General features: G+C 40.5%; 2 protein-coding genes across 3 annotated transcripts; both read left to right on the top strand.

Moving 5' to 3' along the window:
• Positions 1 to 1,035: 1,035 nt before the first annotated feature.
• On the top strand, positions 1,036 to 24,207 carry ccdc15 (coiled-coil domain containing 15). The gene is made up of 10 exons (XM_080435797.1): positions 1,036 to 1,466; positions 10,419 to 10,574; positions 12,547 to 12,732; positions 13,648 to 13,764; positions 14,698 to 14,877; positions 15,516 to 15,641; positions 16,625 to 16,731; positions 21,731 to 21,922; positions 23,242 to 23,393; positions 23,980 to 24,207. Exons 1-10 carry the CDS (start codon positions 1,275 to 1,277, stop codon positions 24,063 to 24,065), a joined length of 1,494 nt encoding a protein of 497 aa, XP_080291923.1. The 5' UTR covers positions 1,036 to 1,274; the 3' UTR covers positions 24,066 to 24,207.
• Positions 24,208 to 26,058: 1,851 nt separating this feature from the next.
• Positions 26,059 to 50,097, top strand: slc37a2 (solute carrier family 37 member 2). Of its 2 annotated transcripts, none has more exons than XM_080435798.1 (18): positions 26,059 to 26,636; positions 29,631 to 29,712; positions 31,070 to 31,160; positions 32,735 to 32,813; positions 33,701 to 33,836; positions 37,465 to 37,541; positions 38,901 to 39,067; positions 39,987 to 40,024; positions 40,522 to 40,680; positions 41,552 to 41,642; positions 41,768 to 41,830; positions 44,099 to 44,184; positions 44,825 to 44,873; positions 45,950 to 46,023; positions 46,896 to 46,974; positions 48,376 to 48,473; positions 49,183 to 49,247; positions 49,834 to 50,097. In XM_080435798.1, exons 1-18 carry the CDS (start codon positions 26,578 to 26,580, stop codon positions 49,847 to 49,849), a joined length of 1,509 nt encoding a protein of 502 aa, XP_080291924.1. In that variant the 5' UTR covers positions 26,059 to 26,577; the 3' UTR covers positions 49,850 to 50,097. The 2 variants fall into 2 exon arrangements, with proteins under 2 accessions (XP_080291924.1, XP_080291925.1); XM_080435799.1 differs by having other exon boundaries at positions 49,183 to 49,258.
• The last annotated feature ends 11,511 nt before the right edge of the window (positions 50,098 to 61,608 follow it).

The following is a 61,608-nucleotide window of genomic DNA, read 5'->3' as shown; positions in this document are numbered from 1 at the left end:
TTCTGCTAAATTAGACCTGCTAGTGGCGCTATAACAGGCCCATGTAAAAAAATGGGGCAGAGGTTCTGAATTGGCATCCAGGGAGTGTGTGTGCACAGTTTCGCAGCGACCGGGCCAACGGTGCCGGAGATTAGCTGCTCACATACAGATGGACACACGGACGGACGGACAGACGGGGGGTAAAACAAACTCTCGCCATGCCTTTCGGCCTGGCTGAGACAAAAAAGAGAAGGAAATTCAGTAAATATTATGCAGAGCCATTTACAGTCTTGCCAATTACTGAACATAGTCTAAAGGGATAGTTCACTCCCAAAACGACTTTTTTCCTATTGATTACACACCCCATGGAGACTTGAATTCATGGATATTTTTTTGTTGTTTTTTGTCACATTCCTAAGCCAATAATTTGATGACCGGCGGCGGCTCCGGTACACAAAGTGTCAACTTTGAGTCTCCTACTGGAGACATTAGCATCTTTCCGTCGGTCATCAAATTATTGGCTTAGGAATGCGACAAAAACTTAAAAATCTCCATGAATTCAAGGCTTCATGGGGTGTGTATTGATAGAAAATAAGTAATTTTTGGGGTGAACTACTCCTTTAAAATGCCTTTATGTTCAACAATCTAGGCAACTGGAGACAAGTTGCCAAGAGTGGTTCTCTATCATTTTAATGTCAAAGACCCCCAAATTGATAGTATTTGGCCATAGACCCCCATTTGAAACTTTTTTTCCCCAGGGAGGGACCCCCATAAGATTAGATTTGTCAAAATGTTTCGAAAATAACAGAACATTTGAATGGGGCTTTCATTGGTTGCTAGAGGTGGAAAGACTGGTGACGCGAGGTTACACTGTTGCTCATTTTGCATGGAACCCCCTAAATGGCCACTGGGGGTCCCCAGACTCCACTTTTTGAGAACAAGTGGCGTTGCTATCTGTGTGGCGTTGTTATTTTTAACTCTATGGTTGCTATACTGTAGTTGCTATGCAACCGGCGTCGAAGTCGCACATTGATTACGTAACGTACATTTGTTTGAGGCGGACGGTTGGAATTTGGAAACAACAAGCTAAACGGTAAACAAAGTCTGTTACGGACAAGTTGGGACAACTTTAAAGTTATCTTATTATGTGCGGAGTCCAGTCTTTCTAAATAGTCGCTACATGTAGGCCTACATTTAATACGATCAAATGAATATGAAACTATAACGCTTTACAGCTCTACAGCAATAAATCCATATTAAACGATTAATCCTGACGCGAGGCTTGTTTTGTTGCGATGAACCGGAGAGACCACGTCGTGATGAACAGAACCGGCGCGGCCAGCGCTCCTCCGGGCGGGCGGATCAGCGCCACCGCCCCGGGCTGTCGGCCTGGAAGTGGAACCAAAGTGTTGGCCGAGAGGAACCAGGCTGTAGCGGCCGTGGGAGCCTGGGTGGAAGACGGACACGAGCTGCAGCAACATCCCTTTGTGAGTGCTCAGTGCTGCTCCTTCCACCACGACAGCTCCACATGCATGTGTCACACTAGCCTTGGATCAAGATCAGCTCTGGTCCATTGCCTAGAAGGAGAACTCCTTCAAGGCTATGGATGGATCAGACGTCAGTCATGGATGATCTTCAAAATAGTGTTTGCACTTTCTCCCTGTTTGGTCCGTACATCTACATAAAGGTTCACATTTCAAATATGTGCTTACCCCATGGCCACGGATGTTGCAATTTTGTCCGGGCCCTCAGAAGTACCCGTATATTCCGTATTATTTAATAAAAAAGCATTTTAATCCGAACGGTGGCCATTTTCTCCGTATTTTCTCCACATTCGTTCAACTACACGACCCTATCGGTTGGGAGGTGTATTACACTCTGATACATTATAACTATGAGAAAATGGCCAACGATCAGATTAAAATGCTTTTTATTGAACAATACGGAAGATAAGGGTACTTCTGAGGGGCCGTACAATATAATTGTAACATCCGTGGCCATGGGGCAAGCACTTTATATTTGAAATCTGAACGCTTATGTAGATGTATGGGCCAAAAACGGAGAAAGTGCAAACACCAGGTTGAAGTTTATCCATGACGGTCCGTCTTGTGATACCATGACTAATCATCACATGTATTTTATCGATTTTGACATTTCCATATTCATAGATACGAAAGTAGAAGTCAGACTCGATAAAATACATATTTGATGGTCTTACTTTGTCACACATGTATACCGTGTATATTTGTGCAACAAAACAGTTGTTATCTGGATGGATCTTATTTTGCAGGTTGTCAAACTATTGAAATGCAGATCCATTGACTACAGCCGTTTCTCTTGCCCAGTCTGCAGCAGTCTGTTTGGACTTGTTAAAACACTTTCTACATCTAATCTTCAGTCTAAAGGTCCTTACACACCGGGGCGAATTCTTAGCAGTGTTCAGTCAGCAAATATAACGGAGCAAATATAAGACTTCCGGTGGACGATCTCTTCAGAATAAGAGTAGCCTCTAGAGTAAAAAGAAACCATTGAAAACCATTGAAAAACGGTTCATTTGCACATTAAAACTATAAATTAAGCATTTAAACGAAGCTATATATCACATATTATGTTTCTGTGTAACAAAAACGGATTTAAAACATTAATTATTTATCTAAATTGATAGATGCTGTTCAAAGGAGTGCATAGCCTATACAAATTGGACACTGGACAGGAGACGGTGCTTAGTGCCGGAACTTCTGAGGTACGCACGCGTTCGGGGAGACCCCCTCTACACAGCCACACTCTCCGCTAAGCGGCACTAAGGTGTAAAAAAAAGTGGCGGGCCGTCCAGTGAGGTCAAGGGTCAGAAAAGGGCCCTTTTCAGTGCATAGCCTATACAAATTGGACACTGGACAGGAGACGGTGCTTAGTGCCGGAACTTCTGAGGTACGCACGCGTTCGGGGAGACCCCCTCTACACAGCCACACTCTCCGCTAAGCGGCACTAAGGTGTAGAAAAAAGTGGCGGGCCGTCCAGTGAGGTCAGGGGTCAGAAAAGGGCCCTTTTCAGTGCATAGCCTATACAAATTGGACACTGGACAGGAGACGGTGCTTAGTGCCGGAACTTCTGAGGTACGCACGCGTTCGGGGAGACCCCCTCTACACAGCCACACTCTCCGCTAAGCGGCACTAAGGTGTAAAAAAAAGTGGCGGGCCGTCCAGTGAGGTCAAGGGTCAGAAAAGGGCCCTTTTCAGTGCATAGCCTATACAAATTGGACACTGGACAGGAGACGGTGCTTAGTGCCGGAACTTCTGAGGTACGCACGCGTTCGGGGAGACCCCCTCTACACAGCCACACTCTCCGCTAAGCGGCACTAAGGTGTAAAAAAAAGTGGCGGGCCGTCCAGTGAGGTCAAGGGTCAGAAAAGGGCCCTTTTCAGTGCATAGCCTATACAAATTGGACACTGGACAGGAGACGGTGCTTAGTGCCGGAACTTCTGAGGTACGCACGCGTTCGGGGAGACCCCCTCTACACAGCCACACTCTCCGCTAAGCGGCACTAAGGTGTAAAAAAAAGTGGCGGGCCGTCCAGTGAGGTCAAGGGTCAGAAAAGGGCCCTTTTCAGTGCATAGCCTATACAAATTGGACACTGGACAGGAGACGGTGCTTAGTGCCGGAACTTCTGAGGTACGCACGCGTTCGGGGAGACCCCCTCTACACAGCCACACTCTCCGCTAAGCGGCACTAAGGTGTAGAAAAAAGTGGCGGGCCGTCCAGTGAGGTCAGGGGTCAGAAAAGGGCCCTTTTCAGTGCATAGCCTATACAAATTGGACACTGGACAGGAGACGGTGCTTAGTGCCGGAACTTCTGAGGTACGCACGCGTTCGGGGAGACCCCCTCTACACAGCCACACTCTCCGCTAAGCGGCACTAAGGTGTAAAAAAAAGTGGCGGGCCGTCCAGTGAGGTCAAGGGTCAGAAAAGGGCCCTTTTCAGTGCATAGCCTATACAAATTGGACACTGGACAGGAGACGGTGCTTAGTGCCGGAACTTCTGAGGTACGCACGCGTTCGGGGAGACCCCCTCTACACAGCCACACTCTCCGCTAAGCGGCACTAAGGTGTAGAAAAAAGTGGCGGGCCGTCCAGTGAGGTCAGGGGTCAGAAAAGGGCCCTTTTCAGACAATAGTGTATACAAGTGGCCATACCCTAACCCAATAGTGTATACAAGTGGCCATACCCTAACCCAATAGTGTATACAAGTGGCCACACAACCCCACACCATAAAAGAATACAGACAGGCTTTGAAAGTTTAAAAAAAGACCTTTTAATTACTCTTTACTAATAAAACAGTGTACAATTTATCAAAAACAGAATATATATAAATACATTTTCCAATATTTGTTTTTAAACATTGCCAATTGTCTTAAGGTGGACTGAGAGGCTACTTTAGTAGTTTAGTAGTCACAGATTTGATCAATTTACTATATGTGTGTGTGTTAATAACAGCAAACATTATTCAAACACAATCATCATGCAAAACTGTAAAAATGTGGAAGTTCTAGGAAGTGCAAACCACACTCAAAAGTATAAAATGGTACTGCGTGCAACGTACCTAAGTGCAAAGATCACTCAAATGTATAATAAACGGGTACAACATGCAATGTACCAACGTGCAAACATCACTCAAATGTATAAAAAAGTATAACATGCAATATACTGAAGTGCAAACATCACTCAAAAGTGCAACACAGCAAACTTAAAGTGCAAACATTGTACACACACACACACACACACAAATTGATCAATAGATAGATGTACGTATATAAAGCAGAACCAGCTCAGTCCAAACATTGCATAGTCCTGTGCTCTAATGTTTGTTTTTAGATGATCACAGTAAGCACAAAGACAAAAGAAAAAAAGAAGAAAACATTTGATTAAATCAAAACCTAAAGGAAAAAAAGGAAGACCAAAATGACGTTCCCTCCTGGTGTCTTGGGAACATGTCAGTTCTGGTCCCTCGCATCCTCCATTTGTGACGTTCTCCTACAACAGACACAACAGAGCCTTTTAGGTAGTTTGTCCAAGATACAGTAAATCACAGTACATGCTTTAACTTTGTACTCAGATAAATATCTTTTTGCCTGACAACTCATGCATAACACAATCTCGCTTTTCACGGTGGCTTTTGAAAGTGTTGAGGCTCACATCAAACAGAACAGCTTTGGAAAACAAACAAGTGAAAATACCACAGCTGCTGCCGTCAGTTTGTTCTATGAAATTGGGACAACTGTGATAACACTCATATCTAAATGTAATACCCATACCTCTACCATACAATGCAAAGTACTGTAATGCTAAGTACCTTTGCAGTGGAAAAAATGCCTTAACCAGGTCTTGCTCATGCACACGTAGTGAATCCATTATCACAACATCTAATACTATAACATCACCATTCACTGTCTTTTTGGTGAAATCTACCGCGATGGCTCCCCAATGGGACTTATTTGCGTTGACGGGCAATATCACCAACTCGTAGTTCCACCAATTGCGTGATGCTCGTGGTACATCTGGGAGGACACTGATGTCATCACACCAAAAACTCTGTAACTGTTGGCTTACAAAAGTGCTGGGACAAATAAATGCATTTTTTTTTCTTTCAACACTCGAAAGCAAGAGCTTATGGTACTCATCGATCATCTTATCACTCAGCCACTCGTTATTCTCCACAGCTGCCGTTGGAATGGATCTCCCTTTTCTAGCCCTTGTCTGCTTGTGTTGTTTGCATCTGTCTGTGCATTTATGTTTTTGTTCGACCTGCTGAAAGTTGATTAGTTTCACACTATTAGTTTTCTCGTATGACACGACAAAGCAACTAGCTGTGGTCAGTATTTTTAGCATCAGCTCAAAGGTATAGCCTGCTGTGTCATTGGATGCTTTTGTCATGATATGCCATTGCTGGTCTTTACACGTGTACAATGACACATATGGTGACTTGTCAAAAAATGCACAAATGCTGGACACAGCATAATCATTTTGGTGGTACAGACAGGAGAGAGTGAACGTTTTGGGAATTTCTGCACCAGATCTTAGCAGGAGAAGTAAAGTCTGTGGGCTGTGAATTACTTGATAGGTTGATAAGCTTAAGTCCTGCTTACATGTTTCACATTGGTCAAGTTGAGCAGAACATATTTTGGCAACTGTGTCCAAGATGCCTTTTTGTGACACTTCAAGTGGCTGCACTATGAGTTCTGATATGTTCTTTCTAGATGGTACGGCCTGGTCACCACATTGAGTACAAATATAGCGACCAAGACTTTTAAGGCAAAGCAGGTCATTTCCAAGGAAAGGAGCCCCAAGTGTGTCATTCACAAAGCTGTTTAATATGTGGTACACGTCTGTCATAGAAAATTGCCGAGACACTAATGACACCACCTGAGTGTTGGCAAGTTTCTCAAGCGCTCTTTTAAACAATGCTGGGGACTGCGCTGCTGCTGCTGCAAGCCGTGTGTGACATTTTTGGAAAGCAGATGTCTGTTTTAGAAATGTTAGTATTGGTAATGGTATGGCTTCACACATATTGGCCCTCATTTATCAACGCAGCTAAACCGGCTTATATTTTTCCATATATTCGGCGTACACCAACGTCAAAGTCACATTTATCAACGGATCCTACACAGCCAATCCTGGCGTACATCAGGTCGGAGCTTTGATAAATCTCACGTCTGAAAACGAGCGTCATTTAAATAACACGCCCTTAAATATTCTCAAAACGCCCCGATTTTACGACATGAAGAAGAATCAGAATACGACCAAAGACATCAAAAGCCAATAAGAAAGAGTTTCCCCCGATCGCCTCGCCTCGCTGCCTGTCAAGTCACACACACACGCACACGCACACGCCTCACCTCTCTCTCTCTCTCTCTCACTCACTCACTCACACACACACACACGCACACACACACACACACACACACACACGCCCAACTGTGTCTTTCATGTAATCCGTAGCGGTACAATCTTTGTCACTTAGGCTTGTAGCCTACATGAATGACATATTATGATACCAATCACATCGCCATGAATGGAATACGTTTGTATATTAATTTATTTAACCCATACCGATCAGTGCACAAGCAGTCATGTAGGATATTCCCCGTGAGACTCGGACGGGCGGCAGTCATTCCGCGGCAGTGATTCCGCCACGTTAATAAGAGATTGGAGCGTCGGGTTTATATCCTTAACCCAGCCAGGTTGTAGACTTCGTAACTCTCTATGACATAACTCCATAACATAGGACAAGTTACTGTAAGTTTGTACACCTCACTGTCCATGAAAAGATCGTCGGCAGTCCCGACCGCGGGACTCCCGAGTCCCGACGCAAAAGCGCTCGTATATTTTGAAAATAGCAGATCTACAAGCTCACAACGCGTCGCGATGCGACCCGTTTTTGAGCTTGCAGATCTGCTATTTTAAAATAGCCAATGCAACTGAATGACTGTTAAAGCAGTTTGTTTAAATTACTTTATAAAATGTTATATTTTCACAGGGATTATTTATTAGTGTAGATATACATTTAGGAGTGGATTATGTGTCCAGATGCCTGTCAGACAGTCAGACAATGCTGCTCCGCAGGTCTAGAATGGAATAAACGGGCGCAGCCAACGTCAACAACTGGTCTCGACCAGACGTGAGATCTCAGTGTACGGTAGGATGAAGCCCACGTCAGGATATATTGATAAATGCCGAAAGGTGCGGTGATCTCGCTCTACGCCCATTATTTGGGCTGCACCGCGTTGATAAATGAGGGCCATTGTGATTTGGTCTTTCATTGCAAAAAAACACATCCACACCATGGCCAATATCTTCCAAATTGTCCTCTATTGTGATAACAGCATTAAGTGATGCATCATTACATTTCACATAGAAATAAATGTACCCATGTGGTTTTGCCAATTGCAATGCATTTGCTGGTTGAAGGATGTTTATATTTGTATCATCTGCTCTAATTACAACATTGTCATAAAGCAAATGTGTATATACATTTCAACAAAACATTTTAACATACTGTACAACAAGATCATTGATGCACTAACCTAACAATCAAATATTCACAACCTCTGTAGAAAATATAGGTTTAGTGTGTGGACTACAGTGGCTGGATTCAGACAAAACTGTTTTTTAACAACTGTAGTTGTTGCATTGACACACACACACACACACACACACACATATACATATACATATACGTATACGTATACGTATACGTATACGTATACGTATACGTATACGTATATATATATACATATATATTATATTCAATGGTATTTGGGCTTTGTGCTCTAAAGAAATTGAGGGGAAAAAACACCATGCCATGACAAACACACACACACACACACACACACACACACACACACACACACACACACACACACTGTATTGTATTGTTAAATATGTTTATAAACCCCCCACATGTTACACCTGTACAAGCTACTATTATTATTTATAGAAAGGGGATTGCCATCTTTGGCATTCCAATTTAAATCTGAAACCTGTTTACAGTCTAATCACAGTGGTTAAACATGGGTGTATGGAAAATGTGCTAAGTGCCCATTGAATGTGGATCAAAGGCCAATTTCAATAACGACCTGTTAGGGCGTAGGCTAATTCTTATAAATACATCCATCAATGCAGTGGTGGAAAAAGTACTAAAATGTTTTACTTAAGTAAAAGTATCAATACTGCAATGTAGAAATACTCTGCAAAAGTAAAAGTCCTGAATTCTAAATGTAATTAAGTAAAAGTACTGGTATCAAAATGTAATTAAATATACAAATATTTGCTTGTAGATCGGCTATTTTCAAATTGCCAAAGTTTAAATAGGGCTGAAGTGGTCTTGTATAAATATAAAAATCTTTTGCTTGTAGATCGGCTATTTTCAAATTTCCAAAGTTTAAATAGGGCTGAAGTGGTCTTGTAATTATAATCAAAAATATACAAAGTAACAAGTAACTAGTATAATATCTGCCTCTGAAATGTAGTGGAGTAGTACTTAGTTACTTTCCACCACTGTATACGTGTATTTTTCAAAATGCATAGTACAGTAATTGATTACATGTACTTAGTTACTTTCCACCACTGTATAAATGTCTTTTTCGAAATGCATGTATGTCTTTCATAAAACATTAAATGCGATGCTCTTACTTTGAAGGCAACCGGAAACCTTATATTTGCTAGCTCAGAAACCGGATGTGTTATATTTGCTACCGGAACGGAGCTCGAATTCTTCATGCGAATAAATACGTTTTTTTTTTAAACCTTATAAAGTCAATGCAAGCGTCCACATCAGTTTCGCGAAGCGAAAAAGCGTCTTTTAATTATTCGGAACGAGTCCGAATTTTGCGTATATTCGCATATTCGCATATTCGCCGGTGTGTACACACCGGGGCGATTTTTTCGTGCGAATAATACGCTTTTTTTAAAAACCTTATAAAGTCAATGCAAGCGTACATGGCGCGAAAAAGCGGAAAAGCGAAGCGAAAAAGCGTCTTTTAATTATTCGGAACGAGTCCGAATTTTGCGTATATTCGCACATTCGCCGGTGTGTAAGGACCTTTACACACCGGGGCGAATTCTTCATGCGAATAAATACGTTTTTTTTTTAAACCTTATAAAGTCAATGCAAGCGTCCACATCAGTTTCGCGAAGCGAAAAAGCGTCTTTTAATTATTCGGAACGAGTCCGAATTTTGCGTATATTCGCATATTCGCCGGTGTGTACACACCGGGGCGATTTTTTTCGTGCGAATAATACGCTTTTTTAAAAAACATTATAAAGTCAATGCAAGCGTACATGGCGCGAAAAAGCGGAAAAGCGAAAAAGCGTCTTTTAATTATTCGGAACGAGTCCGAATTTTGCGTATATTCGCCACATTCGCCGGTGTGTAAGGACCTTTAGAGTGCCTAGAGAGTAGAGACTGAAGATTAGAAGTAGAAGTGAAGACCGCCTGAGACTAGTATAGGTAGTCTTCACTTTACCATTCTGTGGCCTCTCAATCTACAAACCACCTCTCAATCTCCAAACCACTAACTTTAAAACTGAGCTAGACTTAACTAAATCTGAAATAAAGCAGTTGCTGCTTTTCCCCCCCACATAAAGCCATTTAGTTTTATTATTAATTTGATTTATATCTGGTTCACAGTAGGCTACATTTGAATGATAAATCTCTGTTACTACTTCTACTGTCACAATTAATGATGACATATGTAGGCACTAATAATTGCCAATTTGAGGATCCCGGGTTTATACTTGATATTTACAACTTCTGCTGACAACTTGGCTCTATGGAGAATGGGGGTTATCAGTGGCATTCAGTGCTGACTGCAGGATTGTTGTGAGCTGGATGGAGCTGACGTTCTTTTGGAACTTATTGTGCTTTTTATGTATTTGAACATCACCAGGTTCTAGCGTTGCTAACGGAGGAGCAACAGTTAGAAGTGAGAAGGCAGAGGGAGCAGAGACTGGTTCAGTTTCAACAGGATGTTCGCCGGCGGGTCCAGCAAGCTCAAGCCCTCAAGAGGAGACGACAGCTGCAGAAAACATCCCAGCAGCAGCAGGTCAATGTTGGTGCTCACCTCATGTTATAGTCCCATTGACTGAACCACACATCAATTCAGAAAGATGATGGCGCATAATGGCATGTAATGTATGAATCGACTGATGTGAGGTTCAGTCAATGGTGTTCCACCTTCAGTTGATGCTTCATATCCATATGAGTAAAATCACCGGGTGGTGTGTTTATGTTTGGAACACAGTTCTTATATGACGTGATCTAAGATTCCTCAATGGGGATTTCAACACAAAAAAATAAAGCCACAAACCAGCGGAATAGCGCCCTCTAGACGTCAGACTTCGGTGCTCTATACAAGTCCCCTAATTTCCCCCCCTCTACATCAACTCTCTTCACTGAAAAAAATCCAATCTACAAGCTCACAACGCATTGAGTTGCTAAGTGCAAAGTCAATGCTAATGTAGGACCCTTGTTATTTAACAAGATATTCCAGTATTCAGTACATTCAAGATGGTCTCATATGGCTGATTCCACACCTCTGTCCAAACTGGTCTTACTGGTTTCATTAAAGTTCCTTTCATATGGAACACAAAGTTCTTTTCATACTGTAATGGTCTAAAATGGGGGCAGACGATGGCTTTGTCATTAGCATCTGATAAGTTCTTTGTCAGTGAACATTGGTCATTACTACTACTGTCCTGCTGGCTCTCCAATGGTAGAATGACCTTAATTTAAGTCAACAACAGCACAGCATATCTCATATTTTGTTCATGGTATTCATATATTATTTACATGATAGATCAATGATCAATGAAATTGAAATCCCATCAGTTTATAAAAATAAATCTTAAAACTGAATCATTTGCTTTACTTCGGTCAGAAGCAAACATAACGGGACATTGATGCACTAGCTGGTCAGCTGCTAACCCACCCAGACTAAAACCAGATTTATACTCCGTTGTAAAAGTTTGTCGCTTGCCAAAAATAACTGATCTCGATAAATTATTTTTAGAAAATCGACACCCTCACTTAACCCCATGATGTTGACTCCATAATGTTGAAGAAATGTGGGCTAGTCAAGGAGACCCTTGTGGCACGATGTTCAGAAATGTATTTTGATTTACACCGGAACCGCTCTCCACTGCCGTCATGCAAGATCCATGTTGAATCATGTGTTGACTCTTTGTGTACCCCAGGTACAATATGAAAGATCCATGTTGAATCATGTGTTGACTATTTGTGTACCCCAGGTACAATATGAAAGATCCATGTTGAATCATGTGTTGACTATTTGTGTACCCCAGGTACAATATGAAAGATCCATGTTGAATCATGTGTTGACTCTTTGTGTACCCCAGGTACAATATGAAAGATCCATGTTGAATCATGTGTTGACTCTTTGTGTACCCCAGGTACAATATGAAAGATCCATGTTGAATCCCAGTGGTGTAAAGTAACTAAGTACATTTACTCAAGTACTGTACTTAAGTACAATTTTGAGGTACTTTTACTTTACTGGAGTATTTCCAATTTTCAATACTTTTACTTTTACTCCACTACATCTCTGAGGAAAATATTGTACTTTTCCTCTTCTACAATTATGTGATAACTTAAGTTACTAGTTACTTTGCAGATTTATAATTATTATTACATTATAAAACATACATTAACCACTTTAGCCCTATTTTATACATAGACTATTTGAAAATAGCAAATCTACAAGCTCACAATGCGTCGCATCGCGACGCGTTGTGAGCTTGTAGATCGGCTATTTTCAAACATGTTAGTACTTTTACTTTTGGTACTTTAAGTATTTTGTCCCAATTTCTCCCAGAATTAAAGTATTTTGTGATGCCAATACTTTTGTACTTTTACTCAAGTAACATTTTGAACACAGGCCTTTTACTTGTAACAGAGTGTTTTCATATTGTGGTATTGCTACTTTTACTTAAGAAAAATATCTGAGTACTTCTTCCACCACTGTTGAATCATGTGTTGACTCTTTGCTTACCCCCCAGGCTGAATATGAAAGCAGATTTCCACACCGACCTCAGGATTCCTACCAGCATTACTCCCCAGCCAAGCATCAGTCACTCTCCTCCCAGCAGGGGGCGCTGGACATTCTGCACGCTGACAAGGTTGAAGGCCTGGGCTTGGCCAGAGGCCATGAACAGCACAGAGCAGCAGAGCAGCATTCTCAGCAGGTCAGATGCCTCTGCAAAAATGTCATTGATAAAAAACAAACAACGTATGTTTATTGTCTACCACGCACACACAGTTAAATTGCTCATTTTATTTGAATGGACCTACATGTCCACCATTTGAGCATGTCATTGTAGGTTAAAACCTTCTTCTTTCTATGCAATATTACCATTTGCAATGTAAGCATTTAGCAGTCAGACAATCTTAATCCTGAGCGACCTACAGTAAGCAGGTAAACAAGAGGTAATACATGAAATGTGTTGAAATAGTAATCTAGGATCATAGGTAAATCAAGAACCTATCATCGTCAGTCTGAACCGTATAATATCAATAATATTAGATTAAAAAAATGAATAATCTGTACATTGAAACTAAACAGTATAATATCAAACATATGACACGTTGTGCTTGTGGATCAGCTATTTTTGTCTGACACTAGTACGACAAAGTATAACAACTAAAGGAGACTAAAGGAAATTAATTAACTATATTAGTCAGAAATGTAAACGGCACGAGGTACAGTCGGACATTTAGGCTAAAATGATAACACAAAAAAAAGTCCTAACAAGTCCTTGTTACTTTTTACAGCTCTAGTCCGATATTGCCATCGTGTTTGTTAACAGGGTTACTTCAACAACCTATTAAAACCGGGAAAGTGTTCCTGTTGCTATGTATATAGCAACAGGAAGTAAAAAAAAATAGAAGTTTTTTCTGAAAACTTAGATTAGGATTTAGAAGGTGTTTTTAAAATCGGCCTCAGGTCTAAATGGGTTAAGTGGTTAACACTCCAGATTCCAGACACAGCAGATTTTAATGTGTAGTATAGTATCAGTGATACATAATCTTTCCCTGTATGAGCAATTCAATGTTATGATGGTGATTAATGGTGATGGTTGTTTTCTTCTGCTATTTTCCAGCCCAGTAAAGGCATGAGACATGTCAGGCGCAGACTGGCCAAATGTCAGATCCTCACAGACGGAGAAATGATATCAGAGCTTCCTGGAGGCGTGTGGCACGTCTCTCCAACCAGAGATGTGAGTGTGTATTTGTGTTTGTGTGTGTGTGTGTGTCTGTGTGTACCAAGTACTACTATACTTATGAGGGCCAGGTGTCTCCACAAGTATAGTAGAACTTGAGAGAAGTTGAAAACAACCTTGTAACTAAGGACCACTTTCCTTAAAGAGATATTTCACTTTCAAACATGTTTGGGGTCATTTTAACGTCTCTTCAGGCTTTTGTGTTTCACCCCAGGCAGTTTTTTAAGTTGCTTGATTCAGTATTTAGATATTTGATATGAATTTTATTAGACACGCCCCCTTCCTGTACAAACCCATTGTAACCATGTTTAGATTCAATGGTGTTTTTTCAATTCCTTTTTTCATTTAGTATTTTTTTTTTGGGGGGGGGGGGGATTTAAAAAAAATAATTAAATACTAAATAAAATTTAAAAAATGGGAAAAAGTAATTGAAAAAACACGCCCCTTATGCATTAGAAGGACAATATCAGTCATCAGAACCAAGGACGGGTGTTTTCCATGAATCCATGATGGTTAAAATGGAGTTTTAAGTTACAATTGTGTTGTATAGGAAGGGGGCGTGTCTGATAAAATGAATATCAAATATCTAAATACTGAATCAAGCAACTTAAAAACAGTCTGGGGTGACCACAAAAGCCAGGGTAGACGTTAAAATGACCCCAAACATGTTTGAATGTTTGAAATATCCCTTTAACCCCACAAGAGAAATGTTGTTTTCATTTTAGAGGTTGGGGTCAGGGTTAGGATTAGGGTTAAAATGAAAAAAAAGGGGGGGGGGGAATGTTGCTGTCCTCAACAGTACGGGAATACCAACGTGTGTGCGTGAGTAAGTGTGTGTGTCTTTTGACGAAACCCGTGGTTTCTATAATTGTTCTTTATTGCTGAGTCAGACTTTAATATAAAACATTTTTTTCCACTGTTCCCAAACAGAAGCCTATTTCTAAAACGCTACGAGCAGAAGAGGAAACGAATGAGGAAGAGGAGGATCTGAGCAGCGAGGCAGAGGAGGAAGATGTCCCCTTGACCGGTGGACACGTCTGTCCTCTGGTCCGGCAGAGTGTTTATGTCCACGCCGGAGGACGGAAGAGTGTCACCTTTGACACTGACCCGGTCAGTGTTCCACCTCTAAGTCTGTGTTTTTACCCATATACACTGCAGTGAATGCAGGTCCATTTTTACACTGCCGTGGCCCGTGAGTTAAAATGACTCAGATTTTGAAGTGTTAAAAAATACCTACAGTACAATAATACGAGGGTCAAAGAGTACACTGTACACCTTTGTTTATGTTGAGTTAACCCATTCAATCCGGAAACGCATCTGTGTCTTTTAACTATAACCATTATTTTATACTTTGGCTATTCAAAAATAGCAGATACTGTATACAAGCTCATAGCGCGGCACTCACCTTGCTGTCAACCACTTTAACCCTGCCGTCCCCATTTTAGCCATGTCATGGCCAAAACAGCCGATCTACAAGCTCACAACGCATTGACGCATCGTAAGCTTGTGGATCGGCATTTTTTTTGCTATTTAGAGCATAAGTGGTTAAAAGCTCTGGTTTAGTCCATGACAGAAAGAATAGTTGTATCTATCAAAAGCAGTCATTCAACTCATTTTCTTTTCCATTTTCATCCTTTGTTTCGTAATTTTATTGTTTAATTTTGTCTACCTGGCTGAGTGGCTGACCTTGTCGTTGAATGGTGTGTATGCGTGCGTGCGTGCGTGTGTGTTTTGTGTGTGTGTGAAAGTTTCAGGTGACTGAGCAGGTCTTCAGGGATCATCATGGAACAGGTCCTGCTGATGGTTCGAGGACCAGTACCAGAGTCCCACAGGTGCTGTGGCCTCTGGACGATCCACAGGAAATCAAAAGACAGGTGACAGTTTAACATCAACGTCTGCACCCAATATGCAAGGGTTAATCAATGGGGGAGCGGGTCATCATGCAAGGGATAATTGACGACGAGCCGGTCATTGTTGAGAAATAAACCCTGACAGGATGATTAGATCCCCACGCAAAGTGGAGGGGTCATTGATCATTGATTGGTTGATCAAATACAATCAATTTTTGGTTTCTGCATTTCCTATTTCTCGCTTCGAAAACATTCTTGAGAGCAATGTTTGGCTTCTATGTTGGATACGGCACAAAATCAAGCAAGGCAGATTGATTTGCGCAGGTGCTCTGAGCCTTTGATTAGACAGCAGTCTGTTATTGAGTTCAGCAGTCATTATTTTAAAATAACACACAGATGAATTCAGTGATTGACCAGTGATCAGATTGAGAGATCAGAATTAAGCATTCAACCAAGCTGTGTAATAAACTGTATTAAATAATTCAATATGTTTTCATCTGCTCAAGTTGTCCTTGCTCGACACTGATTGAGACACTTTGATCTACACAGCAAACTCCTGATTGTTCATTTAATTCCGAGTATAAAATGGACCCAATTTCTCCCAGAATTAAAGGCACACTTTGCCAACATAAATCCCATTGTTCTGATATGAGGAGATCATATACATACGGTAGTGTATATTTAGAGCTTGCCTCCACAGAATGCAGAAATGTCCCTGCAACGTTTCAAAGATGTTTTGAAGCCATGCTATATATGATCTCCTCACATTAACAATGGGATTTAGGTTCAAAATTAAAAAGTGTCCCTTTTTAAATTGACACTCAAAATGTTTCACTGTAGGCTAGTTTTGTTTAGGTTCAGTAAATATCCAGGTACACCGTTGAATGGTAAAATTAAGAATTCTTGGAAGAAAATATGGAGACATTGGACAGATTGCCCAGCTGTAACTAGAAGCCCATTTGAAGTGATAATCTGTTAACCCAGGTAAACATCTTGTCTTCATGCAGCACCACCAGTCTCGCTTGGTCAGGCATCGCCGGCTGTACATGGACATGGAGAGAGAGCAAGTGAAGGAGCACAGACGACAAAGCAAGCACCTGAAACGCATCGCAAGGTGGCCTATTGCTTACTCTTATGGCATGTCTGTAAAATATGTATACTTCAAATGCTTTTTCATTCCTATTATGTCATACAGTACACACACAGATTTAACTGTTAACCTTTTGCATCGCTAGTTTAGTTTCTGCATTGGGAAGTTGGTAACCCAGTGAGACATGGGAGTTGGGCTTATTAAGGGGCCGTGTTCACAGAGAGCGCCTTTTGAGCTGGCAGTGCCAGTCTTCCATGTATTTCTATGGTAAAGACACACTGGTGCGCTCCTCTTCCCAGTGCCCGACCATTGTGCTTCAGCGCTCTCGACGACCCAGCCTTTTGTTGATACAGCGCCCTGGGCGCTTCAAGCTGGAAACGGTAAAACTTTTTGAAAGGACACGAGCGACGGTCATTTGTCATTGATCCCTCTGAATGTATGTGACAACCTGATAATGTACAACCCGACGTTGAATCGTTGAGGTTTGAACAGTGCAGGCATCATGCTGTGTGTGTGAGCGCTGTGGACATGATATCCAAAGCGCTCCTCAGCTCAAAAGGCGTTCTCTGTGGGGACACGGCCCCAAATACTTAGAGCTGCAATCTGGATCTTATTTTAATGAATAAAATATTATTTAACAGAGTATATATAATACTATATAACTAGTACCTCTGCAGTGGTTGGAGGGGTAACCGGAACGCTCGCCCCAAAACACACTCGCCCCCATTTTTTTCTGCAGACATCTCGCTCCCAGCGGTTCTTGTATTTGTTTTACTGAGGTTAAGTTTAGGAATAAAGGTTAGGGTTAGGCATAGTTTTACTGAGGTTAAGTTTAGGAATAAAGGTTAGGGTTAGGCATAGTTTTACTGAGATTACATTTAGGAATACCTGGTGGCGACCATTCCGATGGTCGCACGGCCGCGTTCTTGTATTTCTTGGAGGTCGTCTCTCTACTCTCCCATTGAGACATTTAGACCCTGGTGTCAGGTAGAACACCTACTGGTTGACAAATATGCAAAAATGCTAGTTAAAAAATCTCTCTCACGCGGGCGACCAGGGTTCAAATCCTGGGTAGAACATAACATCTCTCCCCTAACAAAACAAAAGGTGTGAACAACACATTGTGCACGATACCTCTACCTATTAACATGCACGGCTGCTGTCTGATGGTCATGTTTTATTCTAAAAGAGGGCCATTATCATATTGATGGAAGGGAATGCTTTTCATGTCGGAGGTGGAGGTGGAGGTGGAGCACAGCTGAATTTCCCCCGTGGGATCATCCTGTCTGTGCATGTTGCAGAACGGGGGCGGCCATAGCTGAGTGGATAGTGAGCCCTCCTGGGGAGCCAGAGCCCCTCGTTGTCCCAGGTTCCATTCCAGAACCTGGCCAAGCCAGCAATGTGGCCTATTGCTTACTCTTATGGCATGTCTGTAAAATATGTATACTTCAAATGCTTTTTCATTCCTATTATGTCATACAGTACACACACAGATTTAACTGTTAACCTTTTGCATCGCTAGTTTAGTTTCTGCATTGGGAAGTTGGTAACCCAGTGAGACATGGGAGTTGGGCTTATTAAGGGGCCGTGTTCACAGAGAGCGCCTTTTGAGCTGGCAGTGCCAGTCTTCCATGTATTTCTATGGTAAAGACACACTGGTGCGCTCCTCTTCCCAGTGCCCGACCATTGTGCTTCAGCGCTCTCGACGACCCAGCCTTTTGTTGATACAGCGCCCTGGGCGCTTCAAGCTGGAAACGGTAAAACTTTTTGAAAGGACACGAGCGACGGTCATTTGTCATTGATCCCTCTGAATGTATGTGACAACCTGATAATGTACAACCCGACGTTGAATCGTTGAGGTTTGAACAGTGCAGGCATCATGCTGTGTGTGTGAGCGCTGTGGACATGATATCCAAAGCGCTCCTCAGCTCAAAAGGCGTTCTCTGTGGGGACACGGCCCCAAATACTTAGAGCTGCAATCTGGATCTTATTTTAATGAATAAAATATTATTTAACAGAGTATATATAATACTATATAACTAGTACCTCTGCAGTGGTTGGAGGGGTAACCGGAACGCTCGCCCCAAAACACACTCGCCCCCATTTTTTTCTGCAGACATCTCGCTCCCAGCGGTTCTTGTATTTGTTTTACTGAGGTTAAGTTTAGGAATAAAGGTTAGGGTTAGGCATAGTTTTACTGAGGTTAAGTTTAGGAATAAAGGTTAGGGTTAGGCATAGTTTTACTGAGATTACATTTAGGAATACCTGGTGGCGACCATTCCGATGGTCGCACGGCCGCGTTCTTGTATTTCTTGGAGGTCGTCTCTCTACTCTCCCATTGAGACATTTAGACCCTGGTGTCAGGTAGAACACCTACTGGTTGACAAATATGCAAAAATGCTAGTTAAAAAATCTCTCTCACGCGGGCGACCAGGGTTCAAATCCTGGGTAGAACATAACATCTCTCCCCTAACAAAACAAAAGGTGTGAACAACACATTGTGCACGATACCTCTACCTATTAACATGCACGGCTGCTGTCTGATGGTCATGTTTTATTCTAAAAGAGGGCCATTATCATATTGATGGAAGGGAATGCTTTTCATGTCGGAGGTGGAGGTGGAGGTGGAGCACAGCTGAATTTCCCCCGTGGGATCATCCTGTCTGTGCATGTTGCAGAACGGGGGCGGCCATAGCTGAGTGGATAGTGAGCCCTCCTGGGGAGCCAGAGCCCCTCGTTGTCCCAGGTTCCATTCCAGAACCTGGCCAAGCCAGCAATGTGGCCTATTGCTTACTCTTATGGCATGTCTGTAAAATATGTATACTTCAAATGCTTTTTCATTCCTATTATGTCATACAGTACACACACAGATTTAACTGTTAACCTTTTGCATCGCTAGTTTAGTTTCTGCATTGGGAAGTTGGTAACCCAGTGAGACATGGGAGTTGGGCTTATTAAGGGGCCGTGTTCACAGAGAGCGCCTTTTGAGCTGGCAGTGCCAGTCTTCCATGTATTTCTATGGTAAAGACACACTGGTGCGCTCCTCTTCCCAGTGCCCGACCATTGTGCTTCAGCGCTCTCGACGACCCAGCCTTTTGTTGATACAGCGCCCTGGGCGCTTCAAGCTGGAAACGGTAAAACTTTTTGAAAGGACACGAGCGACGGTCATTTGTCATTGATCCCTCTGAATGTATGTGACAACCTGATAATGTACAACCCGACGTTGAATCGTTGAGGTTTGAACAGTGCAGGCATCATGCTGTGTGTGTGAGCGCTGTGGACATGATATCCAAAGCGCTCCTCAGCTCAAAAGGCGTTCTCTGTGGGGACACGGCCCCAAATACTTAGAGCTGCAATCTGGATCTTATTTTAATGAATAAAATATTATTTAACAGAGTATATATAATACTATATAACTAGTACCTCTGCAGTGGTTGGAGGGGTAACCGGAACGCTCGCCCCAAAACACACTCGCCCCCATTTTTTTCTGCAGACATCTCGCTCCCAGCGGTTCTTGTATTTGTTTTACTGAGGTTAAGTTTAGGAATAAAGGTTAGGGTTAGGCATAGTTTTACTGAGGTTAAGTTTAGGAATAAAGGTTAGGGTTAGGCATAGTTTTACTGAGATTACATTTAGGAATACCTGGTGGCGACCATTCCGATGGTCGCACGGCCGCGTTCTTGTATTTCTTGGAGGTCGTCTCTCTACTCTCCCATTGAGACATTTAGACCCTGGTGTCAGGTAGAACACCTACTGGTTGACAAATATGCAAAAATGCTAGTTAAAAAATCTCTCTCACGCGGGCGACCAGGGTTCAAATCCTGGGTAGAACATAACATCTCTCCCCTAACAAAACAAAAGGTGTGAACAACACATTGTGCACGATACCTCTACCTATTAACATGCACGGCTGCTGTCTGATGGTCATGTTTTATTCTAAAAGAGGGCCATTATCATATTGATGGAAGGGAATGCTTTTCATGTCGGAGGTGGAGGTGGAGGTGGAGCACAGCTGAATTTCCCCCGTGGGATCATCCTGTCTGTGCATGTTGCAGAACGGGGGCGGCCATAGCTGAGTGGATAGTGAGCCCTCCTGGGGAGCCAGAGCCCCTCGTTGTCCCAGGTTCCATTCCAGAACCTGGCCAAGCCAGCAATGTGTCGATGTGTGTCCCTTAGCAAGACTCTTAAACCCCTAATTGCACCCCGAGCACCCCGAGCGTCGTAGAATGGCTGCTCACTGCTCCTAGTAGTTATAGGATGGGTAAATGCAGCCTGTGCAAATATGCAGTGATAAGAAAAACACCCCAAGGAATGGGGTCTGGTCTATTCTATTCTATGACGAATAAACAATTTTATTTGGTGATGCCTCACTCATAGCTACAGGTTGAAGGTGGTAGTGGTGGGAAAAAAGCTTCATTTCAGTGAACGAACGATTTCGTTCACGGCAATGATTCGTTCCAACGATTCATTCACGTTCTCGTTCAGTAGCGCTATTTTCTGGTGTTCAAAATTTACTTGAGTAAAAGTACAAAAGTATTGGCATCAAAATATACTTAAAGTACCAAAAGTAAAAGTACTAACATATTTGAAAATAGCCGATCTACAAGCTCACAACGCCTCGCGATGCGACGCGTTGTGAGCTTGTAGATCTGCCATTTTCAATTAGCCTAGGTATAAAATAGGGCTAAAGTGGTCAATTCATGTTTTATAATGTGTGTAAAACACCATCGCGGAGCGTTTTTTTTTTCGTCGCACGTGAATGTAACAGTTTCAGAAAGTGAACGAGCTTGTTCACGTTCAAGGCAAATGAACTAGTTATTTTGAACGAAATCGATCATGAACGACACATCACTAGAAGGTGGGGTCCTTGGGGCAAAAAAACTTGGGGAGCCATGACGAAGTGCAAGAGCCACATTGGGAGCTACAATTTTCTCATGTGGATCCTGAGATCTACATGATTAAATTATTTGTTTTAGTCATTTATGCCAACGTTGGCTGCTGGTACATTTCCCCCTTATTAAAGGATCAAAGCAGAACATGAGCAGCTGCGGCAGGAGGAGGAGAGGAACCTGGACAACCTGGAGAAGCAGAGAGCAGCCAGGTTAAGAATGGAGGAACGAGAGCTTCTCATCCTGCAGAGACTACGACTGGAAGAGGAACAGAGGACCGTGAACTTGGAGAAGACGAGAAAACCTGAAGACAAAGACAGAACAAGGTAATCTAACATGTTTTCTCTCGTAATTGAACACCACCGCTTTACCACATTAATCCTGGCGTCCCTGTTTTGGGAACCTCATTCTAGGCAAACATTTTCAAAACGTGTGGAGCTCTACGTCGCTTGCACGTGCTCGCACACGTGAGCGATCGCTGATTGAAATAACCTCTTTAATATGTAGGCTATTTTTTAACCCACAATATACTGTACCGGTATATCAAATTTTATTATATTTACTTGCATAATGGCAAAACTTTAGTGTTGTCATAATTATGCATTTACCTTGCAGTCACCTCTGTAATTATACAATTATACATGAATCCATCAGCCGCTGTTATCCAACTCTTTTGACTGCGTGCAGCTTCAAAGCTAGTGGAGCTGTGCTCCAGTAGGCTCCACCACAGCCCACCCCTGATGGTCTCTGTACAAAAAGCACTTACTTTCACTGGTGTGTGTTGCTTTATTAATCTGTTGTTCCGAGTGTGGTTTGGTATTTATAACCGTGAAAAGAAGCGTCACAAAATCTCTGACTGTCGACAACCAGCGGTCTCTGGAGAGGAAGTACAAAGCGGAACACTACAGCTCTGAGCGCAAACATACTGTAACAGTGAAGAAGAATGGGAGCTGAAGGAAAGCTAGTGTTTTGGACTGTGAATTAGGCTGTGCGTCCACCAAAGAGTTTCTTCCCAGCTGAAAATGCAAGGCGCTCGCCTAAAAACACTTCCAGACGTCAAGTGTTAAAAAATATTTAAACTCTCGGCAAGCAGATAAAAACGCCACACGCAGCGCAAACACGCATGCCTCGTCACGTAGCTGCCGTTTCCAATCATGCGCTGCTCCAATTTTAAACAATTAGATCAACTGAAATTTGGTATTTGATATATCAAAACAAAGAACTACAGAGATTGCAGCTCAACTCACTCTTTACTTTTGTATTTTTTGTTCACTTTCATACTTTAACCACGTAAGCCCTATTTTATACTATGCTATTTGCATTAAAAACGTTTTTTGGTGTAAGTGAAGACAGTGTGAGGGATCTCCCTTTTCCCCTGTCTCATGTATTGAATTGCTGCTCCTACGCACCTGTCCCTTGAAGTAGGCGGGCCGGGCTACATACTATGCTATTCGAGAATATCAGATCTAAAAGCTCATAATGCGACACATTGTGAGCTGCTATATCTGCTATATATTTCTTTTAAGTTTGAAAAACATTTTTGCTTATAATGACATGCCTAAAGGGCTCATGTGGATATTATCTGGTTAACTGTAACCCCCTCACCACACTTACCTGTACACACACATACCCCCCCCTCCCCCAGGTTTGTTGAGGCCTTCCGTGCTCGGCTGAAGGAGCGACTACCTCAGGAGAAAGTGTGGGACCTTCCCCCTCTCTGCTGCTGTGGAGATGCATTCTGGGACGCCCATCCTGACACATGTGCAAATAACTGTGTCTTCTACAACAACCCCAAAGGTACCAATGCATGGTGCAATACTGCTGCATATCGTTGCTGTCGGTTAGAAACCTCTTATCTCCATATATAAAAAAATAATTACGCCCTACTCGATCATACTACAGCGTCACTCAAAAGTAGCAGATCTACAAGCTCGAAACCTGATCTGGTAGATCAGCTACTTTTGCTATTTTTTAATTTGAAATACTGAAAAGTAACAGTTTTGGACGTATGAGGTTTCCACCCGACTGAGACGATATTGTATCCCTGCTTTCTCTGTCCAGTACGTACATTTTACGGAAAGACGATTCAGTACAACGTGATAATACCACAGGAAATATAGTGAAAGCAGAATGACCAGGTGCTCACGGAGAAAAAAGTAAAAACGTGTCTGTGGTGCCCCTGGATCCAGCAGGATACAAAACAGGGAAAAAACAGAAGATCCGGGCACTCAGAAATTTAAAATTTCAATAAAGCCCGTTCTCCTCTTTTAAATTTCTGAGTGCCCGGATCTTCTTGTTTTTCGTGTTTTTTCAACATAGGAATATAATTGAGATAAATAAAAATTGGGTTATGTGTTAACGATATAATGTCCTCCTTCCACAGCTTATGTGAAGGCTCTGCAGTCTGCCGTGTTCAGCTTGGACCTGCTGGAAGGCAGCACGGCTCCGCATTGGATCCCCACCCACTAGAGGGCGTCCTTGCACAATGTCTCACCTGGGAAGTAAACACGGCAGCGCCTGCATTTCTGTTTTTACTAGAAACACTGTTTCCTGTTTTGTTTAATGAACATTTTATTTTTATTTGGTTCATTTAATAAATGCAACCTGGGAATATTTGAGTATTTCAGCTCATTTTGTTTTCAGTAAACGTTTCTCTCTAGAACGTACTGTAGATTATTTTAATTTATTATATGACCTGCTCTCCAGAGGATTTGTCAAGTGTCATTGTGGAAAAATAAGGTTTTTGGTTCAAATCTCATTGTGGTTGTTTGGGTTTAACTAAATTAAAAGTTGACTTTCATAGTTCATTAACACCATTACAGATCAGAAATGTAGATTTGGGGGAAACAGAGGTGGCACAGGGGTAACCGTGGAGAGAGAGATCTTTCACTGCAATAGTGACTCCTCCAGTTTCTGCCTGTTCTGCGTGTGTTCCTCTGCATGCGTTATAACCTCCCAACGAAACTCCTCACTATCAGGGGGATTGGCAATTACTGAATTGGGGATAAAATGGATGGGAGACAAAAAGTAGTTTGAAGCTTGTTAATTAATCACTTGTTGGCAAAAGCGATGTGTAGACAGATATACTCGAGTAGTGGCTTATGGAACTGTGCTGTCACTAGCAACAGACCAACTTGGTGGTCTGTTTAAGCTTTCTGCTGTGCTGTTGATTCCATTGTTGCTTCTGTCACACACACGCACGCACACACACACACACACACACACACACACACACACACACACACACACACACACACACACACACACACACACACACACACACACACACACACACACACACACACACACAGTCACACACACACACACACACACACACACACGTGCGTGCGTGCCATCACTGCTGCTGAAAATGTGTTTCTTTGCTGCCAGCTGCACATGTAGGCTTGTGTGGTTTTGAGTGCAACAGATACTATATTACATCACACACTTAAATTAAAAAGTGAATATCAGTTGTCTCAAAAGGTCACAATTCACATTCATTTTCAGCTATTTTTGTGAATATTATCATTGCAAAATATTCACAGTAATATTGATGTTGTAAGCTGGGTATCTCCTCTTTCCTCTAGGTGCACATAGCTAAAAAAGCAACATTCAACTGATTATGGCAGATCACCTCAGGAATTTGTTCTCTTCAAATTTTAACATCCTGGCAACATGTTGATGAATCTTAATGTTATAATTTGTTTCTCTCAGGACAGATAGTTACCCCCAGGTTTTTTTTCCTGTTATTTAACTAGGAAAGTTAATAAAGAATTAATGGTAATTTTATACCCTGACCTGTAATACTTGATTGAGCTAGTAACTCCTGTCTGAATATTATGCAGTAACATTTGGTTTGGTCTTGGAGCAGTTTTTGCTATTAGGTTTAAAACTAAGTTTGTGAAAATGGGCTTTTTTAAAAACTGTCTTCATTGTTGACAGATGTATTATTACTTTTTGACTCGGTCAATTGCACTAAAGCAAAAGCCCGGGGACGGGGGACAGTGTAAAACAATACTAATACTAATACTAGAATAAGGACTATGAATTGAATACTTTTTGAACAGACCTTTTAGACAAAGTATTTTAAATGTAACTGTGCTGTTTTACATTTTTGCCTAATAAAATATTCAATCAATAAAAATAAAAAAAAGCTAACAATTTACAAATAGTTAAAATAGTAAAATTACATAATGTAAAAAAAATCTGGTTGTATAGGCATATACAGTATGTAATATGATTTTTCTTCTGCTAAAATTAAGAAGAATAAAATGCAACATAAAGTAGGCTACACATTAACCCTATTTATTATTATTATTATTAGTAGTAGTAGTAGTGATCTAGTCACTAGTCACTACTACTTTGTGAGCTGTAGGGTAGACTTGTTCCTCTATGTCGTGACGTCACAGAGGAAAATCACATGGCGCTGTGTCCTCAGTGCGCCTGGATCAGTCAGAGCGCTGTAGTATCTGTGTGGCCGGACGTGGAACGTGGAAAACCTTGTGGAATAATAACATCTTTACCGTGGAATCTACATTAATACATGGACACTAATATATCCACGTGACGACGGAGATGCATTGCGGGGGTATTTATAGGTTATAGGAGCCTTTTGGGTAGCGGAATTTAACCGGGAACCGGCTTTAAAAAGCGACTCGAAGAAAGCATGGCTCTCCATTGGAACGCACTGTTTACAGACTGCAGCCTGGTCCCACATCAGGACGTTATTATTGGACTCTGACACAGATCTGTGGAATAATCTGTATTTTTTTATTTCGACTAAAGGAGGGGGAAAGTCATTCATTTGAAAATATGATTTTAGGCAACAACTTAGTTATAACCACCGTATGACCAGTGGTTGAAGTGCCTTTTAGTTTACCACTGTGTTATTACCATCTGGTTGGTTGTTAATAATGACCAAAACCAGATTTTAAGTGTTTTTTTTATTACATTAAGAAGGACAAACACACCTAAATAAAACATGAAGTCCCCTCTGGCTCCAGGCGTGCGGCTTATGACGTCTTTCTCCAGAGATAGTCGGTAAGTTTTCATTCAGCTTCCCATTGTTTTGTTCCCAACACTTTTGTTTTGGAAACACCCAAATAGTATAGTTTCGATGTGTGTTACACCACCATCGGCTACCTATCGAATTCCGCGACCACAGGAGCGGCTGGTATTGGCGGGTTGGACAGATTTGCTGGTTGGGAGAGAAGGTGCTTTCGTGTCATTAATGCGTCCTTACATAAAGTCTCTATTTTGATTTGAAACCAACTCTGCATTTTCCGTCAAGTCAATACAAGAAGCCTTTAACTAATTGTAAACAACGCCTGGAGTCACAGTGCTCGATAGGTCACCGATGTGAGCGTAACGCCGATGCACAGCTCAGTCTTGTGTATCAACTCTTATCACATCAACTGTAAATGATTTATAAACTTACAGTAGGTCAATTAAAGGGCAATATCCTGTTAGCAGATTCTTCTTTTATCACAGATTAGACTAGTTTTGTTAAATTGATCCACTCGCAGCGTTGCCATGTCCGCTTATTATAAGCAACTTTGGTTTTGTTTTTTTTCTGTAAAGTTGCTTGTAAATATTGGTGGTTTTGGGCTTGTTTCTAAAGTGTATTTTTTGGTCTTGCTTCCTAATGTTGTTTAAACTAGTGTTTCTCAAATATTTTCATGTCAAGGACCCCCAAATTAATGTGTTTGTCGTGTCCACGGTCGTCGGTCGGAATCCCATCTGAAAATATTTTGAGCCTGGGCACCTCCGTACCAGATTTGTGTTGTTAAAATGTTTTTTTGTTTTTTGTTTTTTTTGCACATTTTCTTCAAGATTGCGACGTGTTGTGAGCTTGTAGATCGGCTATTTAAAAAAAAAAAAGCCGATAAAGGGCTCATGTAGTAGGCTTAGGCTAGTCGCTTCTTTTGGGCTTGTTTTCATAGACCTAGTTGCTTGCAAAACCTGGCAACAGTGTCCACGAGTCTTCGGCCCACTCTAACATGTGTTCACTTCATGAACAGCATCGATTTAAAACAAAGCCCCCCCCCAGTCTGAAGGTTACAAAAATACCAGACAATCACTACTGTGTGCATCCTGGACTTGGAGTTTGTGTCCAAAGAAAGAATTTGCACTCTTCAATTCTGATTTTCTTTTATGTGCAAAATGTTTTAAAAATAATGTTAAAAGTTAGGCTACATTAAAGGGATATTTAACTTTCAAATACAATAAATTAGATTAGCATTAGAAAGGACATACTTTTTTCATTTATTTTGTATATATATTTTTAAATATTTATTTTATTTGAAAGTGTAATATCCCTTTAAACCAAGTTAAGATAAACGTTTATTGACCCCTGGTCTGGAGGGAAATCCAGGGGTCATATATAAGCAACAGCACAGTGAGAATGAAACACAAATCAAGATAAATAAGAATAAATAAATACAAAATAAAGCTGCTGGCCCTAGATACCTGCACTGGATTATATTATCCCGGAATGAGCATACACACAGTTCAATACAATTAAAAAATAATATAAATGTACAGTGAATATGTATGCATTGTTTCGCTGTACACAATGCTGAGATATCACCAGTGAATATAATGGGCCAGTCTATCAACAATGCATATGCAGATGCATATAGTCTATTAACAGTCTGTCTGTTTAAACATACGATTATATGATATTAATTACATTATTCTAACCCACCTTTTTAAATGTATGTAATTTGCACCTATATACAGTACATAGGACAGGCCTCATGGCTTAAAATGAGTTGCAGCGTTATTACATTGTTTACAACTTGTGATTTTACCTATCAGGTCTTAATTCCCAAGGCATGGATCCTTAATGTGCACTACACGTATTATTGAATGCATTGATGTTTTGCTAGAACCAACACTGTGCTATGTTGAATATGCAAAGAATGCTGACATAGGGATTGAGCTGTTGCTCTTGAATGTGCCATCCAGCTGCTATGTTTATGCCTATTGGTGACATGAGTGTTATAGGGATTTTGACTCATCATTTTCAATGATGCCGAGATTACAAAAGGCATAATACAACAGTGTAATAATATTGAAAATAAGAACAGCAGGATAAAACAAGTTATATATTGTGAAAACAAGCAAAGAACGGTATGAAAAAATAAATAAAGACTTCATTAAAACAATGACAATTTAGAACAACAAGATTAGCCAGCAAGTTTATGAATTGCCCCAGTGAGATCATGTTAAAGTGCATTGCTCGCCCTGAGAGTGAGAGGTCGGGGTTCGATTCCCCCCGGTCGGGTCATACCAAAGACTCCCATAATGGGACCCAATGCCTCCCTGCTTGGCACTCAGCATCAAGGGTTGGATTGGGGGGGGGTAAGTCCCTGTGACATACTAGCATCCTGTCTAGGGGGTGTACTTATACATACTTATACATCAAGTTTAACCACTTTAATCATAATTTTTTACTTTGGCTATTCAAAAATAATCTATGAATATTATAAGCTGCCTCACGCTAAGGAAACAGGAGATAGGCTCCTGCCCCTATGGGCCTCATGACTCGGCAAGGCTTAAGTATACATCCTTGGGGCACTCCGGTCTACTGTGTACATACACCACAAGAACCCAAGGCCAGTAACTTCTCATAACGACCCAGTATTACATGAAACACATCATATGATATCGTCTCTGTCGGGTGGAAACCTCATAATGTCCAAAACTGTTACATTTCAGGATTCAAATTCAAAAAAATTCGCGCCACGTTTTGAACTTGTGGATCTGCTACTTGTGATGCCTTTTGTGTGACACTGTGGTATGATCAAGTAGGGCATTAAAATTTACCCCCAAAAAAATATACAATGTTAGAATATGGAGATAAGAGGTTTCTGCCCGACAGCAACGATATGAGATGTTATAACCCGTCATAAAACTCTTGGCTTACTGAATGTTGGTAAAGTAAAAAGCGTGTTAATTCATTTTAAATTAAATTAAAACTGGATTTGGCTATGAAGGCTTGTAATAAAAGTGTAATCTCTTCTGTTTTAGGTATCGAGGCTTCACTCTTCTCCTGACCTTCCTCTTCTACACTGCTTACCATCTCTCACGGAAACCCATCAGCATCGTCAAGGTGAACCGAGTGCCGTGCTATGAGCTTGTAGTTCTGCTATTTCTTTTTTAAATCGTGGAAAATTTGTGCAAATCTTTGAATTTGTATATATGTTTTGAAGCAAACATTTTTAACTCCGATCTGTGCTTCTGGGGGGTCCCTGGAACAACATATTTTGAGATGGGGGTCCACGGCCAAATACATATCATTTTGGGGGTCCTTGACATGGAAAAGTTGAAGCACCACTGATATAGCAACATACTGTTAAGATTTAGAAAACATTTTTAGATATGTATTTGGCCGCAGACCCCTATCTCAAAATATTTTGTAATTGGGACCCCCAGAAGCAAAGTTAAAAAGGTTCCCTTTAAAAAATATCTATATTAAAATATTTGCACAAATGTTCAAGATTTTTCCAAAATAGCAGATCTACAAGTTCATAGCGCGGCACCTAGTGCCACGCTATGAACTTGTAGATCTGCTATTTTTGAATAGCCAAAGTATAAAATATGGATAAAGTGGTTACACAGCTGCGTTCCCAGTTTGAATGGGTTAAAAGATATTTGTATAATAGTTCAGTGTTTCAGCATTGTCTCCGAAACAGAGAGTGATTATCATTGTGTACTCTGGACTGACAGATTGAAAAACAACTTACAGCAGTAATGTGTGCAGGATGTATATCAGTAATGTGTGCAGGATGTATAGTAAAAAAAATAAAAATAAAAAAAACTTAAAGGAGTAGTTCACCCAAAAAATTACTTATTTTCTATCAATTACACATCCCATGAAGCTCTGATTTGATAACCGGCAGACTCTCCAGTAGGAGACTTAATGGAGAGCCTTTGAGTTTTTCTTATATTATTTGACAATTCCTCCCCCCAAAATCATCTCAACCTGTGGGTCCCGACCCACAGGTTGAGAACCACTGCCCTATAAGGCACGAGGCACAGCTTGTTTTCTCTCACAGTCGGTCACAGTGTTATTATAAACAAAACCCTAGCGGGTGAAATTGGATGCATGTTTAAGTGTGTGTAAATGAGGGTCTATATCTCTTGATGTCTCTCTGGAGATTAAATTGTTAAAGGGGTGTGGGCTAAATGACAGAACAGAGCTTATTAATTCATTTAAAAAAATAAAAGAGTTAAGTGGAAGCAGTATTTTACCAGACAGAATGTGACCCCACACCCCGATAAAGACCACCTGACTGCTGAGATGTTGCTGAAATTAATGATCAAGAAGAAGAAATATGCGAGTTATATTAACACTGAGGATTTTACTGTGTATGCCATGAATATACGAGATGTTTTGTTGGGTTGTTTCACTTGAAGGTGTGTTTGACATCCATCTGCGTTTGTGTATCATGTTCTCTGTTCTTCAGAGTCAGCTACACAGGAACTGCTCCACAGTCGTAAGGCCGGCTGACTTGAACGTGACCGACAATGATACCTGGTGTGACTGGGCACCCTTTGGTGAGTACGTCCGCCACTTGGTTTGGCGACAGCTGTGTTTGCTTTAACCTCCGCTTACAGTTTTATCTCTATCTCATCATGAGGAGATAGGGCCTGGAAAAGTACTAGTTTGGGAACCACTGGACTACTTTTGGTTTTGGTTCCCAAACTTTTTAGCTCAAGACCCAAAATAAAAATGTTCCCCAGGACCAAAACTAGTGAAAATAGCAGATCTAAAAGCTCACAACGCGTCACTTCACGCCACGTTGCAAGCTTGTGGATCTGCTATTTGTACTACTTTTTAAACCTTTTTTATTTTATTTTTTTTGGGGGGGGGGATTATTAGATTTTAATAATATATATATATATATATATATATATATATATATATATATATATATATATATATATATATATATATATATATATATATAATGAAAAAAATGGGATATGTACTCGCGACCCATAGAAATTGGTCTGTTTGGGAAACAGCGGTCTAGTCTCTCCACTCCAGACAGATTCCTATTTCCTACAGTTTTCATATATGCTTCCACCTAACAGTCTGTACAGGAAGTTCGATGGAATGCATTGCAGTCAATGAAAGCGTATGAACAAACAATATTTTTTTATTAATGATTGCAGCCTTCAGTTAATCATCAGTTCAGGAATATAAAAGAAGACATATCACACAATGTTTTCCCATCACTTGTTTTTTTAATTATGTAACTTTATTAAGGTATCTAAACAGCGGCAGCTATAATTTCCAGCTCAGCAGTAATGCGAGAATTGGTTGACAGCCTGGCTGTTAATGATTGACAGTCTCGTGATAACAGCCCATGGAAGAGAAACATTCTCTGTGCTCTTTAGATAGATACCTCATAAAATTATATATAGTGTGCACATTGAAAGGCAAGACAGCAGACTATGTCTTTATTTTCCTGGATTTATTATTATTACAAAGGTCACAATCGTTCAGAACTTGTGTTTGTTCATAAGCTGGTACACCTAGTTCTCATTGACTTAATGCATTCCATTGAACTTCCGGCTGCAGTTTTCATCCCAGTGGGACGAATCTGCCAGCTGTAGTTGCTTGATAGAGAAAATGACGTAGATGACCCTACCTTTTATAAAGTACCGTGTCTGTACTTTGGAAGCTCTGAAAATGAGTAGAAACTAAAGCAGATGTCCCGCCCCACGCACTTCCGTTTCCTGTACTTCCTGTACTTCTGTGGTTAGACACTTTCGGCAGCCTCACCACAAACTAACCTATTTAACCTATTAACCTATTTAACCCCTTTACTGTACATGGCACAACAACCCCAAAAAGGGGTTCCGTCTTAAAAGGTATAGTTACAAATAGGGGTTCCTGCCCTAAATGGGTTAATACCTTTTGTGATAACATTTGAATGAGACATTACCATTTTTGTTCACTCTTTCAAATGTGTTATATCATTATTCACTTCACATATTCAAGCAGAAACAAAGCTGTTAGTCTTTTAGATAATACTTGAGGTGTGTTCAACATTTCTGAACTATCAGAATAAACATAAGAAGAGAACTGCTGTTAATTTTTAATTTAATTTTCTGTCTTACAGACCAGGACAACTACAAGACACTTTTTGGAGCCGTGGATAACTCCTTTTTGATCGCTTATGCCATCGGCATGTTCTTCAGGTGTGTATAGTAGGTGTGGGCTAATGCATCCAGATTAGAATATGAATGTTTGATGCAATTATCAAAAACATCAGGTCAGGTGTCACTGGAGATAAAAGAAATAACTGCTTTGCAGAATCAATGCAAAATACTTTACGGAGGCCCAAACTAATTTTAAGCCTAACCCTAAACTAACCATGCCTACCCGTAGCTAAAAGTAATTAATTGAACTTACTACTTAACTATAACCAAAAGTGACGGCAAACAAAAGCTCCTCCGCAAGGCTAAGATGGAGAGCATCTACGCCATGCTCAAGTGCTCCCAGCTGAACTGGGCAGGCCACCATCCAGATGAACGCCTACCAAAAAGGCTGCTGTATGGTGAACTACACCATGGCAAGCGCTCACACGGCGGCCAGCTGAAACGCTTTAAGAACACCCTAAAGGCCAGTCTCAAAAGCTGTGGTCTGGATTCAGAGACCAGCTGGAACGCCGATGCACAACAACACCGCTCCGACTGGCGCGTTGCAGTCAAGCAGCACGGTGTAGCAGAGTTTTAGAAGCGCCACATTCCATGAAGCCCAACAGAAGTGACAGCTCCGCAAGACCAGAGCCAGTTCTCACCCTCTCACCTAGCCCCGCCCCCAACCATCACATGTCCTCACTGCAACCGGTCATTCCGTGCGGGGATCAGATCGGCCTCATTAGCCGTCTTCGCACCCACAAGACATTTGGGAGTCACTTGGTCGTCTTCGTAAGCGAAGGACAAACGAATGGATATGAACCATAATGAGTTACATGTTGTCATGGGATATGGGCTGAAGTTCAAAGGGTGGTGTGTAGGATGAAATCCCAGCTGTTGTTTACGTATTGATTAACTGATTTCCACATCTATCTGTGTGTTCCCAGTGGGATGTTTGGCGAGCGTCTGCCCCTGCGTTACTACCTGAGTGCTGGGATGCTGCTGAGTGGCCTGTTCACCTGTCTGTTTGGCCTTGGGTTCTACTTAAACATTCACAACATCTGGTATTACGTCATCATCCAGGTAAAGATAACACATATTTCTGCCTTCGGGCTGCTGTCCACTCAAGAAAGCTCATCTGAACTTCCCTCACGCATTTTGTCAATTATTTTCATACAGTGCAAAATGAACGTTTTAAGAAGTCATCTATTCCTTTTTTTTGTTGAGAGAGAGAATTGTATACAACACAGATCCAAAGATATTGAATGCCAGGACATTGTGATCAGGTCTGTGCGCTGTGCGATATTATGCAAGCTGACTGGTGGAGCCAAAAGGTAATTAAAAGGACATGATCACATTAATATCAATTTCAGTTAATTATAGATTGGAGCACTCAGAGAACAGACTGAATGCTCTGAGGGAAAATGCGAGAGTGTGGACTATAGCCAACACCAACTCGGGACTCCTGAATCGCTGCCCTCCACACCCTCCTGTCTAGCATCAGGGTCTTGTATGTCTAAGTAGGTGATGCGCAGTGTTGATTTCGTCGACTAAAACTATGACAAAAAATGTTCGTCGACTACCTTTTTTCACTGACGAAAACTAAATAAAAACTAAGCTGCGATGACTAAAATAAGACTAAATATATTGACAATTTTGTCAACAAATAAAAACTAGACTAAAATGTTAGGGAGGTACTAGTGGAGAAGAGATCCAGTAGAACTAAAAGACAAGTGATTTTATGTTTGGTTGCGCTCGGGTGTTGCACAATAGCAGATCTACAAGCTCACAACACGTTGCGCTGCGACGCGTTGTGAGCTTGTAGATCGGCTATTTTCAGCATGCAACCAAGTGTAAAATCAGCCATTACGACACCATCAAGGCACCGCCAAAATACTAAATCAACTGTAGATTTTGACGACTATAATCTTATGACATTTAGTCGACGAAACTAGACAAAACTAAAACATTTCAGAAGTGACTAAAACTAAATGGAATTTTATTCAAAAGACTATGACTAAAACAAAAAAGAAATGCTGTCAAACTCAACACTGGTGGTGTGCATCTTTCCCTTCCTGGCTGTGCCTTGCGTTGGGTCACACACAGTGTCAGATTGCTTGCCACAAGTTCCGGCCGGGTGCCTGACGCATCTCTCTCTGACCTTGTCTGTGACCCACGGGAGGCCCCCGAGTCAACGTTTCTGATGTGGTCCTCCCATGTGACACCTATAGTGCCATTCATAGTCATTCCTGTGTAGACACATCGGGGGCCTTTTCCTTGTTGTGCCGTGTCTCGTCCCCATACAGCAGTACTGACTCCACTGTAGCTACGAAACAGCCGCCTCTGGAGGCTTTCCCCCATATCAGTGAGCTTGTAGAACTGCAATTCTTTGCTATTTCTGATTGAAGTGAAAGTGAAAGTGGTTTAGTGTGTGTCTGTGAGAGCTTGTGACTAAATAATAACTACATTGCATCCATTTGGAACTCAGGTTCTTTTTTTTACATTTCCTGACGGTGACCTTTATATTCTATACATTCAATTTATGCATATACATACAGTGTGCAACGAGGCAACACACATGTAGGTCAAGGACTACAACAGGTGTTCCAGTAACAGTTACATTTTACGTTCACTGTTAGTGTTTAGCTGACTCTTATCTTATCCAGAGCAACTTGGGACAAGCACAACAGTAGATTAGTCTCAGCTGGTGGTTCACTGACATTACAAGCCAGACCATCCTATAAGAACGAGTACAATGCTTAGATCCATAGGGCTCCATATTCCTGTAATCCTAGATGATTGATTAACCGCACAAACCCTAGCGTCCGTATTCAGATAGATTGTTCCCTATGCAAAGGACCTGCTTAGTTTGCACACAGAACTTAACCCTTTATTACTTTATTGTTGTTTTTATCGTGTGCTCCTGACTACAAGCCACATTTCCTTAGCCTGGAAAACCAGACGAATCTACCAGTGATATTGTCTGGCCACGCCAGGCTAAAGTTTCCCATCTGGGATCATAAAGCCACTGAACTGGTGAACAACAGTTGATCTGGTCACACTGCTTGCTGTAGTGGGGATTAAAACCAAACCTGTGACCATGGAACCTTTCCTGGTGAAACTATAAAGCCATGGTGATCAGAAGAGATGCAAATGACTAAAAGCAGCAGGTGAAAAGCTAACAACTAAGCTCAGCCTCTACATCACATGACACGAGTCAGTAGTCATATGATTCTGTTGTGAGGAATAGTTTCCATGTAAGAACCTCAAGGTTGGGCGTGAGAATGAAACTAACACTGCCTAGTGACCCCCCCCCCTCTCTCTCTCTCTCTCTCTCTCTCTCTCTCTCTCTCTCTCTCTCTCTCTCTCTCTCTCTCTCTCTCTCTCTCTCTCTCTCTCTCTCTCCTGTACGTAGTCTTGATGGTTGTTCTAATCTAGGTTATAATGCAGGTGCTGGAAATGATTAAAAAAAAAAGAGAAATAAGATCACTTTGTGTGAAGTAGCATATTAAAAGACTTAAGATTCTAAAACCCAGCTAGCTACATCCAACTGTGCTTTGAACCAGAGTGCTTTGAACCTCTTTGAATCAACCAACATTTCCATCCTCCAAAAATCCATTTAATTGTCATTTGGGCTAAAGGAGGTGCTAAAGGAAAGGACATGGGGTCACCAAATAAGTAGGCTTCATCCTCTGGGAAGCATGATGGTGCACAGCAAATTCCATTGCAACCCAGCCAGTATTTTTTTAGATATGTTGTATGGGACCAAAGTGTTGGACAGACGGACAGACAGACAGACAGACGGAACGGCCTGGACTAGCCTGGCTGAGCCATCCCCAGGCCGTGCCGGTCCTCTGCTAGCAGTGCTAAAATCAGAACTAGAATAGACAGGGTACACATACATATATATAGTAAATAAGTGTATGATAAAAGTAGCACTGTAGAGTAAAAACTGCAACAGTACAATCAATGTCCTGTTATTTCATCACAAAGTTTGATTTGATTTGATTGTGTCAATGTCAGGCATGTGCTAGTCTTGCATAGCTAGACGACCAGAGATCTCCGTGTACTGATACCTCTGGGGATGAATACATTCAATATATCATTGAAATGCAGAGAAAGCCAGTGCTAACAAAGCTACGCTCACTGTTTTGAATACCAAATCTGATACCGTCCCAATTCAAAGTACCGCCCTATACCTATCGTCTTTGCATTGGTTCTGTGACTTGAATATACAATATAATTATGAATTTAGATGTCACCATATGTATCAGTAGGCAGAGATCTCTGATCATCTGGCTTTCGAAGAATAAAATAATAATAATAATAATAATTTTATATATACCATAGTTAAAACTCCTCAGAGATTGAAGTTTCACCGACCCGTTTTATAAAATAAAACAACATCCTAAGAAGGGTGTACCTTTCAAATAAAAATTGTGCTGTACGGACACTATGCGATGGTGTAAAACACCTTGAAAATGCTGGAAACGTGCTTGAATTTGAATTTATACGACCTGTATGAACCCTAGAGCTAACACATTGTGGTCACACCAACAGATAAAATGCACTCCTGGTGGGAAGACAGTTACACACATAACCCATGCTTATCCTCTCTGTCTCTCTCTCTCTCTCTCTCTCTCTCTCTCTCTCTCTCTCTGTCTCTCTGTCTCTCTCTCTGTCTCTCTGTCTCTCTCTCTCTCTCTTTCAGGCTCTGAATGGACTGATGCAGACAACGGGCTGGCCCGCTGTAGTGGCCTGTGTTGGAAACTGGTTTGGAAAGGGGAAGTGAGTGAATAAGCCGCCGCGCTGTGCCATCGGAACGTGACTCTGTTCAGTTGTTCTGCTTACTGTGCAGTATCACTTACCTATTTCTTCAGCTGACGCACACACACACACACACACACACACACACACACACACACACACACACACACACACACACACACACACGTGCGCGCGCAATGGGATTTCAGATTTTGCAGAACTTCATAAATCTTGTCCATGAAGATAAAGTACCATATATCTGACAGCTTGTGTCTGATATGTGGGTGAGACAGACAGCTGTGTTTTGGAATATCTGTCAGTATTCCAAAAAGTATAAAACATGTGGAAAATAATTAGTGGAGTTACTTTTGGCCTACCTGCAGTGTGCATACAGAGTTTGTCACTGTTTGGCCCTGAGGTTTGGCACGCACGCACGCACACACACACGCACACACACACACACACACACACACACACACACACACACACACACACACACACACACACACACACACACACACACACACACACACACACACACACACACACACACACACACACACACTCTGAATGTTGCTTTATAAGACAACGTGAAGCAGATTGCAGTGTGAACTTATTGACTTTATAGACTAGAGCGTGTAATGTTACTGTAGTTAAGGACAACTCAACTTGTTGTCTGGATCAAGGATTGAACATTAACCTAACCACATAAAATCTATACAGTATACTACTCCTAAGCCAAATGGCTATAGCAGATCTACAAGCACACAATGTGTCATCTGCTATTTCCGCCAAATGTTCGTCGCCTGTCTTTGCTGAATGTTCACCTTCTATGATATGCCCAGAATAGGGACGCTATGTGCTATGTGGTCAAAGGCTCTTTGGGCTCAAGACTTCAGATTTACTGTTTTATTTTGTGTGTGGGTCACTGGGTCAGACACGTGCCGTTTTATTGAACGCAAATCATGAGACGAACTTGGTTTTCCCTCAGAGACAAGGCAACCTGTGTGTGTGCATGGTGGAGACATGTGATTTGTGGCCTTTGATTTGTTTGGGGTGTAACACTGTTATTGCATTTCCACCCAACGTTTGTTTTGACGTTTATAGCACCCTCTGGTGGAAACATTTGCAGACAGAGTGACATACAGTACATACATTAGTACATTTGTATGCATACATGTAGGCATACACATGCATGCCTACATGTATGCCTACTTTAGGCCTACCTACACAGACAGACATAAACAGACTGCCATATTTCAAGTTTAGTTTAGCTCAACTGAGCATAACGACTAAATTGGGGAGAAAAAGAAAAAATACTGAGGAAACCTAACAATTTCACATATTTTCTTTTTTTTCCCTCCCTGTCTGTGTCATCAGGCGTGGCTTCATCATGGGCATCTGGAACTCGCACACCTCCGTTGGGAACATCCTGGGCTCCCTCATAGCGGGGGTCTACGTGTCCTCGGCCTGGGGCATGTCCTTCATCGTCCCTGGACTCATCATCGCCTCCACCGGGGTCCTCTGCTTCTTCTTCCTGGTGGAAAGTCAGTCGTTTTTACAGTTAATTTCCATTTGTTTGTTTGTTTATTTTCACTTACAAGAGAATTTGAAAAATGATACACAAAGATTCAGTAAAAATTTGGGCTTGAGAAGTGGCATTCTCCGGGAATATTTGTACATTCATAGGATAAAATTACATCAATGTGGAATATACACATCTATTACATATTAGACATTAATAGACATATCATGCAGATGAAGAAACGGAACAGAAAAGACCAATATGGACAATATAACAAAGAAACAGCAAAAACATATTGCAACAGTCAGAGGAACCAAAAAGTAAACCTCTAGGGAAAATATTATTATATTGTATTAGGCAGACCATATGGAAAGTATTTGGTTATTAAGAGAAGCGATTTCAGAACCTTCTTGAATTGGTGAGAAGACAACTTCCATAAATGCAATGCATTCAGTTCAGTTTAGTTTACAGCAGTTAACCTGTACCCGGTGTGTACATGTTACACACCGGGGGCATTTTATTTTCGTTCGATTAATTTGCCAAAAAATATATACATTTGAACTGTTGTCATGAGTACATCCACATAATATTACGAAGCAATAAAGCAATGCAATTCTTATATGACACAAGGTCGATTCTTTTACAAATAAAACAACATTGTATGACATCCAACCCATAGAGGTTTTCAGTCTTCATGTGATTCAGCTTTAATTGACCCTTTAAATGCAGTAATAGTGGTAAGTTGATAGGTCAGTGGTCAGCTTATTGGAGACCAACATTGACAAGTTAGTTATACTAAAATATGAACGGGTTTGGTAACACAGAAAACAGACGGTTGTCTTTGAACAGGCCTGTAAGGACTAAAGTGGCACAATCTTTTCTTTTTTTTAAGAAAACCTTCAAATTGCTGTACTGAGTCCATCTCTTTTCTTCCTCTACAGAGCCTGAGGATGTCAACTGCACCACTCCTCAGCACCATGTAAGTCATAACCGCAGAACCATTTTGGAACCTTCTCTCAGAGTTACAATGGGATAAATGAACAACTATTTGTATTAGCACCTTAAAAATAGAGGCTTCAATTGTGGGCGGCAGTGGCTCAGGTAGAGCCGGTAGAGTGGCCGGATGGGAGTCGTGAGGTCCCAGTTCGATCCCGGGCTCCCCCAGAGTTAGTGTCGAAGTGTCCTTGAGCAAGACACTGAACCCATAATTGCTCCCAGGTTGGTGCCTTGCATGGTTTCCTCCGCCATCGGTGTGTGAATGGGTGAATGTAATGCACAATCTATGTAAAGCGCTTTGGACAAAAGCGCTATATAAATGCACCATTTATTTTTTGTCCGAGCTGCTCCAGTGTGTTCTCTTCTACTGCTGCTGTTGTCCTGCTCCTGTGTGACGCACCGGCTTTGCCTCGTTTGGCTGAGGCACGGCAGTAGACTCCCTTTCTTCTGGAAATAAATGAACACTTTGTGTGTTTTCAGGAGGCGCCTCAGGAGAACGCAGAGAGGGAACCTCTGCTGCGACACTCCACCATCAACGAGGAGATCTTCAGCAGCACGTCGCCCATCGCCAACGAGTCGGTGGAGGTTGTGGAGGACCACAGTGAGGCCATCAGTTTCTGCGGCGCCCTCAGTATACCCGTGAGTCACAACTGATGTTAACATGTACAGTACATGGGAGACATAACACCTGCATAGTGGTGGAAAGTAACTAAGTACATGTACTTAAGTACCGTACTTAAGTACAATTTTGAGTTACTTTTTACTTTACTAGAGTATTTCCAATTTGCAATACTTTTACTTCTACTCCACTACATCTCGGAGGCAAATATTGCACTTTTACTCCAACACAATTATTTGAAAACTTAAGTTACTAGTTACTTTTCAGATATAAATTACTATATTATAAAACATACATTAACCACTTTAGCTCTATTTTATACATAGGCTATTTGAAAATAGCAGATCTACAAGCTCACAACGCGTCGTGATGCGACGCATTGTGAGCTTGTAGATCTGCTATTTTCAAACATTTTAGTACTTTTAATTTTGGTACTTTAAGTATATTTTGATGCAAACACTTTTGTACCTTTACTCAAGTAACATTTTGAACACAGGCCTTTTACTTGTAACAGAGTACTTTTATATTGTGGTATTGCTACTTTTACTTTTACGTAAAATATCTGAGTACTTTTTCCACCACTGCACCTGCAAAGCCACAAGTGAACAGCTGCATGTGTGTGTGTACCTAATAATAATAATAATAATAGCGCCGTTTTGCATTGACCTTAATCTTTACTTCCCTTTTCACATTTCAAGCAGGAATGCATGTGCTAGTATTGCTATGTAGAATTAATCACTTTCAACCTGGTTTCCCTATTTTGGGCACGTCATTATAAGCAAAAGAAAAAAAAGAAAAACAAAAAAGTCAGACTTTTAATCTGGTGTCTAAGCAATTATCCTCTCAGAGAACAACAATTACAATGCCGCATGTGGTCTTGCTTTGTCCCAGGGTGTGGTGGAGTTCTCGCTGTGTCTGCTGTTTGCCAAGCTGGTCAGCTACACCTTCCTGTACTGGCTTCCTCTTTACATCTCCAATGTTGGTCAGTACTTCCATTTGCTCCTCAAATAAACAAGATAAAGAACACTTGCATTTGAACCATAATCGTTTTTTTCTGTTTTGTTCTGTTGTTTTTCCAAATCAATAGAATTACATTTATGTTTTCAGCTCATTTTGATGCAAAGGCGGCCGGGGATATGTCGACGTTATTTGACGTCGGAGGAATCGTGGGTAAGTTTTAGTCCTGACGGCAAGGGTTTTAGAAGCAAAGCATCTTATGGAGCTGTAAAAAGTGCTCATTGAAATGTATACTCCATTGCATGATGGTGTCACATAGTGACAAGAAGTGATTGCACAGTTAGATTAAGATCAGTCCTTCGCGAAGAGCGACACCATTGTGCGACATCCATTTGATGTCTTAAGGTTCCTTTATTTCTGTCAAACTGGCTACATTGCGGTTTATGATCCTATCCCTCTCTATGAAGGCTCTGGACTGGAGGAACTAGATCTGTGTTAAGCCTTATAGCCTCTACACACTGTACGATATTTGACCCAATTTGGCTCTCGGGATATTTTTTGGTGATCGCCGAGAAAACCACCGATCTCAGTCCAGATCGGGCGTTCCTCGGCGAGGTGTTGATCGCGCAGTGTGTAAGGTACTCCGAGAAGAAACACCCCGATAAATTGCGCTCGGCGAGCGGTTCCCGATAATTTTTACTTTTCTAGCATGTTGGATATTTGGGCTTGTCGGATCCGATGAGAGCCGTGCTACAGCCAATTAAAGCACAGTACCAGCCAGCGAGGTAGCTGGTGGGAAAACTATTTTATTATCAGCATGATTCACTGTTGAGTCTAATACAACAGAGACACACCGTGGCTAGTCCTCCCGCATAGAACCGCAATATTACCGTACAGACAGTCCAGTCCTGCTGTATTAGTTTAGACATGATAAACAGATTGATAGAGTGAGCGAGCCTGCACGACGATGGGGCTGTTTGAGGAATAGGGCTTGCAGACAGAGAGAGAGGTGTGTGTGTGTGTGTGTGTGTGTGTGTGTGTGTGTGTGTGTGTGTGTGTGTGTGTGTGTGTGTGTGTGTGTGTGTGTGTGTGTGTGTGTGTGTGTGTGTGTGTGTGTGTGTGTGTGTGTGTGTGTGTGTGTGTGTGTGTGTGTGTGTGTGTGTGTGACGCACGTATCTCTGGTTTTGCGTGAGAAATAAGCAACCAGGTCTATGAAAACAAGCGACTATAGGCTGCATGAGCACTTTAAACCTATATACAAATAAAATAGCCGATCTACAAGCTCACAACGCGTCGCAATTATTTTCAAAGAAAAAAAGCAACATTAAGAAATAAAGCCAAATAAGCAACTACACTTTGGAAATAAGCTAAAAAGAAACGCAACCACCAATATCTTTTACAAGAAACTCGCTTATAATAAGCGGACACAGCAACACTGCTTCTGATCTGAATTGGACTCTGGTTGACTTTTGTTTTGAAATGTTTGTTTCAGAGAGGGAGAGGGAGAGAGAGAGAGAAATACAGAGAAATTGAGAATTATTTAATGTCAATCATTAGCGTCCTGTCTCGGTCTCGCGCATATATCACGGGAGCCTTTCACGTTTTCGTGAGACGTTGTATGTATTGGGTCGGGATCGTGGTGAAATATCTTGGAATCAGTGAACCCCTGTCGGCGACCAATCTATCGTGCGAGAATCACAACGATATATTTAGCCCGATTTCAAGAGAGAAACTCGTGCAATGTGAAATGCTTAACAATCTGTTCACTCGCCGACCATTTCAAATGTCGGGCAGTGTGTAGAGGCCTTTAAAGATAAGAAACCACATGAAGGATTTAAATGGTTCACTAGTTGAGACACAACATAACAAGATAATACTATTTAGCCACCAACATCTTCCTCATTACCAGCAGCCTGTGCTGAGATCACTACATTTGGGACGTTTATGCGGAAGGTCCGTATCTCAATCTTTTCAAAAGAAAGCAATCTGAAAGAGCCTGTCCTGTAATACCAAGGCACAATTTATTCAATCCTAATGGCATTATAAAAATAAAAAAAATAGGATTCATGCAGTGGTCCTCAAACGTTTACATTTCAAGGACCCCCATAACTCTCAGAGTTACAGACCTGTAATGGTCCATTTGAAACCCCCTCAAGGAACCCTGAGGGTCCCTGGATCCCACTTTGAGAACCACTGATTTAATGGCATTTATTAATTATATTCCCCTACCTGTGTCATAAGCCCTTAGTTAATTCCCCCAACATAACACTGTTTCAGATCTGTTTCAGTGCAAGTAGTCCTCCTGAAGCTTATGAAAAAGGCTGAGAACTACTGATTTAGAAGGCATTTGTAGAATCTTAATGGGTTAAGTGGTTAAATATCTGTTACCAATTACCCCTTGGGATTTGCAGTCATAACTGTAGCACACTTTGAAAGTGGCCAAATGCACCACATCACACGTGTGTTTCTGTGTGTTTCCAGGAGGCATCGTAGCTGGGCTGGTGTCAGACCACACCGGAGGCAGAGCAACAACATGTGCTGTGATGCTAACACTGGCTGCTCCAATGGTGACTATACAGCTTCACACACCCAACACAGTGTCACACAGACATTTTATAAGGGGGTCCACAGAAAAAGTACTTAATATAGTATCACAATCATGATCGTGATGCTTAACCATTTTTTTATACTTTGGCTATTCAAAAATAGCAGATATACAAGATTTTTTGAAAGATCTTCAAAATGTGTGCGAATCTTGGAAAAAAGTAATAATAAAGCAATTTTTTACTCAAATCTTTGCTTCTAGGGGGTCCCTGGAACACAATATTTTCAGATGGGGGTCCGCGGCCAAATACATATAATTTTAGGGGTCCGTGACATGAAAAAAGCACCAATGATATTATAGCAACATGAGTTTTTCAGAAAACTGACAAAATACATTTTAGACTTGGCCTCAGGTCTTAATGGGTTAGGTAGTATAAAGGTTTCTTAAGTGCGTAATAGCAGCATTTCATAATAGTCAGAGTTGACAGTGAAGTGTTGAAGTGAAGTCTATAGTGTTTAACATCAGAGTGTGAGGAGTTGTTTAGTATGGCTCAGCGTTTAGCTCTGGGGTTTAGCGAGATGCTGATAAGTGAACTTTGTGCCACATATAGCATGTGATGTGATGTGATGGATGTTGAACGTGTTTTTGTGTTTGCGTTGCAGCTTTTCCTCTACAATTCCATTGGGCAGAGCAGCCTTGGCACTACTATCGGTAAGACCTCCGTTTTTAGTGTGTGGTGTAGTGGCTGTCACACTGGTGGCATCATGTCACCGCAGAGGAACATATAGCTGTTGTCGGCCAGAAACCTCCAATCCAAAAAAATCTCCATATTCATTTTTTTCGTAAATTAACGCCCTACTTGACCATACTACAATACAGCGTGACACAAAAGTAGCAGATCTACAAGCTCGAAACGCAGCGCGAAGCGACGCGTTTTGAGCTTGCGGATCTGCTACTTTTGCGGATCTGCTACTTTTTACATACATTAATTCATATATATTCACTGGCAATGCATGTATGGCAAGAGATGTATATTCATTACTATATTTACTGTACATTTATTTCTATTGATACATTATGTTGACTTATTCATAGATGCACTGCAGCTATCTAGGGCCAGCTGCTTCATTATATATTTATTTTTATATTTATTCTTATTTATCTTGGTTTGGTTCTTGCTTTTACTTTTACCTGTACCTCTCCTGTGTGACATTATCACTGCTGTTGCTGCTATGACACCTGCATTTACCCCCAGAGATCAATAAATACCGATCTTATCTTAACTTATCTTATCAGGTTAAATCTAAAGCGGGTAGATGACGGTATATACAGTAGATGTAACTTTCTGGCTCCAAGGAGGAAACAGGGTTGTTTCAGCAGCCAATGTATATGGCAAAATAGAGATAGTACTGCAAAGCAGAACGCCTGCAGCACTCCAGATTAACCCATTAAGACCTGGAACGCATCTGTGTCATTTTTAGATTTGAGCTAAAAAGCATTATTTTACACTTTGGCTATTCAAAAATAGCAGATATACAAGCTCGTAGATCTGCTATTTTTGAAAAATCGAGAACATTTGTGCAAATCTTTGAATATATATATTTTTAAGCGAACATTTGTAACTCAAACCTTTGCTTCTTGAGGGTCCCTGGAACAAAATATTTTGAGATGGGAACGTGAAAAGTGTGAAAAGGACATGTATTGTGTGCTAGCTGTTTTGTCAGTTTAATGTATGTAGCAACAAAACAAACCCTTACAGGTTGTGTTTGTTTTTCTCCTCCCTGTAGCAATGCTGTTGATCTGTGGAGCCCTGGTGAACGGGCCGTACGCCCTCATTACCACCGCCGTGTCTGCTGACCTGGTGAGACCTGAAACCCCACATTCCTCTCTCACATGACTCACTCCATGTGTCACTCAGCCTCGGCTTGGCATAATCATTACTGTCGGGCAGAAACCTTGTATTTCCATATTTGAACCCCCCCCCCCCCATAAAGTAATGCCCTACTTCGCCATACAAGAGTCTCTCGCAGAAGTAGCAAAAATAGCTGATTTACACACTCACAACGCATCGCGAATTCGCAATGTGACAGCTATATTGCTATATTTGAACCATTTAAAAAAGTGGTTAATTCTGTCTGTTGGTTTTATAAATATGAATCAATGAAAAGTATTAACTAGACCTTGTGACTAAATAATAACTACATTGGATCTATTCTTCTGCCTACACATACGTCATGTCCTAGTATGAGCGAATAGGGGAAGGGAATCAACATCACGTGATGCCTTTGTTTGACCTGGCAAATACTCGGACGTGCCTCAAAGAATATGATCATTGGCAGAATCGCAGAACGTTTAGGCTTTTTCACAAGATCGGTGGTTGTTGCAATGACCTGCGCTACTATACTTCACCATATTTTGCGCTATGGTGAAATAAACCCATAAAATGTAACAACGTGTACGTTCCGTAGTGCAATTCAAATGTGAAAGCTGTGTTAAAAAAGTAATGGGGGATTCGGCCATGCCCCGAAATACCCGTATGTGTGTCTCAAAGAATTGGTACACAAGTTCTTAACTCCCCACGCTCAGTCAAGAGTGGGGAACAACCTGACTGCTGTGACTGCCTGAACTATCGTGATTCTCCATTTGACATCTAACCTATGATTATACCAAACACTCCGGTGTCATTAAATTACTATTGTTATCATTGTTATTAAGATGCTTGCCTTTCCACAGGGAACACATGAGTGTCTGAGAGGGAATTCCAGAGCGTTGTCTACTGTAACAGCCATTATAGACGGTACAGGATCAATAGGTATGTATGGAACGCCTCACACCGCTGGTACAAGTTGAAATTATGATATCGTCGCTGTCTGGGCAGAAACCTCCAATGTCCATATTTTAACTTTTTGTGTTTTTTTTCCCGTAAATTAACGCCCTACTTGTTGCTACAGCGTCACACAAAAGTATGAAAAGTAGCAGATCTGCAAGTAAAAGAAAAATCGCTTCGCACCACACTTTAAGCTTGTAGATCTGCTGCTTTTGCTGTTTGGGAATTTGAACCCTGAAAAGTAACAGTTTTGGACATATGAGGTTTCCACCCGACAGAGATGATATGACTGTTTGGAAAAATATTTGAAATGTTATTGTCTGTTCTTTACACGAGTAGTACACAATGAACTGAAAAGCATTTCATAGCACAGTAGAATCAAGCAACAAAAAAAGTACAGTACCATAAAACAGCCCAGTGTCAGTTCAACAGTACTATGGTAGTTAAAGAAAAACAACTATTAAAATGTTCAACATTATAATATGGCCTAATGTTCATTTCACGGCCATAAAACTGAGCAGTCTTCAGTGTGTCTCTGAAACGCTGTATAAATTGTGCTGAAAAGTTAACTGCTGACTTGACGATGTTGATGTAATGGCAGCCATAGACCGTATTCTGTTGTTAAGCCGTGACGCTGCGCCCCGTCAGAACAACTTCCTGGGTCCAAGTGTGTGTTTTCCCAATGACACTTCTACCGCTGCCAGGAGAGCGGTAGAAGTGTCATTCTACCGCTCTCCTGGCAACGACAAAGAGAAGAGGAAATCTTTTTTTTAATATATAGATATATAAATATATATAAATAAATATAAAACATAAACATTATAATGTTAATAATAATAATAATAAATACATATGTATATAGATATACATTACTGTATATGATATTAGCATTAAGACCCTTATTAACCTTCAATGGTTCTATTCTGAAAAAGGAGGTTATTGTAAAAAGATTTACGGGTTCCGACATGTTTGTTTACAATGAAGAGTGGACGGCGCTTGGTGCCTCTTGGACCTGGAAGTGACATCGGACTACAAAAAGACGTCAGACTTAAAAACCGAATAGGCTGATGCTTGTCCACAAACTGCATCATGGGAATCGTAGGAACCCAGAGAACGGTCAAAATAGAGATACCTGTAGACAAATAGACAGACAGACGTTGTGGGTAAATATTGTTGTTTCTATAGACTTTGATAAACATAAAATAGGCTTTAGATTAAGAAAGTATAACCTTTGGATCAATTTGCACAATGTTTCATCCATTTAATATGCATACAGATACATCCATTTGAACTGGGTGTGAATTTCAAAGCCATCCATCTGGTTGAAAGCCTTTACAATGATCTTCTATGTAGACGTATACTAATAATGTGTGCTGTGTCTTCTAGGAGCTGCACTCGGCCCTCTGTTAGCAGGTGTCATCTCTCCTACTGGCTGGACCAACGTCTTCTACATGCTCATCTCTTCCGACGTCTTAGCATGTCTGGTCAGTAATACATCAGACACTTAAGCCTGATACCAGAAGTGGAAAGTAACTAAGTACATTTACTCAAGTGCTGTACTGTAATTGTATTTTTTACTTTACTGGAGTATTTTGAATTTTCAATACTTTTACTTCTACTCCACTACATCTCAGAGGCAATTGTTGTACTTTTACTCCACTGCAGTTATTTGAAAACTTTAGTTACCAGTTACTTTGTAGATTTTTATTATTATTACAAAACCACTCCAGACCTATATACTGTATATACTTTGGCAATTTGAAAATAGCCAATCTACGCGTTGTGAGCTTGTAGATCGGCTATTTTCAAAGGATTTTTATACATTTGAAAACTTGTGAAATGGGACCTTCTGCACAATGACTACTTTTACTTTTGGTACTTAAAGTACATTTTGACACTTTTACTCAAGTACTTTTTTAATACCGAACTTGTACTTGTATCAGACTATTTCTACAATAGGGTATTGATACTTTTACTTAAGTAAAAAAATGCGTGTACTTCTTCAATCACTGCCTGATACTTAGCAGAGTGTGTGTGTCACACACGACGCATCGCAGCACGACACATTGTGAGCTTGTATATTGCCTATTTTCGGCGAGGGACACTGCATGACACCCCTGCAACTAAGTGTAAAGCAAGCCTTAGGAGAGAGCTTTGATTGTGGTTGAAGTCTGACAGATTGTTTCTCCTCAGTTTTTATCCAGGCTGGTTTACAAGGAAGTGCAGGGATGGTGTAGACGCTCCTCACGACTACCAGGGTGAGTGCAGGGTGAGGACTTACGATTATTTATAACCCCCAAAATGTCTATACAATTTCACATTCAATTCAGTTAATTCAGGTTACGTTTGATCTAATTAATTCAAGTTCATTATAACTTCTTTCTTAAGTTACCTTGCAAGTGTTAACCAGAGTATTTCACATTGGGCCAAGGAACAGTATAAACATACATTTAAATGAGCAGTAGAAGGCGACACAAACTGTTAAACTAATGCATGATGCAGCAGTACTATATTGAAATGTGCATAGTAATTACAGTATTTATACATACTGTACTTAAGAATTGCAATAAAGGTCGCAGACTCCATTTGATGCACATCATTATAAAAAATACTTTTAATTTGTATTCATTACACTAATTTTGGAGTCAAGCATGCAGATAAGCGTTACTAAACAGTCTTTTCAGGGACCGATATACCTCCTTACCATCTCAATGTCTGGGTCTTCTTCAGGTTAAAACAGCTTTTAACCTATGACCCCATACTGTATGTAGAGAAATATTTCCGGTATCTTATAGTAATGTGTCATCATGCTCATTGTCGATGTCATTGAACCTTGTGTTGCAGGTTCAAAGAAATCTGAAACTACTTATTCCATGGTGGAGGGAACCACAGCAATACGACCGTCATCACCAGCAGATAAAAGGAGCTACATGTTTGATTTGAACTGTGGTACTACTACATATCAGAGAGAAATATAATATTTCTGTACTTATTTGTTATTTTAAATAACTTTTTTGTATGACTTACAAATGCACCTGTACACTGACTTGACTCTTAACTATTGTGTACATCTGAAAATGGATTTTATCATTAAATGCACACATAGTATGTTTTACAAAACGTGTCTCTCTTTCATCAAACTGGTCTCGGTCACCATAGTGACTGTCTGTAGCTACAGAGACTACAAGAGTGTCTGTCCGTCCGTCCGTCCGTCCCTCCGTCCCATTTGAAATATTGTACTTGGTTGGACGTCAAGGGGCTCGGACTTTCCAAATTTGGGCAGGGATGACGCATATGATGACATCATCGATTAATGAAAGTTAACTACCATAACTAGCTAGCCTCTTTCACAGCTGGGCTGTCTAAGAGCAAGTGAGTGGCAGTGAAATTGGCCTGAAACCTTACCCAAATATGGAGTTATAGATATGTCATAGATTACTGGCACCAGACTGGCCACATGAAGTCCGAGATCCACTTGAAGACATGCTGATATTTGGCAGAGTCGGGCCAAAATCGGTGCGATGGAAACCTAGCTTTAGACCCCATCGTGTTTTGTTCAGACACAAAAACGCTCTTTTAGGTGGTTCGCATATGATCGCATATTTTCGGTGAAGACATTTGGTGTAGAGGGAAAAAAGAACAGACCAAGTACAGTGCCGCCCCCAGTCACCTCAGTTCACTGTTCACTTTGTTTTTAAGTGAAGGAATTATTCATTTACCAGAATTACATACTAATACACACAAAGGAGCAAGACGCTTAGCGTGTCTTTTGGTTGCTCTCTAGTGGCATCTGTTTTGTCCATGTTTGTGTTAACACCCCCTTGTTAACTGCCACACCTGTCTTGGTTTTAGTGGCATTACCTTCATTGGGGTTATCTGTGTATTTAAAGCCTGTTTCTTGTTTAGTCCATTGCTTTGTGTCTTTGTGGTACACAGTGTGTCTTGTGCCGTTTGTTTGTGTTTTCTGGACCCAAGCCTTTAGTGAATTTGTTCTTCAGTTGGATTATTCTTTAGGTTTTCTTTGTGTTGGATGATTAACCCTCCTTGAATAATTGCGTTCTCAGTTCTGACCCTTTTCATTTCTTTTGGGACTTAAATCTGACGAACATCTTAGAAAATAAAGACACACCTTCTTTAATATAACAATACAGTCTCTGCAGCACTTGAGTCGTCATGCCTTTTAGCTCGCCAAAAGTAGTTGGCTCAGCCTGATAGTGCTGAGGCATGACTTGTTTCTCTGCTCTTCCCTGCTTGAACTGTAGTCCACAATAACCACATGTACCCACTTTAGCGTGGTTATCCAGGTTGATGTAGACTTTGGGGTGACCCAGGGCTCCACCTCCTCCGTCACAGCACACCACTCCGGCCTCAACGAACTGCACCGGCTCCTCTGCCACCAACTCGATCGCAAAGTTCTTGTTCACCTCCTTCTGTCTGCCAACAAACCTGGCTCTCCTGGGGTCTTTCTCATCGAACACCTGACCGGTGTGAGTGATTGGTTCACCAGTCCTGGAGACCTCTCCGCTGTAGCGACGAACAGCAGATATCCTCGGTGGTGAAAGAAGCACCTTGGCATTCTTGACAGAGGGTAAAAACCTGCCAGAGGCTATGGTAACCATGTTTACAATATTGTTTGTGCTCAGCACAGCTCTGTACCTTCAATACTGCAAGTGACCTTGCAGAAAGTACTAAATAGACAGTTTAGACAAGCTTACAAAGGCTCACTCGCCAACGCGAAGGTTTGCATCACTCGGCCATCATGACTGACAGTAATGTCAAGGCTGCGACCCCGAGCTGATTGCCTAGATATGGAGATGTCTGACGTCATACTACTGATGTCATTATGTTATGTTATGTTATGTTATGTTATGTTATGTTATGTTATGTTATGTTATGTATTAATTGATATGGTCATCGCAATTACATAGTACTGACGTCATACATGACCTACATCATAGACTGGTCACATGACATCTGAGATCCACATGGCAGCCATGCTGTTATGTCTTGATGATATCAAATATTTATATGCCACAACATAGTTATGAGGATACACCAAGAAAGGAAGAGAACAGTATTTACACCATTTCTCAGGTCAAAATATATGTTTTGAAAAAAAAATTATGCTTGATGTGAAATATTTAGTCTATAATTGACTAACTAAACTTGTAGGCCTACGTAATAATAATAATAATAATAATAATAATAATAATAATAATAATAATAATAATAATAATAAAGCTTTATTTATATAGCACCTCTATTATTTGCCTGGAGACTGGTATTGGGCAGTTACCCAAATTAGTTTGAGTGTCCCACCGTATAATTCTTGAGTGGTGGGGTTTCCTTGTTTTAGGCAAATTGCTGGAAAGGTTAATTAAGATGATACAAGAAGATTCATATTCAAGATTCAAAGACTTTGTCACATGCTCATGCATGTACGTGAACAAATTATTTGTTTATGTTTTACAACAAGTAATGTCCAACTAGATATAGTACAATATAATAATATGAAAGATACTGTACAAAAAAAAAAGTTAAGTCGGTGCTAGTAACCTAATAACTAATACAATATGGTTATGAGGTGTAGGTAAACCTAATTCTGCTAAACTTGATAGATATACAGTCAGAGATACAATTACAATGATGTTTAATAATATTTAAGCTTTTTTTTAAATCCTCCATTTTGTATAAGTCTCCATCCACTCCAGTACTCTCCAGTGCCCACTTCATAATAGTGTCCAGTTTGGCTATCTCTAATGCCCACTTTGGAAAAAGTCCACACTTTAGAGAACAGCAGAGTCTAAAGCTCTGTGCATATAAAGTCAGTTAATGTTAAATTGACGTACCTAACTGACTGCTTGAGGGAAAAGGGGGTTCTTTTTGGTTAAAGCAGATTTCTTTTGGTGGATTAGATTTCTTTTCTTTTTCATATATATAATTTATTTATGCAGCCTATGTATTTATTTATAGACACAATACAGTCACAGAAGCAAGGTTTAAAACATTGATTAAAAAGGGATTTACATCAAGGGTTTAGTGTTTAGTGTGTGTAGTTGTATGAGTTAGATAGATGGTTTTCACTTCTGGTTTAATGTGCATGTGTGTGTGTGTGTGTGTGTGTGTGTGTGTGTGTGTGTGTGTGTGTGTGTGTGTGTGTGTGTGTGTGTGTGAGTGTGTGAGTGTGTGAGTGTGTGTGTGAGTGCATCTTACCAAGCAGGAAAAGGATGCTTCAGCCAACGACCACAAGCAGGGTCTCTGTCACACAATGTAGCAGACAGTCATTCAGTTTGTCACCATGAAACCTGCATCCACCTTTATAATATCATGTGAGTACTTCATTTCAATCTTATTTAGTTGACTGACTTCAGTCTTTTTAGTTGATGCAAAGCATTAACTAAAAATAGTGCTATTTTCACTAACACTCTGCTTTGCACTAATTTTCATTTATTTAACGATGCCAATTTGTTAATTGCATGGTCTTCTTTCCCTCAAGTTCAGTCTATTATATTTCTATGGCTTATTGTGCATATTGCATATTGTGTTTTGTATATTGCATATAACATTGCTGCTGCTTGCAGCTATATTTATTATTATTATAATTATCATAATTGTTTCATTAAATACTTGCAGTTGAGGCATTTCATCAGCGGGTTTACCACTGCAGCCGTGTCTTTACGGTTATCAAACCGTAGAGCTCATCTAAGACGGATTACTAAACAGACCTGGGAGACTTAACCATCACTATTTGCCCCATAAACGTTACTGACCTGGGTCCCCCAGCCAGGGGTATTTACTTGGTCCCCTCCTTTTTTCCCTCTACACTATGGGTAGGCAACCTTAGGCACGGGTGCCAACATTGGCACAGGGGAGGGTGATCACTGGCACACTGGCATAAGTGTGAGAGAGAAGTTTTTTTCTTTTAAAATTCTATATTCCAAAAAGGGTTAGTCAGTTGAATTAAGTCTACTCACATCTATATACATCCTGCTCATAATTCTGCATTCATTCAAACTGATAATTCTGACTGGGGAGGGAGTCTGGGAGATAGGTGAGGTTATTGCTCTGAGTCTAATGATCATTACATCCTGAAAGAAAATATTACAAAATAAAAGGTTATGTATATCCTATGGACAATCAAAATCAGTTGGAAATATTACATGTTGATGTGGTGTCATAATTAAACTTAATGTTGATATGGCACACTATGACTATCAAGAATATGAAAACACGGTTTCATGTCAAAAAGGTTGCCGACCCCTGCTCTACACCAAAGCTCACAATGCATTGGGCTGCGTCACACATTGTGAGCTTGTAGATCTGCTATTTCTGCTGAATGTTCACCTATTATAATGACATGCCCAGAATAGGCATGCAAGGGTTTAAGTGGTTAAGGACTCAGTCTCAGACAAGCAGAGATTATGCTAAAATGAATCCATCTCCAATAGAACCAAATACACAAATACACCACACATACTGTATATCGCCTGTTGTTAAATGCATCACCTCTTTGTCTTAAATGTAGTTCTGAAACTGGAACATATATCCACTGTTTCTGGACATGTGGCAAGATACAAAGCTGAACTTAGATAGACAATCTGTGAGAGAACGTTTGAATAAAAGAGTGATGAAGATTAGAATGTGTTGAAAGGAGAGGAAGAGAGTGAAAAAAGAGATGAAAATAATTAGCGTGAAACATTGAGAGAAACAGAAAGTCAGAGAGGAAAACAGAATGACAGCTCCCTGCCCCACCCCCCCACCCCCCAACACACGCACACACGCACACGCGCGCACACACACACACACACACACACACACACACACACACACACACACACACACACACACACACACTCGAGTAACACTTAAAATTAAATGAAATGAACTATGAAATGAACCAAACAGAGAGCTGAATTGATTCATTTTAAATGAACTAACAAATATGCCTCGTAACCTTGTTAACCCTTGATTGAGCCAAGCTGTAAAAACCTGGGCCCTGAGAGGCTGGCCGATAGTTTGGGCGTGCAACTAAGAGAACCTTAGGTTGACTATCATTACATCTAAACCTCAGAACCATTCATTTGTATTTTAAGCCTAGTTAAGATCAAATAAGATCTAAGATGTAGAATGACTGAGCAGTGAGCACATATCTGTTTTCATCACAGTATGCAGCTCTCATTATCTGTCTGTCTGTCTGTCTGTCTGTCTGTCTGTCTGTCTGTCTGTCTGTCTGTCTGTCTGTCTGTCTGTCTGTCTGTCTGTCTGTCTGTCTGTCTGTCTGTCTGTCTGTCTGTCTCTACACACAGTGCTGCATCTCCTCGTCTTCTCTGGACCTGTTCATACAGAGGGTGAGACAACTTCAATGCATTGCAATATGGTATAGTGTGAGCTTTCTGATGTGTTCCAACCACTCTGTTAATACACAATAATTATAATTCATAGATTTTCAAACCCCACCACAATCCACCTGAACAAATAAATGAATGTATAATTGTTATGGATTCATAGAAAGAGAAGAGCCCAGTATCTACCATTTGAATAGTGTATTATTATTTTACATAGTTAGTTAGTTAGTTAGAAGAGGCAAGCTATTCATGCCATTTTTTTTTACACTACCCTGATCATGGAGCTCTATAACTATATCAACCCTTGTGGATACTGGGGCACTAATTGGCAGTGGTGGACAGTAACTAAGTACATTTATTTGAGTACTGTACTTAAGTACATTTTCTGAGCATTTGTTTTTGTTTTTGTTTTTTGGAAGCTGATGACTTTCACTCTGCTACATTTAAAATATAAATATTGTAATTTGTTTTGACTCCACTACATTTATAGGAAGGTCCTCTTGGGACCCAAACTTACAAAAAATATAGTACGAATTAACCACTCAAGCCCTAATACAAATATAATGAAAATAGCAGATCTACAAGCTCACAAGGTGTGAGCTCTCTCTCTCTCTCTCTCTCTCTCTCTCTCTCTCTCTCTCTCTCTCTCTCTCTCTCTCTCTCTCTCTCTCTCTCTCTCTCTCTCTCTTCTTCCAGTGTCTCTGAGAGTCATTCCTGACAGGACTCAGTTCTTTCCAAGTGAGTTCATATCTCACTGAGCTGTGAGGAAGATGAGAAGCCTGTGCCGGGGTTGTCTGTGAGAAGACACACCAGTACGAGAGGGGGTGAAACCTGCAACATTGAATGGGGAAAGACCAGAGGTATGTAACGATGGATGGATGGATGGGTGGATACTTTTTTCTAATGCGTGAAGGGCCGTGTTTTCTCCCATTACGTTTCTCATTTATTTTTCAAAATGAAAATAATAAAATAAAATTAATGAGAAAGGTAAAGGAAAAATAAAACAATTATATTAATCAATACTTCACGTATTAGAAGGACAATATCAGTCATTAGAAAAAAGGACGGGTGTTTCCAATGAATCTATCATGGTTAAAATGGAGTTTGAAGTGTCCGAAAAAAATAATGTCAAATATCTAAATACTACATCAAGCAAATAAAAACTGTCTGGGGTTCTTAAAAAAGCTACAGTAGAGTAGATGTTAAAATCACCCCAAACATGTTTGAAAATCTAATGTCCCTTTAACCATTTGCACACTTTTTCTGTTCAATTCATTACCTGTTGGCTCACATTCCCTTATGGTCTGGCTCCAGCCAATCCTCTAGCACTCTCGTTCCTTTTATTGTATTCTTGTGGTCAAGTATACGGCTTATATAGTTTTATGGTTTTAAACAGTTCTTTGCAATAAAGTGCTTTTAACTGATTCATCGATACTTTAATAAAATATTGCAATCTTGGGGTAAAATCCTTGTCTCAGTCCATCATTTAAGGATCTGTTGAGCTCTTAGCTGGGTTGAGTACTTAAGGGTCTGTAACCTTCATTTTTTTTAAGCAAACCCTGGGCCTTTCCAGTGTGCTTACTCACCTATTTACATGCTATCCCTTTAAGAGAATATCATTATGTATATATTTAACTGTATCCTCTAAATATGTATTATTGTGTTTAATTAATTTATTGTATGCTTATTTTTCAATGTTATTTTCTTTTTTCAGTAAAATCCTGCCAACAACATCACATGGCCTGTTCCTTGGAGAAGTTGATGCAAAAAGGAGTCTTTTTCTTTATTATTATTTTTTACTTCATTTATTCCTACATTGCAATGGGAATATTAACATAACATAGTCATACTCTCCTTTAATAATTGCACACTGGGTTCTGACTCTTTTCATTTCTTTTTGGACATTTAGATTGTGTCAAAGGTCATGTCTCACATAGACACAGGATCTGACACAAATTCCGACCTGATGGTCAAGATTCAATTTATCCCCTGAGCAAGCAGGCCGGCTCTATTAGCTCAATGGTAAAAATGTTAAGGGATATTTCACTTTCAAAAAAACTTTTGATCATTTTATCGTCTACTCAGGCTTTTGTGAACCCCCCATACAGTTTTTAAGTTGCTCGATTCAGTATTTAGATATTTGATATTCATTTTATCAGACACGCCCCCTTCCTATACAAACCCATTGTAACTTCAAACTCCATTTTAACCATGTTAGATTCATCAAAAACACCCGTCCTTGGTTCTGGTGACTCATACCGCCCCCCTAATACGTGAGGGGGCCGTGTTTTTTCAATTACTTTTTTCATTTATTTTTTATATTTTTTTTGGAAAAAATAAAATAAAAAATACAATAATAAAATAAAATAAATTAAAAAAATAATCGGAAAAACACGGCCCCCTCACGCATTAGGAGGGCAGGGTGAGTCACCAGAACCAAGGACGGGTGTTTTCGATGAATTTAACATGGTTAAAATGGAGTTTGAAGTTACAATGGGTTTGTATAGGAAGGGGCGTGTCTGATAAAATGAATATCAAATATCTAAATACTGAATCGAGCAACTTAAAAACTGTATGGGGGATTCACAAAGGCCTGAGTAGACGATAAAATGACCAAAAGTTTTTTTGAAAGTGAAATATCCCTTTAAGCAGGAAACCAGGTTCAAATCCGGGGTAGAAGAGGAAAGTTACAAAGTGCTGCTTTAAGCCATAACACAAAGGTGACCCGGCAATAACAAGTCAATGTTGTACGAATATTTAAACAACAAAGAGCTCCATATTGTATTTGCATACTAAATGACGTTAGACACATAACTTAGCAGCTTCATTATAAAAATGTTCATCTTCATGGTGAAAACAAATGCCATCCTCCAAATAGACTAAAATAGGCATATTGGTTGTTTATTACTTTGTTATGGTCATCTGGCCCCCTCTAGTGTCCTTTGTGTGTCATAGCTCAGAATAGAGCAACAGAACAGATAGCACTTTATAGTGTGTATAAAGACAGTTCATTTGGAATTGATGTACTTAACTGATTGGGGGAAGGGGGTTCTTTTTGATTAAAGCAGATTCATTTCGGTGGATCAGATTTTTAAATAAAAAAAAAGACATATAATTCATGTCATTATGTATTTATAAACACAATATACTGTCATAGAAGCAACGCTTTAAAAATGGATTAAGCAAAGTTTAAGACATCGATTAAAAAGGGTGGTTTAGGGTGGTTCAGATCTATGGTTTTCACTTCTGGTTTAATGTGCATGCGTCTGCTCACTTTCACTTGGGGTGCCGTGTGTGTGTGTGTGTGTGTGTGTGTGTGTGTGTGTGTGTGTGTGTGTGTGTGTGTGTGTGTGTGTGTGTGTGTGTGTGTGTGTGTGTGTGTGTGTGTGTGTGTGTGTGTGTGTGTGTGTGTGTGTGTGTGTGTGTGTGTGTGTGTGTGTGTGTGTGTGTGTGTGTGTGTGTGTGTGTGTGTGTGTGTGTGTGTGTGTGTGTGTGTGTGTGTGTGTGTGTGTGTGTGTGTGTGTGTGTGTGTGCGTGCGTGCGTGCGTGCGTGCGTGCGTGCGTGCGTGCGTGCGTGCGTGCGTGCGTGCGTGCGTGCGTGCGTGCGTGCGTGCGTGCGTGCGTGCGTGCGTGCGTGCGTGCGCCATTCAGGAAAAGGATGCTTCAGCCAACCACCAGAAGCAGAGGGGTCTGTGTCACACAATGTAGCAGACTTTCATTCAGTTTGTCACCATGAAACCTGCATCCATCTTTATAATATCATGTGAGTACTTCATTTCAATCTTATTCTAGTTGACCTCAACCATTCAAATGTATTTAGTGGAGGCAGAGCATCACAGAATACTTGCTATTTTAGGTGGTGAAAAGTAACTAAGTACATTTACTCAAGTACTTCACAATTTTGAGGTATTTTTACTTTACTGGAGTATTTCCAAATTTCTGTACTTTTACTTCTAATCCACTACAATTATTTGAAAACTTTAGTTACTAGTTACTTTGTAGATTTTGGTTATTATTACAAAACATACATTAACCACTTTAGCCCTTTATACATTTCGGCCATTTGAAAATAGCCGATTTACAAGCTCACAATGTATTGCGATGCAACGCATTGTGAGCTTGTAGATCTGCTATTTTCAAAGTACTTTTATACATTTGAAAACTTGTGAAATGGGACATTCTGCACAATGAGTACTTTGTTCTTTTGGTACTTTAATACATTTTGATACCAATACTTTTGTACTTTTACTCAAGTACATTTTTAATTCTGGGCTTTTACTTGTAACAGTATTTCTTGCAGTAGTGATACTTTTACTTAACTACTTGAGTACTTTTTCCACCACTATTTTCATCAGCACTCATTTTCATTTACAGTTATTTGACGAGACGTAAATCCCTATATTTGTTAGTTTTTATTGATCCCGTGGGGGGAAGATTCAGACACCAGAGGCAGGACAGCAGTTAAAGTACAGATGCAGAGTAAGATAAGTACTGTACAAGGTTATTAAAGTGTTGGAGGGATGGTTTAGTCACTAAACCATCCCTCCAACACTAAACTTTAGTGTTTATTATCTGGAGCAAATGGAGGCCCAGGCTGAACAATATGATTAAACTACAAATGACTGTTTCTGAGGTTTAGATGTAACAACCTGAGGTTCACTCATCCTGGTTTTAAACAACATTATGAGACATATTTGAAGGCCACATTTTATTGTCGTTTTGTCTGTTGTAGCAGTATAATCAAAGATTGTGTTGATTGCTTTTTATGAGTTTAATCCTTTGAGACCGGGAACACATCTGTGTCATTTTAGATTTCTTTGGCCATTTAAAAATAGCAGATATACAAGCTTATATATAAGCTTGTATATATGCAATTCTTTTGATCGTTATTTTAAAATCGTGATTTTTTTTGCGTATCTTTGAATATATATATATTTTTTTAAAGTGAACATTTGTAACTCAAATCTTTGCTTCTGGGGGTCCCTGGAACTAAATATTGAATGCGGACCCCCCCATCTCTAAATATTTTGTTCCAGGGACCCCTCAGACGCAAAGATTTGAGTTAAAAATGTTTCAAAAAATATATGTATTCAAAGATTTGCACAAATGTTCACGATTAAAAAAAAATAGCAGATCTACAAGCTACGAGCTTGTAGATCTGCTATTTTTGGATAGCCAAAGTGTAAAATAATGAAGTGGTTAAAATCTAAAATGACAGATGTTTTCCCGGTCTTAATGACTTTAAAAAGGTCCTTATAGGTGACTTGAAAGTATATTATTATTATTATTGTTTCATTAAATACTTACAGTTAAGATGTTTCATCAGTGTCTTTATGGTTATCAAAAGCTTTGTCAGTGTTTATTATAGAGCTCATCTAAGACTGTCCAGATCTAACTAAACAGACCTGGGACAAAGACTGACCCATCACTATTAACCACTCAGCCCTATAAATTCACTGTCCGGGGTCCCGCAGGGGTCTTTACTTGGTCCCCTCCATTTTCCCCTCTTCTTCGCTGAAAATATTCAATACAATCTACAAGCTCACAGCACATCGCCTTGTGACACATTGTGAGCTTGTAGATCTCCTATTTCTGCGGAATGCCCAGAATAGGGGTGCTATAGGGTTTAAGTGGTTATGGACTCAGAGAAGCAGAAATTATGCTAAAATGATTCCATCTGCAATGGAACCAAATCCACTCAGTTAGTTTTACACCACACACATACTGTATCGCCTGTTGTTCAATGCATCACCTCTTTGTCTTAAACTTAGTTGTTTCTGGTCCTGTGTGTGAAGATACAGAGATACTGGTCTGGTGTTGTGGATGAACTAGGTGTTCTTCTACTGGGCTTTGCTCCCTTTGGCAGATGCTCATATAGCACTGAAAAGACATGCATGTTTGTGCTCAGTCAAACTACCCTGTAGAAATAAAGTTGATTATGTTAGACACAAGAGGCTGTTTTGAATATGTTTTTAGACCTAGAGGTAGAGAGATGAACTTAGATAGAACATCTAGGAGAGAATGTGTGAATAAAAGAGTGATTATGAGGAATAGAATGTGTGCAAAGGAGAGGAAGAGAAAGGAGAAAAAGAGAAAGAAAATTAATGAGCATTAAACATGGAGAGAAACATGAACTTGGAAAAACCCTTGATTCAAATAAGATCTAAGATCTAGAATGACTGAGTACATATCTCTTTTCATCACATACAGTACTATACAGCTCTCATTAACTCTGTCTGTCTGTCTGTCTGTCTGTCTGTCTGTCTGTCTGTCT

Source organism: Gymnoscopelus braueri, assembly GCF_963280865.1.
Source record: "Gymnoscopelus braueri genome assembly, chromosome: 8".
Classification (NCBI taxonomy): domain Eukaryota; kingdom Metazoa; phylum Chordata; class Actinopteri; order Myctophiformes; family Myctophidae; genus Gymnoscopelus; species Gymnoscopelus braueri.
The sequence above is the reverse complement of the archived record's forward strand: the minus strand, read 5'-3'. Positions and strand labels throughout refer to the sequence as shown.

Bases quoted from the DNA above. Each gene is read 5' to 3' on its own strand.
- slc37a2 (XM_080435798.1), top strand. From the start codon at position 26,578: ATGAAGTCCCCTCTGGCTCCAGGCGTGCGGCTTATGACGTCTTTCTCC. The intron at 40,681-41,551 runs GTGAGTCACAAC...GCTTTGTCCCAG, and splicing joins GCGGCGCCCTCAGTATACCC to GGTGTGGTGGAGTTCTCGCT. The intron at 44,874-45,949 runs GTAAGACCTCCG...TCCTCCCTGTAG, and splicing joins CAGCCTTGGCACTACTATCG to CAATGCTGTTGATCTGTGGA.
- ccdc15 (XM_080435797.1), top strand. From the start codon at position 1,275: ATGAACCGGAGAGACCACGTCGTGATGAACAGAACCGGCGCGGCCAGC. The intron at 1,467-10,418 runs GTGAGTGCTCAG...GAACATCACCAG, and splicing joins AGCTGCAGCAACATCCCTTT to GTTCTAGCGTTGCTAACGGA. The intron at 21,923-23,241 runs GTAATCTAACAT...CCCCTCCCCCAG, and splicing joins GAAGACAAAGACAGAACAAG to GTTTGTTGAGGCCTTCCGTG.